Source organism: Bidens hawaiensis, unplaced genomic scaffold (genome assembly GCF_021521415.1).
Source record: "Bidens hawaiensis isolate Kalapana, Puna unplaced genomic scaffold, B.hawaiensis_p1.1 tig00025984_1, whole genome shotgun sequence".
NCBI lineage: Eukaryota > Viridiplantae > Streptophyta > Magnoliopsida > Asterales > Asteraceae > Bidens > Bidens hawaiensis.
Genome location: NW_027494177.1, coordinates 33,575 through 105,663, shown reverse-complemented (window position 1 = coordinate 105,663; position 72,089 = coordinate 33,575). Strand labels below are relative to the sequence as shown.

The 72,089-nt window shown below is 34.2% G+C and overlaps 5 protein-coding genes and 2 pseudogenes across 8 annotated transcripts; 2 read left to right on the top strand and 5 right to left on the bottom strand.

Moving 5' to 3' along the window:
* Nucleotides 1-17,344: 17,344 nt before the first annotated feature.
* On the top strand, nucleotides 17,345-18,828 carry LOC143572654 (ras-related protein RABA6a-like; annotated as a pseudogene). The gene is made up of 2 exons (XR_013142302.1): nucleotides 17,345-17,850; nucleotides 18,361-18,828. The product of XR_013142302.1 is annotated as a ras-related protein RABA6a-like (transcript).
* Nucleotides 18,829-21,334: 2,506 nt separating this feature from the next.
* LOC143572663 (uncharacterized) lies at nucleotides 21,335-22,669 on the bottom strand. Its single transcript, XM_077057752.1, has 5 exons — nucleotides 22,601-22,669; nucleotides 22,354-22,482; nucleotides 22,112-22,222; nucleotides 21,516-21,596; nucleotides 21,335-21,412 (listed from the first exon to the last, which is right to left on the bottom strand). Exons 1-5 carry the CDS (start codon nucleotides 22,667-22,669, stop codon nucleotides 21,335-21,337), a joined length of 468 nt encoding a protein of 155 aa, XP_076913867.1.
* Nucleotides 22,670-33,375: 10,706 nt separating this feature from the next.
* On the top strand, nucleotides 33,376-39,570 carry LOC143572660 (uncharacterized). Its single transcript, XM_077057750.1, has 3 exons — nucleotides 33,376-35,621; nucleotides 37,479-37,789; nucleotides 38,854-39,570. The coding sequence occupies exon 1, from the start codon at nucleotides 33,785-33,787 to the stop codon at nucleotides 35,192-35,194; it is 1,410 nt and encodes a 469-aa protein (XP_076913865.1). The 5' UTR covers nucleotides 33,376-33,784; the 3' UTR covers nucleotides 35,195-35,621; nucleotides 37,479-37,789; nucleotides 38,854-39,570.
* A 1,156-nt stretch (nucleotides 39,571-40,726) lies between these two features.
* LOC143572653 (copper transport protein ATX1-like) lies at nucleotides 40,727-42,248 on the bottom strand. 2 transcript variants are annotated; one of them, XM_077057746.1, is made up of 3 exons: nucleotides 42,130-42,248; nucleotides 41,130-41,205; nucleotides 40,727-41,027 (listed from the first exon to the last, which is right to left on the bottom strand). In XM_077057746.1, the coding sequence occupies exons 1-3, from the start codon at nucleotides 42,136-42,138 to the stop codon at nucleotides 40,882-40,884; spliced, it is 231 nt and encodes a 76-aa protein (XP_076913861.1). In that variant the 5' UTR covers nucleotides 42,139-42,248; the 3' UTR covers nucleotides 40,727-40,881. The 2 variants fall into 2 exon arrangements, with proteins under 2 accessions (XP_076913861.1, XP_076913860.1); XM_077057745.1 differs by lacking the exon at nucleotides 42,130-42,248 and having other exon boundaries at nucleotides 41,130-41,232.
* A 10,735-nt stretch (nucleotides 42,249-52,983) lies between these two features.
* LOC143572662 (uncharacterized) lies at nucleotides 52,984-54,376 on the bottom strand. The gene is made up of 2 exons (XM_077057751.1): nucleotides 54,067-54,376; nucleotides 52,984-53,722 (listed from the first exon to the last, which is right to left on the bottom strand). The coding sequence occupies exons 1-2, from the start codon at nucleotides 54,374-54,376 to the stop codon at nucleotides 53,034-53,036; spliced, it is 999 nt and encodes a 332-aa protein (XP_076913866.1). The 3' UTR covers nucleotides 52,984-53,033.
* A 4,177-nt stretch (nucleotides 54,377-58,553) lies between these two features.
* Nucleotides 58,554-60,232, bottom strand: LOC143572652 (GDSL esterase/lipase At5g03610-like; annotated as a pseudogene). The gene is made up of 4 exons (XR_013142301.1): nucleotides 59,704-60,232; nucleotides 59,324-59,598; nucleotides 58,944-59,250; nucleotides 58,554-58,858 (listed from the first exon to the last, which is right to left on the bottom strand). The product of XR_013142301.1 is annotated as a GDSL esterase/lipase At5g03610-like (transcript).
* A 163-nt stretch (nucleotides 60,233-60,395) lies between these two features.
* Nucleotides 60,396-64,187, bottom strand: LOC143572651 (organelle RRM domain-containing protein 1, chloroplastic-like). Its single transcript, XM_077057744.1, has 9 exons — nucleotides 63,829-64,187; nucleotides 62,348-62,445; nucleotides 62,018-62,252; nucleotides 61,843-61,940; nucleotides 61,262-61,327; nucleotides 61,097-61,183; nucleotides 60,938-61,006; nucleotides 60,741-60,847; nucleotides 60,396-60,624 (listed from the first exon to the last, which is right to left on the bottom strand). The coding sequence occupies exons 1-9, from the start codon at nucleotides 64,176-64,178 to the stop codon at nucleotides 60,535-60,537; spliced, it is 1,200 nt and encodes a 399-aa protein (XP_076913859.1). The 5' UTR covers nucleotides 64,179-64,187; the 3' UTR covers nucleotides 60,396-60,534.
* Between the last annotated feature and the right edge of the window lie 7,902 nt (nucleotides 64,188-72,089).

Here is a 72,089-nt window from a genome sequence, read left to right as displayed (position 1 = left end):
CCTCTTCTAAGGGTCGAACGACTTACGTGTTGGTAGCGTGGTTGAACATAGTTTTGCATCATCTCCGTGAATTGAGGGTTGTCGAAGTGGTTGAAAGGAAGTGTTTGTTGAATCACAAAGTTTGAAAACTGTTGACGTACCGCTTCAACGTCGTACGTAAACACCGCTCCTTGATTCGTCATCTCCGGCTGCGAACTACTTCCCGATTCGTCCTTCAAGGCCTTGCAAAAGGGCCTTTGTACATGCGCTTTTAAAGTGGAGTTTGCATCTTTGCCATAAAACTTCGAACAATGTTTGCATCGAGCTTTTTGGCTACCGTTAGACATTTCGCATAGGTCGAAATGTTGCCAAACATCATGGTTTCGTTTCGTGGGGATGACCCGAACGACCGTTTCTCCCGTGTTCGAGGCACCCATGTTGACGGATGAAGCAGCACTATGGGAGGCCATGATAATCGACTACGAAATAAGAGTGGTATACTCGAGTATGAAATAAACGACTACGAAATAAGAGCGTATGGAGTGGTAATGTGGTATAATTGAGCGTGAGATAACAAAATAATCGCGTATGAAATAAACGTTTAGAGCGTTTGGAGTTGTATAATCGAGTGTGATCTAACCAATACCCAACCTAAACTATATATAGATGTTTGTGGGGGTAAAATGGTAAAAAAAAAAAAACGGTCCAAAAACAAAAAAACGGTCATATATGTCACACCCCGACCAAAGGCGGATTATACATCGGGGCGCCACATTTTGTTTCATTACCCGTGACACTATTGGGTGTCAATATTTATTAATACACATTTATCGCGCGCGCGCAGCGCAACACAAGATAACATAAATCAACAAAAATCATTATATAATAAAGCAAAGTATTCGATCAACATAAACTTGTCTTGATACATTTTAATCTAGGTCCAAAATAAAAGAAAACTTCCTACGTGTCCACAAGCTCCAAAACAGCTACTGCAAACCTGAACATGTGTTAAAATAAACGTCAAACACTTGCGTGTTGGTGAGAAATCAAGTTTAATGCAATACAGTAAATCTGCGCGCAACACGTGTATGTCTAGAGTTTAACAAGGGTGTAATCAGATTGTGATCAAGCCTAAGATAGATCATAGCTCATAGTTCAATCCGTGCTCCCAATTGAGCACAAAAACGAGAAAACATACTGTGCAAGTGTAAACAAAGAAAACCGTAAACGATTGGTCTCCCGTGTTCATCCAATGGATCCATGAAAACTTCGGAATAGGCCGAACAAAGCGGTTAATGATACACACATACAAATAACAGCCAAGTAAACATCCTCAACACATGGGACACTGCGCGACTAAAGTTCATAAACAGTTTAAGACTCTAAGTATGTATAAACACATGAACATCCCAAAACATTAAAAATAAAAAGGGATTAGGTACGAGATAACTCACATGATAAACGGTGCGATGAAGATAAATAAAGCAAGAACCAAACAAGCAAGTTAACCTATAAGTAAAGATTATCGGTTTAACGATTGGTTTTAGTGTCTTGATTATAACTAACCATAGGTAATATGCATCGAGTTACTTAAACAAATTATAAACATTTACTAACCGAGATCTGGGCAGAAAAGAAGAGAAAGAAAAACAGAGGCAAGGAGAGCTGGAGTTATGTTGACGGCTACGCTGCGAAGGTCTTCAGCAGGGAGAAGGAGAAGAGATTGTCTGTGTGTGAAATGTTAAAGAAAGGCTGGGTATAAATAGGCAAACCCTAGGGAACACAATCCTGGAAAAAGGGGAAAATATCACACCAAATCTAAGCAAAAGATATGGCAGCAGGAAAAGGGGAAAAAAGCTGTCAGGTTACTGTTCACAGCACAAAAGATACGATATCACCAAAGGTAAACGGCTGGATAAATCAAGATAAAAGACACAAGACTTAGCGCGAGAAAGCTGAGTGCGTGAGCGCGAAGGCACACACAGAAGGCTGTCACAGACAAACCTTAGCGCGTTGCGGGAAGAACCACAAATCCTTAGCGCGTCGCGGAACGAACTGAAATCCTTAGCGCGTCGCGGAACGAACATAAATCCTTAGCGCGTCGCGGGAAGAACATAAATCCTTAGCGCGTCGCGGGAAGAATTACAATTCTTAGCGCGCTGCGAGAACTACAAATTCACAGCGTGTCGCGGGAGGATCTATAATCCTTAGCGCGTCGCGCGGAGAAGTATCATTCTTAGCGCGCCGCGGGAAGAACTATAGTTCCTAGCGCGTAGCGCAGGAACAGTCAATCTTCACGCAGGCTTCCTTAGGCGGGAAGAGCCAAAAGACAAGCAAGGAGTTAAGAGAAAAAGGGGTTCAAGGCTCAAGGGTTAAACAAAAGGGGGGGGGATGGCAAGAGAAAAGGAGGCGGGACGGCGGAAAGAAAAGAGAAGAAGAGGAAGGAGAGGCGGAAGGAACATTTTAAAAATATATATATACATAAAGATTTATTAAAGGTTAGATTTATAAAGATTATAATTAATTTTTAAATCATAAAAAGAATCGGATCAGAAAACGGGTATCTGGGTCGGGTCGGATTCGGGCAGATGTTACAGTCTCCCCTACTTTAAGAAATTTCGTCCCGAAATTTATCTCCAAGTAGGATGCGCAAAGAAAAGGTACGGGGATAAGGTCGATCAAAATCGTTTTCATTAAGGTTAAGCGTGCAATCCATGATTATAAAGTTTATTAAAATAGTTTCGCCATTAGCCAATTCAACAAGAAGTTTTCTTTAAGCAAAATGCGCGGTCGCGCGAGCTTCTGCTCAAACGCGCGAGAAATAAAACTATCGGCACCAGTAACAAAAAGTATAGATGCGTAATAAAAAAAAAATGTACCATTAACTACGTCAATAAATCGCTTGCGCTCGGTGCGCGGTTATAAGTTTGTTAGCGCGTCACTTGGTTCAAAATTTGGTTCACCGGATTCGCTTGAGTAATCTGGACTTGTAGCCTCGGGCACGCGTTCCGGAAATGACTGGGATCACCGCAGTTAAAGCACGATCTTGGTTGGGGATTCTGGTATGTTGGTTGTGGGTTCTGCGGGTAGGTTGGTGGTGTTTGCACAATTGGGTTGGCGGGAGGGACTCTACAGTACTCAGCAGAGTGACCAGCGCGGCCACATTGGTTACATTGCCTACACGAGGCTTGAGTTGGGTGATGAAATTTACAGGTTGGGCAGAAGGGCTGATTTCCTGTGTAAGGTTTCTTAGTTGGCGGGGTAGGGAGTGCAGGATTAGTTAGGGCATAGTTATGGACTACAGGGGGAGTTGGGTAGGTAGACAATGGGTTAGGCGCATATACTGGAGGTTGGTAAAGGGGTTGCTGGACAACGAGTGGGTTAGTAAGCGCGTAAGCTTGATGATTGGTTTTGCGCCTTCGTTTATGGTTTGAGGGTTCTGGCTTGGTTTCTGTTGGTTCTGGGTCAGTCTTGGTGGGTTTGGTCTTTTCAGTTCCCCGCAGGAACAGGGTTCCTGCTCTGACATGGTTGTCGCTGAGCACAGCGGCCAACTCGATGGCGTCAGAGAGGGTTACTGGGTTTCTCGCCCATACCGAATCTTGAATTTCCATGGGAAGACCCCCAAGAAATTTTTCGATGGCTCGGCGGGAAGGGGTAACAAGGTGAGGGACAAGCAAACTTAGTTCGTGGAAGCGCGTCGCGTACTCGCGCGCTTCGCCACTGTACTGCTTCAAGTTCCAGAATTCCTCTTCGAGGCGCTTGACTTCGTTGGGAGGGCAGAATTCTCGCGTCAGAAGTTCCTTGAATTCCTCCCAGAGCATGCTAGAAGCAACCTCTGCGCCACGCGCATGAGCTACTCCGTTCCACCAAGTAAGCGCTCTAGATTCCAGGACACTTGAGGCGTATAAGGTTCGCTGGTTTGGAGGGCAATGGGTATGGAGAAAAGTGTTTTCAATTTTCTCGAGCCACTGGAGCATTATGGTGGCTCCTTCAAGACCTGTGAACTTTGGAGGGTTACCCGCATTAAAGGATTTAATGTTGTAACCAGAGTGGTTGATATTGTTTTGGTTTAAGGCTTGTGCTATCGCGGCGGCCATTTCCTGGGAACGTTGCTGCCTACGTCTGCGCGCGGCTTCTCTCCTTTGATGACGAGCTGATAGTGGAGGCATTCTATAAAAGTTCTAGTTTTAGTTTATCATGTTATGAGAAACCGTTTTAGCGCAAAGTATAACCTTGTTAAAGCTTGTTTCGCGAAGTTAGTTGCTAACAAAAGTTAAGGTAAAGTAAATGACTTTATATGCAGACTTAATAAAGGTAACAAATTCGAATCGAGAATCGGCAATTAATGTATCACCATGACCTTCCGAATTCCCAATTTAAAAAAAAAATATACGAGCAAACGGGTATTGGAGATTGACGATTCATGTATCACCATGACTTTTCAATCCTCAATATAAAATATACAAGTAATATGCATTGGAGATTGACAATTCATGTATCACCATGACTTTTCACTCTTCAACTTAAAAATAATAAAGTAAATGGGAATTGAAAGTCAACTATTCATGTATCACCATGACTTCTCGGATTTTCAATTCCAACAAACGAACATAAACAAAAATCGAAAGATCGCGGAATAAAACATAAAATCATATACTGCGCAGGCGCGAGCATATTTATAAATAACGAGTAATTAACAATAAGCGCGCAAACACGAGATTTCTCTCATGCGCGAGAGGGGACTTAAGTTTTCTAGGTCGTTACGTCTAACCACCTATCCTAAAGTCAACGAGCTCTGATACCAATCTGTCACACCCCGACCAAAGGCGGATTATACATCGGGGCGCCACATTTTGTTTCATTACCCGTGACACTATTGGGTGTCAATATTTATTAATACACATTTATCGCGCTGCGCGCAGCGCAACACAAGATAACATAAATCAACAAAAATCATTATATAATAAAGCAAAGTATTCGATCAACATAAACTTGTCTTGATACATTTTAATCTAGGTCCAAAATAAAAGAAAACTTCCTACGTGTCCACAAGCTCCAAAACAGCTACTGCAAACCTGAACATGTGTTAAAATAAACGTCAAACACTTGCGTGTTGGTGAGAAATCAAGTTTAATGCAATACAGTAAATCTGCGCGCAACACGTGTATGTCTAGAGTTTAACAAGGGTGTAATCAGATTGTGATCAAGCCTAAGATAGATCATAGCTCATAGTTCAATCCGTGCTCCCAATTGAGCACAAAAACGAGAAAACATACTGTGCAAGTGTAAACAAAGAAAACCGTAAACGATTGGTCTCCCGTGTTCATCCAATGGATCCATGAAAACTTCGGAATAGGCCGAACAAAGCGGTTAATGATACACACATACAAATAACAGCCAAGTAAACATCCTCAACACATGGGACACTGCGCGACTAAAGTTCATAAACAGTTTAAGACTCTAAGTATGTATAAACACATGAACATCCCAAAACATTAAAAATAAAAAGGGATTAGGTACGAGATAACTCACATGATAAACGGTGCGATGAAGATAAATAAAGCAAGAACCAAACAAGCAAGTTAACCTATAAGTAAAGATTATCGGTTTAACGATTGGTTTTAGTGTCTTGATTATAACTAACCATAGGTAATATGCATCGAGTTACTTAAACAAATTATAAACATTTACTAACCGAGATCTGGGCAGAAAAGAAGAGAAAGAAAAACAGAGGCAAGGAGAGCTGGAGTTATGTTGACGGCTACGCTGCGAAGGTCTTCAGCAGGGAGAAGGAGAAGAGATTGTCTGTGTGTGAAATGTTAAAGAAAGGCTGGGTATAAATAGGCAAACCCTAGGGAACACAATCCTGGAAAAAGGGGAAAATATCACACCAAATCTAAGCAAAAGATATGGCAGCAGGAAAAGGGGAAAAAAGCTGTCAGGTTACTGTTCACAGCACAAAAGATACGATATCACCAAAGGTAAACGGCTGGATAAATCAAGATAAAAGACACAAGACTTAGCGCGAGAAAGCTGAGTGCGTGAGCGCGAAGGCACACACAGAAGGCTGTCACAGACAAACCTTAGCGCGTTGCGGGAAGAACCACAAATCCTTAGCGCGTCGCGGAACGAACTGAAATCCTTAGCGCGTCGCGGAACGAACATAAATCCTTAGCGCGTCGCGGGAAGAACATAAATCCTTAGCGCGTCGCGGGAAGAATTACAATTCTTAGCGCGCTGCGAGAACTACAAATTCACAGCGTGTCGCGGGAGGATCTATAATCCTTAGCGCGTCGCGCGGAGAAGTATCATTCTTAGCGCGCCGCGGGAAGAACTATAGTTCCTAGCGCGTAGCGCAGGAACAGTCAATCTTCACGCAGGCTTCCTTAGGCGGGAAGAGCCAAAAGACAAGCAAGGAGTTAAGAGAAAAAGGGGTTCAAGGCTCAAGGGTTAAACAAAAGGGGGGGGGATGGCAAGAGAAAAGGAGGCGGGACGGCGGAAAGAAAAGAGAAGAAGAGGAAGGAGAGGCGGAAGGAACATTTTAAAAATATATATATACATAAAGATTTATTAAAGGTTAGATTTATAAAGATTATAATTAATTTTTAAATCATAAAAAGAATCGGATCAGAAAACGGGTATCTGGGTCGGGTCGGATTCGGGCAGATGTTACAATATAGCCGTTATAAACCGGTTTTTTTATAAACCGGTTAACCGGTTTTTCCATAACCGGTTAATATAAAAAACCGGTTTTTCCATTAACCAGTTCGTTAACCGGTTTTGGATCTAGAACTTGTAACCGAAAGACGAACCGGCGGTTTCTAAACCGGTCAAACCGGTTTTCGTAAAAACCGGTTTCCGGTTTAAACCGGTAAACCGGTTCCCCAACCGGTTTTTTTGACCATCTCTAACTGAACCGGCCCATTTATTTAACCAACAATATGGTTGAGGCTAATTTTCACCAAACATATGGTCGTAATATACCATTTTTATGGAATTTCATTGTTGGGTTATATGTTGTCGCTTATTTTTAAATATTTGGTATTAGTATTATGGATTATATATTTTGTTGGACTATTTAATGTTATTTTTTGTAATAATTGGTACCGAACTTTTAGACGTAGATACATTGTTTTGCTTACGGTTAACCGACCCAAACCGACTCGTTATAACTTTCAAAACCGATTAACCAAAACCACCATAATGGATCGGTTATGGTTATGAATATCCATTAACCGACATATCGGTTATGGTTATGCATTTGGCTCAAAACCGCCCTAAACCGACCCATGCACACCCATACATATTAACACGTTTTTGACGGATAATTTTGAAAACAAATGTTAGGACTTGATTTTAGAGCATGTTTTGGATTGAGTTTGAAAACTGTTTATTGATTTGTGTTTTTAAAAAGTTATTTTGAAAAGCTAGAATTGATAGCTTTTTGAAAACAATTTTTTAACCCTTTTAAAAAACTAAAATAAAGACCCTTGTGTTTGCCAAACACTTTTTAATTTATTGGTTTTTTGAAAAAACCAATAAGTTAATTAGTTATTTTCAAACTGAATTCTAAACATGCTCTGAAACAGGTCTTAAGTGTGTCAACTTGTTTAAGACACAAAACCTATTAATATCCGTATAGTGTAGCGTTAAAAGGTTTGTGCTGGAAATTGTATGTTCTACCATACTATGTAATGTTTTAAGTAGTACAAGCTTTGGTTCGATAAATGTTATATTTTTATATGAAGTTGAAAAAATAATATAAAGATAGTTTTAGTACACTATGAGATTAACTTTAATAAAACACACAGTCAATATCCCTTTACCTCTTATGCCTTCATGATGTAAACTATTGAATTAAAGCACCATCAAACATGTTATGGTAGGGGTGGTGATGTTAGGAGAGTGTTGTATGAGTGAGATATTGCATTTGCGGTTTAATTTCTTCGTAATTTTGAATAAATGTTGAACCTCTAGTTTAAGAAATTTATTGAAATTCCGATTTTTTTATTCTTTTTAACCAAACGTGATATATCACTATAAATTCAGCTTTCTATTCTAACGACTTCTTCAAACCAAGTTTAAATTTTAATCCCACTGAGTTCCAACAAACCAAAACACTGCAATGATGTTCATTCTTGTTTACTTGTTCGGCTTAATTAATTAGTGCAAAAATAAGTTTTTTTTCTGTCAACAATCAAAACCGAGCCCGTATCGTGAGAAGCCCACTGGGCTGGGATGGCATTAGTTTGTTGCACAAGGCAAATGCGGTGATGTGAAATTTAGAGGTGTACAAAACCGGTTTCAAATCCAAACCGAACCGGTTTATAAACCGAACCGGTTTGGTCAACGACTGGTCAAAACCGGTTTGACTCAAACCGGTTCGGTTTATAAACCGGTTTTGAAGCAAGATAGGCCGACCTGGTCACACCGGTTCGGTTCGGTTCGGTTTATAAACCGGTTAACCGGTTTCAAACCGGTTTTTCTCAAACCAGTTCGATTTTAAAACCGGTTTGATAGATTTGAAGGGGAACCGATCCTGAAACTGATGGGTTGGGTCAGTTTGGAAACCGTTTGGATGAAACCGGTTTTAAACCCAAACCGGTTCGGTTTGCCTAAAACCGGTTCCAAACCGGTTTTTTTGTGAATTGATGATACATAATGCGTAGAGGACCTACATACTTTGGGCCTGACTTAGGGGACTAAACTAAAGTACTAGAGTTCGAAATTAACCAACCCACTTTCTTCATATAGCTTTTGATATTGACAATTCAATCCACTAGAGTTTAAATTTTAGGCAATGGTTATTCACACACTCTTTTTCGATATTCACACACCCTCTTAATACACATATTATCTCTATATACACCCTATAAAGGGTGTATGAATAACACATCCCAAATTTTATTGTTTCCGTTACGATTAGAGGCACACGAATTGGGTTTTCAATACTCAGTTCAAGGTATGATTGGGTATTCACCATACCTGGGTCAGGCATGGAATCGATTATTGTCATAAAAAACCATACATGGTCTCACCGGACACCAGTTTCTGGTTTTCAGGTATTACCGACTATAGATCGGGTCCTATTTCGGGTAAGGTTTTGAAACTAAAATGCTTACCCTACACGTAAGGTCGGCTCCAAGTTCGGGTACAAAAAGTTGGCTCTAAAAAAACTCGGTTGCGGGTAATTTGACAGGGTACACCTCTTGTTACGATAATAAAACTAGTTTCCAACATTTACCAACAATCTCACACAAGTATAAAAATTTTAGATTTAACAGGGAAGTGTTGGACACATAAGTTTAACTACATAACGTTATAGAATCTCAGTAGTTTAATTTGCTCATCTACTACTATAGTTATGTAAATAGCTCGTGACTTGAAGATCACTTTAAAGTCTAAACAAGCTCAACCCAGTTTTAAAACGAGCCAAGCTGGCTCAGTTTGAAAGAGAGCCAAACACAAACCAAAATTAGTTTGCTCATAAGCTTAACTTTTATTTTAAGTTAACCCATTATAAAAATCTAGTACTTCTTTTTATATATTTGCATATTTACGTTGCGGATGGTCTTATATATTTCGTAGACCGAATGAAGATATGGGAATGTGTTTTGTGTATGAAATTGGACATGATATACTTGTTTATTCTGGTATGTATCTAAGAAAGATGCAAGGGTAACACCCTATACATGACGTCAGATAACAATAACTTGAACTAGCCATGCGATATTTCCAACATAACCGCAGTATATGGAACGAATCTGGATCAACAAAAAGGAATGTTTCGAGTCAAACAACCAGCAATGCAACGAATAATGGCTAACCAAAAATGGTACGGATTTTTTAATTACCTGGCCCCCACGGTAACGGTTTGGTGAAGATGATTGGTCCGAAGAGGGGAAAAATGTGTACATGTTACAAGCACAATTAGGTAAAAAATGTACAAATTCTCGGTACACAATAGTCTCTAAGATCAAGTGATTTTACTTACTGACATTCATTACCTCACCAAAATCCTTACTCTCACTTCGAAGGTTGGTCATTGAGACTAAACGGTTTGGTTTTGCAGGCTTTCTTCTATAGTTGGCCACATCTCTCTCATGGCACACTAGTTTTGGCCCATCTTCCTAATTGGGGAATCCTTGTAGTTTCAAAAGAGCAGTTATAGTCTCTCTAACAATCAAACCAATATATCTACTTTCTCCATAATTCTTAGCTTTAGTTATAAAATAAAATGTTCATCTTGTAGCCTAACTAAATGAAACCAATCTGCAGATAATCCTTGCATTAAACGAAGCTAAATGCAATTAGAAGATATAACATTCAATCAAACAAATTGACGATACAATTAAAAGCAAATCTTTTGTCTATAGGGAGAGATCGGCCAGTTCTTGGCTCGTTGAGGATTTATTAGTTGTTGCTTTCCTTGATGTTGACAAGAGTTATAAAAAAGTTAGAATCTCTAGCTGCTAAATTCTCTTTTTTTTCTCATTCCTTTGTTTTTTAAAGGAGGTGGGGACGTAAAATACTGTGGTTTAGATGGAAGTTTGGGAATAGACCGTTTGAAGAATTTTAGTTTGGCTTTTATATACATATAGAGGTTAATTAACATTCGTACAAGCCTAACTCATTATGGGTGAATGTGCTTAAGTCTATTTATAAGGATAAAATTTATCAAGATAATATGCTTCGAAACATTAAGAATAAAAGAATTTCAGCCCGGATTATGAAGGTGTTAAATAAGCTAAACGATGAAGAAACAATTCCTCTTACGGTATAGGAAAAAGAAAGTGGGGGAAGGAAAACAATATTTTGTTTCGGAGAGACGTACAGATAGGAGATTCTATTTTGTACTCATGTTTTCCTAAATTACTCAACTTAGAGATAAAAAATGTGTGCTAAAAGAGAGATTTGTGGACTCGGTTTGAGTGTGGAATTGGAGTAGACGTCCTAGACATGGGAAATGAATATATGGGAACAACTCTGTTGAACTTGGAAGTGGGTATCTAGAACAACGCAACACACGCGCACCGACTCACGGTTTGCTCGAAGAGCTTTTCTTATTAATCGACTTACGATAAAGAAAACTAGATACATAATAAATAGAAACAAACTAACGGGTTTATATAGACACATACATAGTAGTTCTAACCAAACTCAACTAGGACTTTAAATTCAAATAAACTAAATAAAAACACTTAAAGATAAACTCAAACACTATTAAAAGATGAACCAAATCTTTTAATTATTATCTTTTTATTTGAATCTTGATCTCCTCTAACCATCCCTACGAGATCGAACCGTACCACCCTTGAACGCCAAACAAATATTGTTTTACATTTAACACTCCCTCTCAATATTTGCTTCTCCTAGACTCCCTCTCAATCGTGACTTGTTCCACCGAGGTCTCTAATCCCCAAAAGTACTCTTAGCTCTTCAACATTAATTCTTGAACGAATTTCTTTAGCTTTGTTCATCCGATGTTTTTCATGGTCACATAGACCAACTTCATTCTTTACCACATTAATTACTTCATCTTCAGGCTTAACTCCATGTGTCAGACTTGTATCTATTGATCTAGATAAACACCAGTAAAGAATCTTTGGTGGGCTTGTAACCACCATTCCTTTAGTCACCTTCATCTCACATGCATGACATTGCATGGTGATCAACACCCGTGATCCATCTAACAAGAAACTACCAGACCCACTATATTTTATAAGTTCTTCGTTGACTTCTTGATTCATAACCTTCATCGACTCTATTGTTGGATCTTGAATATCCAAATTTTGAAGATTTTCCAAGCCATAGGATGCTCCCTCTATGTTGGTTTGAATCTCCACAACCAGAACATCATCTCCAACACTGGTATTCATCGTGGGACCACCGCTAGCAACCGGTGCATCACTTCCGGTAACTGCAACATCGTTATCAACTATTGTATTATCCGTTATCAACTCCACCCTACCAATATACATCATTGTATCACCTCTAATAACCGACACTTCATCACCGTTAGCCACCGAAAAACTCGTAGACTCGTCCGCTTTTAGCATATCAACACCATCTTCAATGACAGCTGTAAATGCGAAGGCATTAGTTTCTGGGACGACATGCGTCTCTTCATCCCACGCCGTCATATCATCACGAGTAGCTAACGTATCTCCTTCCATAGCCACTATATCTTCAATGATAGCCATAAACTCAACGAAATCAGCTTCTTGGGCGACACACGCCTCTTCATTCTGAAATGTTGCAGAATGTCCCTCTTCTAGTGGGATACATTTCCGAGCCATGTGACCCTTCTGATCATACTTGTAACACTTGAAAGGAAATCTTTTACTATTCAAGTTGCATGTCTCACCAGTATCTCTCTCTTCTTCCTTAGATGACCAAACTTTCTTGTTTCGTGTAGGTTGTCTTGGTTTGGTATATCGGATTTTGCTTGGACATCGGTTCCTTTTGGAAAACAAATTTTCAAGAATATCCCACAATTGCTTGGGCGTCTCAACATCTTGAAACTGTTCAAGCACATCCTCTTTGATAATGGCCTTCAATATGGACATGGCTTCGTTCGCTTTGATCTTCCACTTTCGTAACACCGTCTCTCGGTGGTTGTACCGTCTCAACACCGTTAACAACTTACCATAAATCTTGGCCCTGCATATACGAACTTATGCACGTCGACCAGACTTTGTAGTTTTGATTGTTGAGTTTCCTCATAACACCGATATCTAGAAGATCTATCATCATTGGAGGTTTGCTCGTTCCCAGCCCTGGATCTTCGGATCGATACACGGACCACACAATCTGAACCTGACACACAGGTTCGTAGTCTTCAACCTTTGATCAGATTCTGGTCTTCCTTCTTCCGTCGGGTTCTCTGTTAACTGTCGGCCCTTTCTTCCTTCGACTTCGATCGGTTCAATCACTAACCCGACAACCAGGTGACGACTCGTTCACGATCGATCAAACAAATTAAATTCAGCAACTACTGTTCCCGCTACACCACAGACTGTTGATTCCTTCTTGATGCACAACAAACTTTTCTTATAACCTATTATGCGGTTCAGCAGCCCCCTCGATCTACTTCTCCGATTCTGATCTAGCGATACTAGCGGGGGCGGCTTAACGGAACAGATTAAATGTATTCTTCGTCTGATCCGGATCGAGAGCCAAAGCTCTGATACCACTTGTTGAACTTGGAAGTGGGTATCTAGAACAACGCAACACACGCGCACCGACTCACGGTTTGCTCGAAGAACTTTTCTTATTAATCGACTTACGATAAAGAAAACTAGATACATAATAAACAGAAACAAACTAATGGGTTTATATAGACCCATACATAGTAGTCCTAACCAAACTCAACTAGGACTTTAAATTCAAATAAACTAAATAAAACACTTAAAGATAAACTCAAACACTATTAAAAGATGAACCAAATCTTTTAATTATTATCTTTTTATTTGAATCTTGATCTCCTCCAACCATCCCTACGAGATCGAACCGTACCACCCTTGAACGCCAAACAAATATTGTTTTACATTTAACAAACTCTACTCTCAATTTCGATCTATATCCAGTGATGAAGATTCATACCAAACAACAATGAAGGAAAATTCATATTCATTCGATACTAAGATCCCGCCAGTTCCAAGGAATTCATATCAGAATATGCATGGAATATGATCAAGTAGATCCAAGAAATCCTTGATGTCAAAAGGAAAAGAAATAATGACCTATCTAGATAAATATCCTCAGGGATAGGAGTATTTTAATTTTCCGGCAATTCAAGATTCTTACTTTGCTAACACTCAAAGTGAACGTCAGCATGGATTATAATTCCTCATGAATGAACAACATTGAAGATATATCAACTCATTTTGAAATCAATCTTACCAAGTTAACATGAGCAATGCCCAAGAAAGAAATTGATACTGGAAAGAAGGAAAAAGAAAAAGAGAGAGATGCGAAAGCACCAAAAGGACAACAAGATCAAGAAATTGGTCATTCACTAGAATAAGTAGGCAAAAAGATCTTAATGGTTGTAAACAATATAGTTATAGAAATTTTGTGAACTCTTGTAACTACAACATAAATAAAAGATATGTTTTAATTTCCGCTTGTACAGAAGGTATATACTAGAGTTTCAAGAACAAACAATAGGGGAAATTATTGAAGCCTCTAAAGAACTTCATCTACCGTCATATTCGAAAAATGATGCGGTAATGATGAAATAAATGGATCTATCGATTATTCCAAAATCATTCCTCAATCAATGGACAAAATATCTGGATTATGCCATACATGAGATAAGAGACCTCAAGAAAGACTTAGTTGATGTCAACGAAAAGAAAATGAAGAGTCATATTGAAATTCATTTGAAATGTGGCAGAATAGTTAAAACGTTTTATAGACAAATAAATCTCTAGTACTTATATCGTTTGTTTTAGTATCACGCAGTTATTGCGAACACTCTGTTATTAGTATATAAATAAAGTTTCTTTCATACTAAATCAATTTTATTTTCAGAACGTCGAACCAATCATCAAGGGAATAATGATGAAGCTTCAAGTCAAAGAAGCAACAAGAATATATCAGAACCTGCACAGGAGAAATCCTAAGCAGCGTATGGTCAAAATGCAAGAGATGATTCATAACGCAATGACCCCTCTTATCAATGCAATGAAATGAGACACACAAAAGTAAATCTAGCATTCAAACAAATCTATTAGAACTCATCTATATTGGAATCCTTCTCATGGTGGTGAAAGTAATCATAGTTCCATTATTGAGAGCAAGTTCAATCGTAACTTCAAAACCAATTACTAATCAAAGGCTGTAGTTTCTGAGACTTCAAAGCTTATGGACCAAAAGAATTATGTGGCTACAAAGGTATCATATCAACTCTATGATGGCTTGAGGAAATCGAGTCCATCATTATCATCTGCAGATGTACTGAGATTGGAAAAGATTTATGCGCATTTCAGAAATTTAAAGGGGAGGCCTTAGAGTGGTGGAACACCCTAATCATATCAAAGGAGACACCTTGTATCAATTGAAAAGGGAATTTCACTCAAATAACTTGTATTATAAGGCCATGTTTGGTTCGTGGATTGTTTGGGAATTGGAATTTGAATTTGATGGATTCCTTTGAATTCCATAGTGTGTTTGGTTATGTATTTTGTTAATTTGATTGGAATGAGAAACTAACAAAAAGGACAAAATTACCCTTGTTGAAACTTACCCTTATCGGCTAATTCTCTTCCTCTCTGATGTCACGACAACAATCACCGCCGGCCACCGCTATCGTCGTCTCCACTCTCGCTTCAATCTCTCTATTTCTCTTCTCAAGCGCAGAAAGCTATTGTGCTTGAAAACCTAGATCGCGAAAACGTGAATCGGCAATCAAAAGCCGTTGTTTGTTCGCATCGAAGTCAATCACCGACCACCACAACAATCTAAATAGATGAAGGAAAAATAGGGGCTTGCTGCAGATCTGGTAGGAAAAAATATGGTTCAGGCATCGTCAGAGTTTTGTTGGTCATGGTGGCCGAAGAAAATGTCGGTTATGATGGACACTATGATAACAGCGATCAACAATTTTTACAACTTCCTAGGGTTATTATTTAGGTAAACGTATGGACATTCCATTGATTTTTCTAACTTTCCTTACATACATAGGAGGAATTGTGAATTCAATTGATTGAAGGATTTGGTTGGAAATCAATTCAAATTTCAGTTTGTTTCTAAGCCAACCAAACATAATAAGGAAAAGAATTTAAATTCTAGATTTAAGTGCCATTTTAGTATATGCGTTTTGGTCAACTACGCAACTTTAGTACATATTCTTTATTTTCTGCAAATGGCTACCTCAGTTTCAAAAAACTTGCATTTTATTACTTTTTTTCTAACATCGTCTATTTTTTCCGTTAAGTCAGGGATAATTTGGTAACTTCGTTATTTTCTTTGTTTTTTTTTTCTTTTCTTTTAAACGCTTATAACTTGTAAACCCTAAATCCCCAAATCAAAACATCAAAATCGAAATCCTAAATTTCCAAATATCGTAAAAATTCAAACCCTATGATAATATGGAGAAAGTGTTTGGGGATTTAGGATTTGGATTTTGATGTTATGATTGTGGATTTTGAGGTTTACAACATATAAGCGTTTAAAAGAAATGGAAAAAACAAAGAAAATAACGAACTTATCAAATTATCTCTTACTTAACAGAAAAAATAGGCGGAGTTAGAAAAAAATACTAAAAATGCAAGTTTTTTGAAACTGAAACAGCCATTTGCACAAAATAAAAAATAGATACTAAAGTTGCGTAGTTGACCAAACTACGAGTACTAAAATGGCATTTAACTCTAAATTCTAATTCCCTTAGAATCTTATGGATTGCATCCAACCAAAAGACCGTAAAAGTTTTACCCAATGTATAAGCATATCAATTAATTATTATTTTCCACACTTCTCATTTTTGTGAGTCTTTGTTGAATAACTCAACCCTGTATTATTATTATTATTATTAACAAAAAATATTCATTTTCAATTACTTTTCTTACTTAACCTTCTATATGGTTAAGAGCTTCCGTCTATTAATTTTGTACATGTATATAACTTAGAATCTTATTAAGTTGATGAAAAGTCAAATTTCGTGCTTATAAAAGGGAGAAAGATAACATTTTGATCCAACAAAAAGTGCAAAAAGTTAATTGGGAGCAAATTAGTTTTGATGATGAACCCTTTTAATAATTACTAATATTGCTTTGTTAACCTTCGGTAAAAGTTATTAGTTTTTAGGTAATTCATAGTTTCTGAAATTTTATTGTTAGTAAAGCTAATATAACACCATCTTATTAAAAGTTCTTTATTTGATATAACCTTACGGATTAATTACATGCATCTAGCTAAAAACTAATTTGTATTGTACTATAATTTTTACTATATATGACATCGGCCATACCGGAACACGGCCCGATTTGGTCACGGCCGTGAAAAAAATCACCCCGGCACTGGTCTCTCTCTCTCTCTCTTTACATATTATTGGTTAAAAGATGGTTTGGGGTTATAGATGACCATCTTCAAGGTTGAAAGATGGTTAGGGACAAAATGACGTAACACTAACATGAAAAAGAGCCAGCATTAGAGATTGTTAGCGGTGGGATGACCACTCCCACGACCTTAAATAAACATCTTGTATGATACGCGTATTACCAAATATGGGAATATAATATTGATAAATGATAATCAATTAGTTATTGCTTATTGCATATATTATTTGGTTAAGCCAAAATAACGAATATAGTAAGTTCCATAAAAAGTGGTAAGAAATTAAGAAAATATGTAAAGTCATCCTAAATTCTTAATATTAATTTGTTTAAAATAATACAATTTCTTAGAAAAGTAAGGTCCACCGAGCCTAACACCTTATAATGTGATTGATTAACACAGCATGCCTTTGACATAACCAAGGAACGATCGACAACAACAATCATCATGTCTTTATCAAACGTTTGGTAACAATAATATTGCACCACTTTAACCTCTTCATAATATTATTCTTCAAAAGTTTCAGTTTCTTCTTAATCTTCTGGTCCCAAGTTAGAGGAAGAGATCACACGATTGAATATCGATTCATGGGTAGTAGTGCTATGTTTGATGATGAGTGTGAATACTTGTTTAAGACAGTTCTGATAGGAGACTCGGCAGTTGGAAAATCAAATCTTCTTTCAAGATTTGCAAAAATTGAGTTTCACATCGATTCTAAACTAACAATGGGGTGGAATTCGCTTATCGGAACATCAAGATCGGAGATAAGATGGTCAAAGCCCATATTTGGGACACTGCTGGACAAGAAAGGTGCGTATAATTCGTTCTTTTCTTGTCTTTTTTATCTTTAATTCAAACATGAATATAGAAACTTTAATTTGAACACAATATTTAACTTTTAATGGTTACTATATAAGTCATTATATGATTATAACAACCAAAGTAGAGGTTGCATGATGCCTAGAGTTCACTTGAAACGCGTCAGCTCTTGGTTCGCAACAGATCGGGTCAGGTAACTCAGGTAGACCGATGACAACACACTCTTTAGAGTTAAAAGAATATATTTAATTTTAAAATAATAATATATTCTATAAATTTTTTAAATTAAAATAATATAGAAGTTAGGTATACACTATATATAAATTATAGTATGGGCAATTTTCTTGGAAGTTGAATTTTAATTTGTAAGCTATAACTTCTAATATGTCACTATCTGTAGTTATTTTTTTATAGTTATATTATAGTTGTACATAATTATAATTATGTTTCGGTAAAAATAATTACCCGTGACGATCATGTCATCTTCACATCTTGATCTAGATTCAGAGCGATAACAAGCTCATATTATCGTGGCGCATTAGGCGCAGTGTTGGTCTATGACATAACGAGAAGGGGAACTTTTGAGAATTTAAGGAAATGGTTACATGAGCTCCGGGAGTATAGCAACCGTGACATTGTTATTGTTCTTGTGGGAAATAAATCGGATTTGGTTGACTCGAGGGAAGTAGATATTGAAGATGGTCAAAGTCTTGCGCAACTAGAGGATTTATGTTTCATGGAAACATCTGCGAAGGAGAATTTGAATGTGGAAGATGCATTTCTACAAATGATCACCAAAATATTTGAAATTGCAAGTCAAAAGAGTCTTGAAGCCAAGGAAAATGAGGCAACAAAGCAAGTTCTTGATCATGAGAGGAAAGAAATAATCTATGTTGTGGATGAAGTGAGTGCCACTAAACAAACTAATTGTTGTGCAAGTTGAATAGAGAGTTATAGATGTTTGACTTTTGAGGTCAAGCATTGTAATTTGGACTTTGAAATTAATAGTTTTGTTTGGGTATGGATGACATATTCAAATAGCCTTGTTCGCAGATAAACACACAGAAGAAACCACATTCGAATATGATACGTTTGGAAATGGTCTCAAAATAAAACATAGACCGATCTAGTAGGGACAACAAACTGATCATTAAAGATTAAATTAAAGCGTTATTCAATCGCAAATTATATTTAAAGATATAAAAATAGACTTCGTTCGTAAAAATGGTAGCAACTTTTATTATCTTTATTATTCATTTTTATGGCATTCTAGTAGGTAGGGGTGTCAACTCCTGACACGACCAGAAACCCAACACGAACCCGACACGAAAAAATATAGGTTTTGGGTCGGCCGACACGACCTGTTTTCTTAAACAGGTCAACCCGAACCCGACCCGTTAAAAAGTGGGTTGACCTGTTAACTCGTTTAACAACTTTAGAGAAGTTAATATTTTGATTTAGAGATAATAAGTGTTAAACTTTAAAGTTAAGTACTTAGATTTTTAATTTTTCGTATATTAATTTTATAAAAGTAAAACTTTTTTTACACTACTTTTATCTAGTTTTTACTTCAAACATTTTTACATTATTAAGTCTAACTATCTATTCTATGGTTATTTCGGTTGTTTGTTCTTATCTTAGGCTAAATATGTGAACCTAATTCTGTTAATTGAAAATGAGAGATAAATACACAAAAACAATTAGATTTATCACAAATTATTAACAAATTTTATATAATTAAGAGAAATTAATTGTTTAATTTATTACTAAGTTAATAAGTATTACCCGTATACGTATATGAAAGTAAAATGGGTTGACCCGAATCACAACCCGAACACGACACGAATCTAAATGGGTCGACCCGACCCGACACGAATAAATATATGGTTGGGGTTAGGATTGAAGAATTTCAACACGCTAACCCACCAACCCGAAACTCATCAACCCGTCAACCCACCAACCCGACACGTTTGATACCCCTACTAGTAGATATCATAAAACAAGAACAGGTTTCGTTGATTGGTAATTAATTAAAAACCCCGTTTTTGATTATGTAATAGTGGTTTTTGTTTCCCCTTAAGTTACTTGCTAATGTGGGTTTTATTAAGTTACTTGTTTATAATAATAATAATAATAATAATAATAATAATAATAATAATAATAATAATAATAATAATTAAACGATTATGGAGCAACCTTGTCCATTTAACAATCCTCAACCTATTAGCCAGGGAAAGTCAAGAAAAAAAACATTTTGACCAAATAAAATATTAAATTCGACCCTTTTTTTATGTTGTTTGTTTGTTCTGTTTGTTGGAGGCTTCTCTTTGGTTACGGAGGTTGCTTTTTTGGTGTTTGTATTTGTTTATAAAAGTTTTTACTAGTTAAAAGAAAAGGCTTTGACTTTGTTATCAATTTTAAGCGGATTTGGAACAAAACTGATAAGAACAATTACGAACAACTTCTATTATTATTCACTGAATTAGAAAGAATACAAGAGCACCGATAATCAAAGATTAGGGCTTTCTGGATACGAAAAGAAAACGAATCTAAAGAACTAACAATCAATGAAAATGATATACTATTGAGAGAGAATTGAATCAAAGAACTGAACTAACTAAAACCCTAGAAACAGCTTTTAACGAATCATCTAGTCGGTAACAGAATCCTATTTTCAACTTTTACAGTTTACCCCCTTGAAGTTCACAAGATGTGACAACTTGACTTAATATTGTTTTATCTCTTAAAGTAACTTCTGCATATTGACATAATATACCCCTGAACCTTATTGTAACAGTTTAACTAACAGTTGACTTTGGTTGACCATCACATAACACCTCCAACAGACTTTTTTCTTAATAGTTTAGCCATTAAAAATTGGCCAAGTGCTAACCTAATGCCCAGGAGTATTCTTGTGCTGCTCAGCAAATGCCGAGTTGAAATTTGCCATTTGTAAATAAAGATTAATTAATTAAATTTCGAAAACGACTTGTACCTGTACCATAACTTTTGTAAATTATTTTAAATCACATAAACTTTTTAAATCACTTTAAACATGTATTAACCAAGTGATTAACCACATGAGAAATCGTCATGGGTTGGTGACCATGTGGCGGAGATAAAGTCTCAAATACCCAAAGACTCTTGGTTCAAGTCCCACGGGTAACAAAGAAACTTATCTTTCAAAAATAAAAATATTTGATAAATATTGTTTAATGTCAGATAGAACATTGCAAGTTTATAAATATCAAAGAAAAGTTTTCATATTAGAAGTGTAAATAAAAAGTTTTCAAAGCTAAGTTGGAAAATGATGATTACTTTTGGACAACCAATGAAGATGCATAATAAGATCATCAAAATGAAGAATATTACTTAATGTCACTCAGAAAATTAACAAACAACTGAACAAGGTAAATAAATAATACACAAGTAACTCTCATCTTTTGACAATATCATTTGTCACACACATATATAATCAGCCTGAAGGATCAATGATCTTGCCCATGAGCTCCTGGAGTTTCCTCAGCCTTGCTTTCTCACTTTCCTTCACCAACTAGAAAATTTCAAGTGAATCATATCATTTAAAAATTACAATGAAAAGTTATTCAAATTCTACTCGTTTAACTAAATCAAGAAACTTAATAGCTTGTTTTTACCTCAACTAGAGTGATTGTTAGTTTATTCTTTTTTTCGTTCTTATTGCGGAAAGCCTCCATTACTTCTCGATATTCTTTCTCCTGTTTTCAGATGACAAAATTGTAACTAACTAGCGCTCTCTTCGATCTTTTGAATAAACTTCGTATAAAGTGTAACAAGCAAAAGCATGTACCGCACCTCTTATGAACTCATCTACAATTATATCTTTGACATTTCTTAAAAGTCTTTATAAATAAGTAGTGTTTCTATCATGATTACGTACAACACGTATTATTTATAGAAATAATCTAATTAGGCAAAACGAATAGTACTCTTTTTAATATTGGTTTCAATATAAATTTAGTACAATCTGATTTTCTTTCGACTAAATTGAACTTGGAATAAACACTGGCTTAAATTACAAGGTGCGAAGTACACACTCTACCATGTATAATATGATTTCAAGCATGATGAAACCTTACAGGGTTTACGAGACAAAACCCCTAGACCATGGGTGAAACAGTCCGGTTCTATGTCTTGTCCGGTTCTTAATACATTTGATTAATTAAGTGTTTTTAACCTTTAAACTAGTTCAAATGGTTATACAAGGTCGTACCTTCTTGTGGCAACTCTTTCCCAAAGATTTGAGCTGTTGGTTAGCCTTTTCTATCTTCTTTCGCACCATGGCTAATTCTTTCCTCATAGGATCTTTCAAAACCTCTAGTTCCTAATGATCATACAAAGAAAGAAACATTACAATTAGCTAGATCATCCTGATCATGCATGTGAGTGTGTGAATATGTGATGTTATCTTTGTTAATGACTCAAATTGACTATATTAGTTTTTTCATGACTTACTTCCCAAACCCGAGCCAGTCGTCTGGATTTTTCTTCTACTCGATCAAGCTGAAACTCGAGTTTTTCCTTAACTTGCATCTTCTTCTTTTCAATCTCTTCTTCTCTTGCTGAAACTCGAGTTTTTCCTTCCTTTTAGTATGTAGTTTAATCTATTTGAGAAACAAATTGATGATGATGACGATGACGATGACGATGACGATGATGATAATAATAATGATACATAACATGGTAGTACACTAGTATGTACATATACATTTGTTTCACTAGGGTAGGCTTTTAGGTGGGCGAGGATGAGCGATAGGGCCCATTCCGACATGCCTCGAATTTAAAAATAAAAATTATATATATATTTATAAAACAGTTACATTTAAACAATTTATAGATGAACCTCCAAACCTTATTTAAACAACTTTTATTAAAAACCTAACGAAATTACAATTAGCCAATTGTTCAATTGAAAACCAAAAATATCAAACATAAACAAACATAGCCCAATTACTCGGTAGTCCATTAACTTCTTTTGTTTATTGTTAACACAATTATCGTCACTTAACAAAAAATTGCATATAAAGGCCCATTTTAATACTCACTCGGGGCATTGAAATTTTAAAGACGGCCCTATGTTTCATCATCATCGTATTCCAGGGTTTAAAATGGTCATGTTTTACTTGTATCTTGTGCATTGAAAATTGTGCTTTATTGCCATGGTTAACTCAAATGAATACCTTAGTCTACTAATGATCAATTTGAAGCTGGACCATGACAAAATGGTGGAGAAACAGTAGTCAAGGAGGGAAGTGAAGTATGTGAAGCTATTAAGATTGGTTAACCAAATTTTAATTAAAAAGAGATTTATCATTGTGTCCTATGGTTTACTTTTTCGTTTATGTAATTTTTAAATAACACGTATTAAAAAATTGTATTTTTTGTAGATTTAATGTTTATAGAAATGGAAGCCTTATTGGTAGAGAAACTGTATAAACAGTGGCGAAGCTTGAAAAAAATACAAGACACCCACCCTGGATCACTAGTATCCTTCGCCACTGTGTATTAGTTGTATATGAGTATATTGTTGTTTTAACGTATATATGTGTTTATATGCATGGTTTGTGTATGTATTAAGAAATTAAAAATGAGTATTTGATTTATTAAGTTTTGAATTCATTAAATGAAGTAAACGGTCTAAGCAAAGATTTGACACGGTAAAATCGGACCTTTGTAGGTATGAAGTTAGATCCTTCGCTCATCTAGATATTTGATACGAACCTATGACTTAACCATAGGTCAAATAACGTAAACAGTTACAAGGAAGGATCGTATGTTCAACGGATAATTACAAGGTGAATATGTTTACTTTTTTAAAACATTCAAAACGGTCGGTAAGTTTTAAGCCTGAAATGTTATAAAGGGTTAAATAATCATTAAATCATTTTGATACATGAGATAGATTATATACAACACTCGGGCCCTAAAATGCGTAAACTTTGGATCCAATATTACAATGCTCTAGAGAAACCCCGTTGTAGGTACACATAAAAGAATCTAGGATGCATGTTAGAACGGTTGATAGCTATCTTATAAGGATCGCGTATTCCTAATGAGTTGTTGCGCTGTTGGATTGTGTGTCTGTGGTCAAATGTTTATGCAATTATTTTGAGTTAAATGAAGTCATTCAAGCATTGTGTTAGCTGACGTATTTTCAAAAGTGTTTTTAGGTAACGATGAATAGAAGATTAGCAAGGATAGAATTCCGATAGATCGAGTATGAAGGATTAATCTTGAATATTAATAAAGTTAAAGGTTTATTTTGTTAAGTTATAATTTAGTTATTTGAATTGTAGTAGGTTTAGAAAAGGTATATCTTGGAGAGTAAGTTTAGTGGGTCTATAAATAGGATCTAGTTTATTAGTTTTATTAGTGAGACTTGAGAGAGAGTTAAGAGAGAGAGTCAAGGAGTCTCATCTTCATGTACGTTTGATAAGTTCGTGAAGTTCGTTTGATATATGGAAAGAGTCGAGGGTTGTCACCTCAATATCTCGTGTTCGTTTGTTTGATAAGTTCGTTTGATTAGATTGTTTGATCCGTCTGGGCCAACAATTGGTATTAGAGCTTAGGCTCATTTATTTATCCTGATTCAAAGATCGAAGTTGCGTTTTTGGTTATCGGGGTGTTTGCTGATTGAATAGTGAGACGTCCGTTGAAGTATCGCTAGAATTTTTATGCTCCTTGATGTTTGTGTTCGATCGAACATAAGGTGAAAAGTATCTGTCCTTAAATCTCTTTTAGAAATTTATACTCAAGCCGCCGCCATATTGATTTTATTGTTGTTCATCAATTAAAAAATCATTGCAATATATTACTCACGAGCTACCTCCTACCTGCTTTGGTTGACACAATTTTTGAGTAAACACTTGATTCATACTATGAGAATTAATTTGTTATTCCTATGAGTTTTCAATATTAATCGGAAGGTTCAAGCGCATACATTAATTAGTTTATTTTAGTTTCTATAAATCAAGGGGAGTAGACAAGGTTTGTGAAGCTTCTTTTTATATTCAACAAGTGCGAGCAAGAAAATACGCAATAAAAAAGTAATCAAGTGTGTTCTTAAAGAAAGTAATAAAGAACTTTTCTTGACGAAAGAAAAAAAGGTTTGTGGTGTTTGGTTATTTATTGGAGATTGGTTTCAAAATTAGGAATCAATTTCAATTGAAAATAGCAAAGCAGAGAAGAAAGTGAAGATAGGAAAGACGCGATGGTGAATGAGGGACTTCCAGTATTGACAAAATCGAACTACAAAGTATGGTCGACCAAGATGGAGGGATTCCTGAAAGAGTATGGTTTTTGGGACGTTATTGAACCTACAGTCGGCGTGACTGTAGATGAAAGGAATATGTACACAGCGTTGGGGTTCATATGTCAAACCCTACCGGATGATATCTTGGTACAAGTTGGCATACTTATGAATGCTAAAGAAGTATGGCGTGCTTTGAAGATTCGATTTCTCGGAATTGATTATGTATGAAAGATAGAAGAGGAAAAAAGCAGCTCAAGAAGCCGTTGAGAAAGAAAGGTTAGATGTGATTGTTCAAGAAGAACAATCACATAAGAGAAAAGTTTGGGAAGCTCGGGAAGCTGCAGAGATAGAAGTAGCTTTGCAAGTTGTTTTAGAGAGTGAAGGAAAAGAAAGGTTGAATGAAGAAAAAGAAAGAATTTCTTCAGCAGAAGAAGAAGAAGAGAAGACGGAGAATCTTAAGGTATGTTTTTATGACTCAAACAACCTTGAAGATGAGAAAATTGATAAGATAAGTGAGAAGAAAGGAAGCAAGAAATCTGCTACTGATGATGATGAGAGGAAGGATATTGTACTGAATGAAATGAATGATGCAACTAACAAGTCTGCAGATTTAGAACTATGTGTGAAAGTTAACAATCGAGCAGTTGTTGATGAAAAGTCATAACCGAATGAAAGTTTGAGAAGAATTGTCAGAATGGAAGGCCCAGTAGGGTCTGATAAAGAAAGAAAGAATAACCTATCTACAAGTTTTGATGATCAAAGAAAGAAAATAAAAGTGAGAAAGAAGAACGTGGAGTACAAAGTTGTATTGAGATCAATGTAGATGGTTTGAATGATGAATGTGAAGAACTTGTTAAACAGGTTTGTTACAAACAACTGAAAAGAAAGGGTAAAGATGAACCAATGATTAAAATTGGAGAGTTGAGAGCGTTATTGGGAATTCAAGACCTTGGTGGTACAAAAGAGATGAATAATTCAAGATTAAGGGGGTGAATGAAAGATTAATCTTGAATATTAATAAAGTTAAAGGTTTATTTTGTTAAGTTATAATTTAGTTATTTGAATTATAGTAGGTTTAGAAAAGGTATATCTTGGAGAGCAAGTTTAGTGGGTCTATAAATATGGTCTACTTTATTAGTTTTATTAGTGAGACTTGAGAGAGAGTTGAGAGAGAGTTAAGAAAGAGAGTCAAGGAGTCTCATCTCCATGTACGTTTGATAAGTTCGTGAAGTTCGTGAAGTATGTTTGTTTGATATATGGAAAGAGTCGAGGGTTGTCACCTCAATATCTCGTGTTCGTTTGTTTGATAAGTTCGTTTGATTAGATTGTTGATCCGTCTGGGCCAACAGAGTACTCATTGGGCAATAGAGGAAATTTGATGGCTGAGATTATTTAGAATTCTTGTAATCATTTTGAAGAAATATACAGTTTTGTGTACCGTACACATACCAAAAGAAAACAATTACTTTTTATATTAGAAAGACATAAGTTAAGCGTGTGTGTTCGTTTTAAAGATGGATGATTTACAGAAAGGACATGTAGACTCGTAATCGTTCATCAAATTCCCAATACACTCTGTGTGATAGACATGGCCACACCTACTAAGTTGACTCAGTACATCATCCTTCTCATACTCCTTCAAACAAATGAAACAAAACTCATCAAATGATCTTTGCCCTCTTCGGTCTTGCAACTCTTCAAACTGAATGACAGGAAGATCAAGTATAGTTTTCACATAACGTCGATGATCAGAATGAAACACGTCGTTTACTAATCTCCCCAAGATTCTCACTAAATCCTGTTTTATACGAAACAACAAAAATAATATACAACCAGAAAACAAAAGTGTGTCATTTGAAACACCAAGAACCATTTTCTCTCAACTTAATTGTAATATTATAAGTTTTATATAGGAGAGCCTAGGAGGTTATAAAGAAAGAAGTTTGAGCATGAAGTCAAAGGGCCACAAGGACACACTTTCAAGTTAGGTTAAAATATAAGCCTATTTGGTGGCCAAAATAAAGAACGTGGATAACATTCTTTCTGTGTGATCCATTTATAATGTTTATGACATTGTTTATATGATTGATAACTCATTATTTGTTGGTAGTTTTCTATCTTGTGATGATATAATTTGAATAAACTAGAAAGTTGATGTTTATGCGTCAACATAAAACTTTCAAATATACCCATCAAAATTTTAAGAGCATCAAATACGTACCCAACTTTAAAGTCAGTCATTTGCATCGAATGTGACAGCAAAAACATTGTAAATAAGTAAAATGACTAGCATAGTAGCATACTATTCAATAAAGTTAATTTTCGATTGAATAGTTTTTACAAATGATATTTTACACATAAAATTACTAGCACTTTTTGCCATAATATATACATGAATACTTTTCCCTTGCTTTAAATGACTGTTAATGTTAATTAATGTGATTTAACTATATATTGATATTAATCTTGTAATTTACAAAAATGCAACCATAGTCTGGGCGCTTGATTATTTGTATAAGGTGAAAATTCCTAATGGACAAGGTAATCAGAATTTAGCTTGTCATGTATAGCCATTAGATAAATGTCATATTTGAGTATATATATTTATTTATTAAATCAAACGAATCATGTTTTAACATGTTAATCAATTTAATCAATCAGAATGGCCCATCAAGATTGAAATAAAAAATAGCATATTTATAAGGTCTAACATGTTTACAACTTTGTTTATCTTGTTTATTAAGGGGGTGTTTGGGATTGCTTATTTTTACCAACTTATAACTTATAAACTTTTTGAGAAGAAATAAGGTGTTTGGATTTGCTTATATTGTGAGAGAAAAAGTTTCATAAGTTACACTTTTTTAACCTATTAACTTAATTAAAAGTTATAAGGAAGTAAAAGGAATCCCAAACACCCCCTAAATACGTCTCACCAACCCGTTTATGACTCGTTTATTACCCACTAACCCATCAACTTATTTGATTTGTATACATGAAATAAGTTATAATGTGACGATCTGATTACACAATTTTAAATGTGTCTGAATTAGAGTTGATATTTTTAATAAAATTATTTCAATTCTAAACACATAAAGGAACTTAAACATTACACAAATATGAATACTAGGTTTTATCCACCGTATTACGTTGTTGTTTTGCATTATTTGTTTATAATATTTATATATTCAGTTGGATTTTAAAGTTTTTATTATAAGAAAGTTAATTATATACTTAGGATTTGATGATGAAAGGGTTTCACAAATAAATGAGATGTTATAAAACAATCTAGTGGCTTGAGAATATGTAGAGAGTAACCAGAAATTTTTAAAGATCCTGTTTATATATATATATTTCAAATTTAAGATATATTGCTTATATTATTGAATTGTTTGGCAATACGACACACGCAAATGAGATTCAAACTCAAATTTTCAAAGAAGTTAGAAAGTCAATATCAAATGGCATATAATAGGATAAAATCAAAGAAGATATTACTTGATGTCACTCATCAGATTAACAAACGAAGAAAATAAATCACACACAAATAATTCTCGGCTTTTAACAGTATCATTTGTCACACATATACACACTAGATGGGTGCCCGCGCGATGCAGCGGGTGTTTAAACCTGTTAATCACGTACAAATATAAGTGTTTATGGTTCGGTTAAAACCTTAAAATCATTTAAACCGGTCATAGGTTTGACTTCTTTTTTCTTTTTCTTTTTTTACTTTCGGTTTGTTAGTCGGTTTCAAAATTTTCAAAACGTAGTGAACGGTTGGTTCGCGGTTTATACTGGCAAGCGGCCATATAAAACCAGACCATACTGTAAATGTTGAATGCCTTTTTATGTTTTTTATTATTAATTATTAGATATGTTTTGTAATATATATTAGATATAGTTAAAATTTAATTGAACATAATTTTTTTATTACAAATAACTTGGCTATACAACTTCAAATTAACCTAATTGCAGTATAATTCATTTCGTGATCGATCTTTGTTGTTATTATTTCACGTCCTAGATCTTCCATTAATATGTACCATTTATGTAGCTAAAATTATCATTATTTATGATCATCTCAAGTATCATATTATGTTGGTATTTAGTTAAAACTGATGGTACATTTAAATTAATAATTATTTTAAACTAAATTTATTATTAAAGTTTAAACTGTGAAGCCAAAATGGAACCAGACCATTAGTAACGATTCGGTTTCAACTTTCAATGATTGAGTTTGGTTTTGGACGACAAAAAAATCAGTATTAACGGTTGGACTCACAAATTTAACTTAAAAACCATCAAAACCGACACTGAACACCCCTACGTAACATATTAATTTATTTAAAATCAAAAAAAAATATAACAATATCATATCCAAATTAAAGAGAACAAAATACTCGTTTTTATGGTGTAATTTTTTTATAAAATTATTAACGTTTGAAAAGGCTATAGTCGTTTAAAAAGCATGGGTGGGAAGTTAGTTTATAACTTAAATTAAAAACATAATATGGTTAAAGATGAGATGCCAAACTTGCAAATTGAATAGATTGTGTTTAAATGACAAGTTTACCCTTACTAACACATGTACCTCATGCTTTAAATATTGTAAATTACTTAAAAATTGGGAGTCTTAATTTGCCCTTATTTGATGTATTATATATAGTATAGATATATGTCGATTTTATTTTAACAGTAATATAGAACCCTAATCATCTCTCTTCACTCATAAATATAAATCTAGACATCAATTAATATAGGATTCAAGACTTTGGACGAAGGTGATGATGGCATGATGCTTTATTATCGTTCCCATTAGGATGTTAAGAAAATTGATGGTAATCTTAGGCTGAATACATAAATAGTGTTTTCTCTATATACATAAGGCGCATCTAAGAGGAAAATAACCCAAGCCATAAGAAAAGAGACCAATTATGTTATTTTGATAAACTTCATTTAAATGGCATGAGACCATATTACAGAATTTTTTCAAACATTCTCTCATTTGTGATTGGTATTGGTTATGTCTGACCAGTTTATATTTATATATATATATATATATAACTCTCTGCCCATGCTCTCCCCTTTCCCACTTTCAATTTGTTTCCCGCCTCTAATGTTTATCCGCCGCCACTCTTAGAAGCACTAGTCCATCACTTCTCTGCCAGCCTGCTACCATACCACCATCACCAATGTCGTCACACCACCATCACCAATGTCGTCAGACCACCATCATCGTTGTTGTCACACCACCGTTATCACCACACTATCCGATGTACAAGTATTTTTTTAGGAAGAATGTTGAGTTTGGTTACAAAGGTGTCTTAAAACGGGCTCTCATTTACCTATTTTTAGTGCTATAGAATATATTATTGTAACTTTGTACTCACATATACATATATATATAATTTTATTATCATTCATTACCAATATCATTATTTTTATTTATCTATTTACTATTATGACTATTTTGATATATTTTGATTTAGCATTACTACCTATGACATGGGGGCGTGTTGATATTTAAGTTTCTCGTATCTGGTCTTATATGTATGTTTTTTGAGCCGATGGTCTCTTTGAAAGCAACCTCTCTATTCTTTGAGGTAGAGGAACGGTATGCCTACATCTCATCCTCTCCAGACCCTGCTAATAGTTGTGCTATTGGTGGGAATTTTACTGGGTTCGATTGTTGTTGTTGTATGTATTATTAAGCGTAAATACCTATAACTAATATGGGTAAATAAGGTCGTCTTCACAGGGAATCAGTGAAAAGTGCAAGTCACGGTCATGTTTTACTAATTAATTATTCTAAAGCGGACAGACGATGTCAAGCAGTTTTAAAGATTTTATTATGAAACACGATTACTTTTGTTATAAAATCAATATGAGAAAAATGTGACTATACTTCAAGTTCTCTATAATTGTAACTCCTATCTCATGAATAACCACATAGAGATGATGGATATGATAATTATTACTAGACACATTAGTTTGGTTATGATTATTTGCATAACTTAATTCGATGAATTGACATAACTAGATGTGGTATGCCTAATTACCATGTTTATTAGTATATGATTCCATATAAATTAATGATCAAAGGTAAACAGTTCATTGACTATAATAACTTAAATCCAAAATGTTGATGAACATAAACTAATTGATTGATAAGAAATGGAAATCCCAAAAAAAACGACTGTTTAATCATTTTAAATAAACGTAAAGCTAGATTGACCAGATGATTAAATCAAAACTCAATCCAATCATAGCTAGAAGCTACAAATTCCATTAGTTCATATAAACCTTACACCTAATGTGGTCACAAATAGTTTCTCCTTGCCTCTGCATCTCGGTTCTCTTGATTCTTGGTCGGAAGGATGAATTCATGGATGCTTTGGTGATTCACGAGTGTTGATGAGATGATTAAGAGCTCCCAAAATCATCCAAAACGGTTGAGATATGAAGATAGCTCAACCTTAGGGTTAAACCATGCTTAATTATTGAACAAAACAACAAAAAAACATATTTGGTGCGACAAGCCCGCCCTAAACTACGACTAGTCAACCTTAGCTCACGGTGGACTTGACCCTTACGGGACTCTACTGCTGTGTTACGGTGCAACTTAAGGTGGTGTTTACCCGGCCTCCACCATAAGCTACAATGGAGGTGACACCAGATTCTCCGTTTTGCATTTTTTGATGCCCGTTCAACGTTCTGACCTCCCAGTTGCTTCCTTTTATGCATAACTTTGATTCCTCACCATCTTAAATGCTCCATAGTAGCTTCTTTAAGCTCCAAGCACCTATATTCATTAAACAAATCAAAGTAATCGCGTTCCATAAACATAAACAATTAAGACACACGATTTTAAATACTAAAAGTACATTATTTCACCCACACATCACACTATCACACCACCATCGCGGCCGTCACCATCATTGCTATCAGACCACAACCACTGTTGTCACATCGTCACTAGCCTCACACAACCATTAAAGGTATATTTAAACTTTTTTTATTTTTTAATTTTATGAGTGTGTATGATTTATGCATGTGTTTGGTGCTTTTTAGATTATTTTGGGTTAGTTTAATTTTTTTGTTGATATTTTTGTATGTGTTTGAATGTGTATATATGTATGTGAGTGCATACGTGTATATGTGTATGGCATATAGATGTGTATGTATGCATGCATGGTATATGTGTATGTATGTATGCATGGTATATGTGTGTGTATATATATATATATATATATTTATGTGCATGATTTGTGTATGTGTATGTATGTGTGTATATGCATGGTATAAGTATGTGTGTATGTATGGTATATGTGTGGTGTGTGCATATGTATGGTATATGTATGTAATGTATTTGTGTGTATACGTATTGTAGGATATGATATATTATGTTTGGTTGCTACTTGTTTTTAATTTTTGTATGTGTCTAAGATGTGCTATGTATCCATGATGATTGTGTTTATTTTAATATCACTCCGTGTATCTCAAAAACGAAATTATAGGTAATAGTTTATTTCTAAGAGCATCATGGATTTCTTCGACAATTGAAATAATAAAACGAATTTTAGATTTCACCTTCATGGACTCGTTCATTTTTCCAAAAATAAAAGGATTTTGATTTCATCGATTTTGGAAAAAGAAAAATAATTTTGTATTTCATCATCATCGACCTAGATTCGCATAACGCCATCCGCAATCCACACACACAATAAGAAAAAAAACAAAACAAAATAAAAAACCGACTCCAACCATCTACATAGATACACCCGTCATCTTCGCCTCAAATCACAAGTTGGTTCCGTCCGCTTTCCGTATTTCTGATCAACTTGAGTGGTACTTGTCAAAGCCGGGTTTGATCGGTTTTTGTGTCTTCACATTTGGGCTATAGATTAAAGTTTAAGATTTCATTCACCAAAGTTGGTATGAAACTTGGTAAAATACTTCCTTTCTTTTAAACAAAAAATTTCTTTTAATTTTTATCGTACGTGAGACATGAAACTAAGACCTCTACTTTCACTACTAGTTTTCAAATTCCAATCCCGTTAAACTCCACGTGTCAAACCGATCAATACACAAACACAAACGGACACGGACATTAAAAAAAACATCCGGCCCCTTTGAGCCCACATCTCAAGCCCACCTATCCTTCTTCCATTAACAAACCCCCACACGATCTGGGTGTAGTTAGTTACTTGTTCACAAACACACCAGCTAATGGATGAAATAGCTTATTCACAATTTAACCATCATACAATCATGCATATAAAGGTTTGAATTTGATAGATCTATATCTCAATCACTGTCTTTTCATATCATTAGGGTTTATTATCAATTAGTTATTAGTCAATTAGTGGAGATTAAGTACTTAGGGTTTTACCAAATTTGGGGCTTTTGAGGTTAAAACATGCAGTCTCGAAGACACGAGGATTTCGATTACGATCGGCGTCGTCGAGACGGGTACTCGGCGGTGTCGCCTCGCTCGAAGAGGAGCTGGAGTCCTCGTAAAGTTGAGGGCTTTGCGTACCCCGAGCGGTGGCGGGTGGCCGTAGGAGTGTTTCTTTAGAAAGGAGAGGTTTTGATGATGGTGGGAGAAATGTTAGGGCGAGGTCGCCGCTTTATATGGAGGGGAAACGAGGGCGGGCGTTGTATAAGGAGGATTGGGTTAGTGATCGGGATTTGACGAGTCCGGAGTGGCGTGCTAGGTACGAGTTTTTCGAGTATGTGGATAGGAAACATGATGATGTGGATTATTCTTCTCCTGGGAGGCGTGAGTTTGGTTCGAGAGATGATAAGTTTGAAGTTAGGAGGTTTGATAGTGGTGGTGTTCGGGAGTTACCGAGTCAGAAACCAGCAGGTATGGGTTTGTATAAGTCGGCTGGAGATATGGGAGTTACCGAACCTGGAGCTAAACCTGAAACTGCTTCAGCGTCGTTGAACGTTGGGTTAGGTCAGATTGGGAAAGAAAGAGTTCATTATCCGGATGTTAGAGATTTGTATTCATTTGATAAGTTTGCGTCTATGAAACATTTTGTGGATGATGGCAAAAGTATGGTTCATTCAAGGGATATGCAAAAGTATTCCAATTTGACGGGAATTCGGTCTGAGGAGGAACCGATGGGTGCTTCACATTTCAAGGATTATGCAAGAACATCTCCAAGAAAGTCGAGGGTTGACCCGTTAGATTATCGAGGTGGTATACCTTTCTCTAGAGACAACCCTCCGTTATCTCACTTCAGATACGAACAAAGGCTGCAGCATGTGGACCTTCACCGAGACGCTGAACTTGACGTCAATGATGACATGGCGCCATACCGCGAGGAAAGATTTAGTCCTTCAAGAACAGGGCGTCTTGATTCTTTCCGTCTTCAACCAAGAACGCGAGAAAAAGATGACTATTTGTATCCATCTGATGAAATCTATGAAAAGATGGATTTACACAAGAGAGTGGATTACAATGGTAGAGATGCGCTTACGCCAAGTTTGTTGGATCGTGTTACACATAGAGCAGAACCTTCTGATATGGGTCACAGGAATATGAGTGGTAGACGTTCATTGGAACGTATTCCTTTAACAGCTACAAATAACATTGGTTTGAGCAGATCACCAGCTGAAAAACGAGAGGTTCCACAGTATTTTGATCCTGTAAGTATTCATTCTCGTCTTGGGAGGAAAGTTACAAGAGAAGATGAAATACCATACATGGGTATGGCACAAGATCGTGAAACGGAACGTTCTAGAGTGGATTATGATTATGAAAGAGGCTTAAGTCCAGGAACTCGTGAAGAAAGAATGAGAAGCTTCCAAGGTTTTTTATATGAAAGAGAGCATAAGATGGAGGGCCGTGATCTTCCGTCATATGACTCATCTAGTAGATATCTGAAGAGGAAATACACAATGGAAGATGAAGACGATAGGATTCCTTCTAGAAACATGATGAGTAGATTCGACACTGTTTATAGAAGACGTGATCGAGACTTTAGAGATGAAGAGTGGATGAATCAAGATGCTGGCGGTCAAGGATTTCTGTAAGGACACGTAAGGTTTACGATGACGATGAGTTTGTTTATGATCCTGATGAATTTGTTCATGATCATGGTCATGATCATGATCATGATTATCATAGGAGATCATATAAGTATGATGATGAACATGCAAAGGGTTATTCAAGATCTAGCGGTCGGGGTGGGTATAGTTCATACCATCCAAATAGAAGAAATTTTCTTCCCAGATGGAAGAATGCGCCAAGAAGAAGTGAAAATGAGAAGGATGCTGCTGACATGTACTCAAGTGAAATTGATCAGTATGAACCAAAAGAAGATACTAAGGAGTTCAAGCAGCTGGTAAATGATTATTTCTTATCTTTTACCAAAAAGTTGCATGAAAATTCAGTTGTGAGAAGAAGATACATGGAGCAAGGACGAGAGGGTAGCTTGTTCTGCATCGTTTGTGGTGGAAGGTCTGTGTTTCTCTTTACGATTTCTTGATAATTTCTGCACCTTGATCGTTTGAAACTATTTGATCTAGAAGATTCACGAACCCCTATCGTTTTCAGCTTAGGATATTAACTTATTAATGCAATTGTTTTCTTCATTTTCCTTCTTTTTAAAAGGAGGTTTTCTTTGAAAGTAATTGAAACAAAGTGGTGCTTCTATTGGCCAACTTGTTTCTGGTTGATGAAGCCAAGTCAACTATTGGACAACTACTAGGTCTTTGCAGGTATCTGTTAAGAGGATCATTTTGAGCCGGCAACATGTTAAGTCGGTACTAAAGAGTATGCTTAGACATGGGTTATTTACACATAAATTGTGCATATTTTATATTGAGCCAAGAAGTCAACAGCCTTGCACATTTGGATTTACTCTAGAGGGGTGATGCCTGGTTCAAATTGGCTGCCTTCTTCAGTTGGGTTGGAATATTTAAGTGAACAATCACAAGAGATGTTTGCTATACAAGGATTCAAGGGAAAAAAATATAGTCGCATTGCAGTATTATCTTTCACTTGATGGATTCGTCAGCTTTTTGATCTTGGTTTGCTATCTTGAAATTGCTTCAGATGACACAATGTGGCTTAGGTTGCCACTATTTGCCTGATGTGTCACTTTTGGATTATATGTCGATTTAGGCTGCCAGATTTTCTGTTCAGGAACCTTTTTAGGGTTGAGAGGATGATAGTTGGACTGTTGGTGCAATTCTTCTTTTTCAGGAAGAAAAAGAAACTAGGATAAAAGATTAAAAAGGAGAAGAGAGAGGGAGAAGATGTGTTTTGAGCAGGGGTGTTCATTATTCAAACCGGATTCAAAAAAACCGAAATTTAAACTAATCGAATTTGTTTTTTCAATCAAATTCGAATATTTTTGGACCCGATCTTTGAGTTCGAGTATATATATATATATATATATATATATATATATATATATTACTTAAAAATAGAAAATACAGATATTGTTGTTTATTTTTATATATATATTAATTGTTCTTTGCTTTTTGTTTATTTATTTTTCTCATTATTCGAATCAACCAAATTCTAACCCAATTCGAATTTGTTTTACGAACCCAATTTCAAAATTTTGAATTTCAAATAACACGATCCCAAAAGTGTGTCTAATGCAGTTGTTTCCATGTCTGAATTTAACAGTTTTTAGTTTTTGATTTATGGTGATTAAACGGACTATTTTGTTATGTTAGGTTCTTATTTATATATCATAGTTTGTTTTGTTTTACATATAGCTTGCCAGTCGTGTATAGTTATGTCTAGAGCTAGTTTATAATAATTTTATTATCTTATTTTTGGGTATTACTTTAGTAAACAAAGTAAAAATGTTACCTGAGATTAGTTTACAAGTATATATAATTTTTTTTGAATTTGAATGACAAACGCCTCGCGTATCTGAGTCTATGCCTTTACCTAGGCTTCCAGGACCCTAAGTGCCTCACGCCTTTTAAAACTATTTTCAGTTTTCTAGTTCTCTCGGATAACCTTATAGGATACCTACTGTGAAGATCAATAAAGCAGTTTGCTTTGAGATATGACCTCTTCAAATACTCTAGCTATTGCAGTAATGCATTGATGAATGGAGAGAAAGTATTCATCTTGTAGCAGTAAGCTTCATTTATTTTTTTTTCTTTGAAGTTGTGAGGTCTTAATCGCCTTGTCATGCATAGAGAGGGATCTAATTAGGGGTCCATTGCATATGCAATGGTTTGTCGTTTCAGAAAGTTAGTTCTATTACGTGATACATTACCGGCCATTAACATTTAGCTACATCCTTTTGTATACTTACTCTAACCTCCTAGTAACTTTGCATTATTTCAGCCTCTCAAAAGAGTTTTTAGACACGCAACGGTTAGCAATGCATGCGTTTATGTCACACAAGAGTGGGTTGAAGGCTCAACATTTAGGACTCCTCAAAGCAGTATGTGTTATGTTAGGTTGGAACAGTGTTATCCCTGCAGGTAGTCCTAGATGGTTTCCAGAACCCATTTCTACCACTGAAGCTTTAGCTCAAAAACAAGATCTTATAATCTGGCCTCCAGTTGTCATAGTTCATAACACCTCTATTCTAAGCAACAGTTCGAAAGGCGAGGGGCCCACATCTGTAGAAGCACTTGGACAATATCTCCGAGGTATGTTATTTTTCTTCAACATATGTAACATGTTAACTGATTATTGTGACTTGAGGTCGTAATAGTCAGTTGTAGCTATTTAGGTTTATATCTGTGTCCTTAAACTGATTATGATTGTTTGATTATTCAAGATATATTGATATTACTTATCTATCTCTTTTTTTACCCCAATTAAAAGTAGGTTTTGGCTATTGAAGTTATATACTACAGTATAATATTGGCCCTTATCACACACACATAATACTTGATTGATGAATAGAATCACAAAAACTGGTATGTGTGGTAAAACCCTCTATGACTCTTTTTTTATTATTTGTTAACTCAATAACTCACAAGACTTCTTAAACACTCGATTAGCATCAAACTAAAACATAAGTGGGATGTATACATGACTGATCTCAAATCTATTATGACTCAAAAACTATTTGAACAAATATTTAAAGCCAAATCGATAAGCCTAATAAATAAACAAATATTTAACTCTATTTCTATCCACCTTTTAATGTTATCTCTAGTTTTGTGCTGTGAGATACGTAAAACATCAGGATTAAGGGGGGAGATTGAAGAATAATCCTAATGTTTTACAAATGAAACAGGTCAAAAAAATAGAGATAAGGTTAAAAAGTTGTTAGAGATTGAGTTTGAATATTTGTTTATTTATTAAGCTTAAAGAGCTGGGTTTAATTTCATGTTTAGATGGTTTTGAGTCATAATAGGTTAATGATTGATAAGGTTTATATACCACGTATTTTTTAGTTTGATATAGGTCAAGTTAATAAGTTATGGGAATTGAGTTTAATAAATAAAAATGAGTCATTTCTGATTTTCAATCAAGAATTGTGTGTGATCTTGGCCAACATATTAATGGCTTTCGTGAAATTTGCTGACAAATAATTTTCATGTAAGTATTTTATAGTTGATTAAGGTTCATTGTCATTTAAATTTGGACATAAGAATACTTGTTTTGGTCATTTGATATGCAACTTTTAGAAAAACAACCATAATTTGTCGAGCACTCTGATTAACAAACACAATACTCTTAAATATGTGATTATCGATATCAGGTTTAGGTTTAAGTGGTGGGAAAGTTAAGCTCGGGAAGCCTGCAAACTGCAGCATAATGTTAGTTAAATTTTTGGGCACGTTTTCTGGATTACAAGATGCAGAAAAGATTCATGATCACTTTTTAAAGAAGAGACATGGAAGAAAATATTTTGACCAAATTAGTTCTAGCAAAGGGAAGAGCAACCATGAAGAAACTGCAGATAAAGAGGCGGAACGGTTTTTGTTTGGGTACATGGGTATTGCTTAAGATTTGGATAAAGTTGATATCGATACCAAACGCAAGTGTACAATCAAGAGCAAGAAGGAAATACAAGACATAGCTGATGCTCCTGTGAAACCTGGTGAGTAGATCATGAATTTTAATTCACTTTTTTTTCGGTTATTTTGGATTTGTTATTACTTGCAAAACCTATCAATGTAATGCACCTTTTGTTTGGTTGAAACTTATGTATCTTTTGGAGGAGTTATAGGCTTTCATAGCATTAAGTTTTTTGCGATAAACATACTTATCGGTTTGGTTTGGTTTGGTTCGGTTAACTTTATGTTTATGGGACACATTTAACAACCACAACCAATTTATTGGTTAATCCAAGAAACTTGACCATTGATGTCGGTTAATCTCAGTTATCGTTAATTCCGGTTAACAATTAAAGTATGCTCACCACAACCTCTGGGAACCCACGGGTTCGTTGGTGCATTAATTAAGAATATTTATGAACGAGTGTGTACCTTATAACTCGAAACTCGTATCAATATATAATTTCATTTCTCTTTTGGTTTTAAGTAAAACAAACTATACCTAAGTTGTTATGATATCAATCACTAAATAAAGTCACCAACAAACAAGAGGTTTTTGAACCATATGCACGTGTATTGCAAATAAGGTGTGGGGACTGAGTTCTTGCTTGATGTTGCATATTATTGGTATGTGTATAAAGCCTCATGATTATTATTTAACCATCTTAACAAATAATATCCACAAGCTCATTTCATACAACGAATAAGGGGTGAACTTTGTTTATGATGTGATTTATGTGAACAAGGCCCAAACCTAAAATCTTGAATCATTCAACTGATTGTGTTCTTGTGATGAAAAGCCTAGTAAACAAATGGCGCGTGAACTCAGTTTTTACTAGGGTGTTCATGAATTAGTTTTAGTCGGTTTTGGGTTCAAACCAAATCAAAACCATAATTTTGGTTCTTCGGTCAGGGAAGTTGTTGGTTTAGGTTTTAGGTTAGTCATCGGTTATAGGTAGGTTTTTCAGGACTCTGGTTTACACTATCAATCAATAGATAGTGCTTATACACCCAAATCACTCAGAGCTTAAAAATGAAATAAAAGTTACGTGAACTTACCACAAAGGTGAAAACGAGTTTGTTTATTAACTACTCGAGATTGGCTCGTTAAAATCCTGAATCGAACCTTGTTTAAACGAGCTCAATCTAAACCTAAACAAGTCTTCCATTATATAACTTTTACAAATAATTCACCAAAAAAATAATAGCAAGTTTGTTTAGGCTTGCAGGCCTATCAAAGCTCGATAAGCGAAACTTGAGGTTGTGCTCGTTTATTAAAGCTCATTTAATAGACAAGCTATAACACGGTGCATCAAGCTTGACTAAGCTCGCAAATCTAAACCTAAACAAGTCTTCCATTATATAACTTTTACAAATAATTCACCAAAAAATAATAGCAAGTTTGTTTAGGCTTGCAGGCCTATCAAAGCTCGATAAGCGAAACTTGAGGTTGTGCTCATTTATTAAAAAATATCCAACAGAGGCTCGGGCTCATGCTCGTGAAGCCTGGTTCGGTTCTAGCCTTTAGCGAGCCAATCCCGACAGCTCACAAGCAGTTTGGGTTGAAACGAATAAAACAAATCAAACAACGCAATTATGTGATGTTCTAGCGCTTATTCAAAATACCAAATGTCACATTCATAAGAAAGTTTTAGCTTTACAGAAATCACGAAAAACACAATCTATAGAACATAGAACCATGTTCCAAAAACCATTAATACACACATACATTAAGCAGTAGCTGATGCTCCTTCAGCTGGCCAGAACTCGGTTTTCTTTCCGGTCTTGGAAACCGTCTGCAGAACTGCATCGGGTTGCACGTTACCCTTCACAGTCACCTTTTGTTGCTCCAGATCAACATCAAAAGTTTCAACACCTGAATAAATAAACAAATAAATAAAAACTTGAATAAACTATTTTATGTTGGAAAGTTTGATTGTTGTTCAAAAGCGAATAAAAAGATAAAAAAAAAACAAACCTTCCATTTTGCCAAGAACCCTCTTCACGGCTCCAACACAGCCGCCACATGACATGCCAACCTTAAGAACAACGGTCTGCATATCCATCGATATAAATTTGTAAGTTATTAAGCAAATAGTCATATATATTACAGTTAAGATAATACATCAACAATGCAAATAGTAAATAATTTGAATTATTATTTAATAGATGCCGAATGTGAAACTTATAAAAGATTAAGGCTGTAGACGAACCAAACCGAACCGAACAAAGCCTTGTTTGTGTTTGTTCTTTAAGCTCTGAACTAGTTCACAAACACTAACCAAACGAAATTTCATGTTGGTGTTCGTTCATTAAGAGAATAGATTTATTCTTGTTCATTCGTTAAATTTCTAACCGAACACAAACAAACACATGACAGTTTGAAAATTAAAAACAACATCATGAATCCCAAACAATAGAAACAACCATCCAAACAATAAACCAAGTTGAAACAAAATTTAAATATATAAAAAAATCTTTAATGAACCAGGTAAACAAACGGACATAAATAAACATAAACGAACAAACGTTCACAAACACACTAACAAACACAACTGAAGGAACAACACCTTTATTCATGTTCGTTCATTTAATTAATCGAACAGAGTTCCTTGTTTATGTTTATTCCTTTAGTAAATGAACAAACTTTCCGCCAAACAGTTCACGAACTGTCGGGTTTGTTTACAGCCCAATAAAACCCAACTAACCTAAAACTCTATGACCCATTTGGATAATGATAAACACTAGGAATCAAGTACATGTACATAATTATATATTTTATAAACTCAATCCTCTAAACCTTTGGCCAATGATATGATTACTTTGACCAGAAAAAAGTCAACAAAGACGAATGTAAAATCGGAAGAAATCAAAACGAGTTTCAGGTCGATCGAAACCGGAAACAAACGATCATGATCAGATTGAACCGATCCAAACCCTAATTTCAATAGAGAAGATAGATAAAGAGATGTATGTACCTGCGACATAATTGATTGAATTCAAGAAATTGGGTTTTGATTTTTAATAATAATAATAATAATAATAATAATAAAGATGATGAATGGATTGATTGATTTGAGTTGGGTGGATATGATGGTGTTTATATATATATTTATAAAGGGAACAAAAGATTAATAATAATATTAAAGAAAGATATGAAAGGAGAATGCGTTGGTCGTCACCGATCACGTTATTTCGTTGACTTCTTCTTCTTTCCCTTAAAAGAGTCTAGATGGTTTCATCTGTCAAATGTCAATTTTAAGCTAACTTACAATTTTATTATTATTATTATTATTATTATTATTTATTAAAGGAATATTGAATTTTAATAATCCTATTCATTTTATCGTCACTGGCGATCCCAAATTCAAAAAAGTTGGTCTCCACTGGTCCCCCGTTAAAATTGACTTAACGACGTTATAGTTTTTTCTGAATTTCAAATCAATGTTTTAGGGCTTTTGATCGTTAGGAGGATACGAGTCGATTGGTGTAAAACTTAGTTCAAAACAGTACTTCAACCAAACATACACAAGTGTATGTCCTTCCAACTGGGCAAATACATAATTTTCAGCAATAATAACTCCTTGAGACTTTTCATTAAAAACCCTCTTTTAAGCTTCTACAAAGCTTGAACTGAATAGTCTTATCATATCTCAACACCATTAAACAATACTTTAATTCGGGTGTTTGAACTTACAATTAACCAAAATCAAGTCGTTTGGATCATTGTTTGGAGCTAAGTTTTATACCATTCGACTCATATCTTCCTTCTGATTAATAGCCCTAAAAAGTTAGTTTGAAATTCGGGAAAAAGTATAACGTCGTTAAGTCCTTTTTAACGGGGGACCATTGGGGGGCAATTTTTTTGAATTTGGAACCGCCAGTGACGATAAAATGAATAAGGATTATTATTGGCCAATATCATTCAATAAAGATTATTAAAATCCAATTTTCCTTTATTAAATAGTTTAACAACTAATCACGTTACATGTTTGATAAGTTTCATTTGGTTGGTAAAATTTACGTTGTAAAACTTTGGTTGGAATTTAATTCGGTAGTTTAAGGATTTCTGTGTTAAACGCAAGTTTGACTACTTGGCATCTCTACTTACGTATATGATTGAAATATATGATTATGGTTGTATATATTATATCGTGTGTTACTACTCGTCTAATGTTAAATATACCAATTAGTTTATTAAAAATTGTCAATTGTGGTTTCTAAATACATTCTTTTTCTTACTGTCTTATGATTATTCTTTTTATGTTTTTAACAACTATACCAAATTAAAAAGATAAATTTTATGCATATCTTTATTAAAAGGTTTATAATATCAAAAATATAAAAAATTAATTATGATATATTCCGAAAGATAATGTCAATGCTTAATATCACAAAACAAATAGCCATTTACTAGACCATTAATGGGGTTACTGATATTAGACCATTAATGGGGTTGGATTTGATGGGCAATAGTTAGTGATTATTTTTCATTTGACCGATTTTTTGTGATAGTTCATAGTTCTTCAAAAACCAACTTTCACTAAAGTCAATCTTTTATAAAAAAGAACATATTGGATAAATTGAAAATATATTAAGAAAGCTCGGTTCGATACATAAGTTCTAGAAACAATACACCATGATTTTAAAAATCAAACAGGCCGGCAAGACCGGTTAAAATCTGATAAACTAACTAATAAAGGGGATCTACGAAATAGCACGTTTTATTAATGGAAACAATTAATTTGTTATTTGTATTTGAAGGAGAGTCACCAAATCTACCAAACCTTAACGGTTAAACAACTTAAAATTTTTGTTGGCTCGTATGAAAATCAAATCTGTACTGGTTATTTGTGTAGTACATATGTACTTTCATAGTTTCATTATCCAAATATATTTGTAAGTTAATTTGCATATAATAAAGATACAAACAAAAAAAAATATACTTGCATAACTTTAAATATATATAGACGAGTAATATATAAATTTTATAGGAAGACAAATATAATCAGAAAATTTCCATTAGATGAAGAAAATGATCCAGTTACAATAAAGAGGTGGATAAACGAGATGGATAAGCTGTCACCCATTTTAAATGGCAAACTCAATCATACTGAAAACAAAGTTATAGTTCTTTGGCGTCGATAAGTTAAACTCAGTTAAAAAAACGTAATACCTTCGGGGATAAGGGACCTAAATGTATCAAACACAAAAGGAATGAAGACGTGTAGATTCGACACTTGTTTTCTCATGCTTAGCAATTTTTTCTGATTACGCCTTCAACATAATCTGCCTAACAACAAACCTGGTATCACTAAGCCCAATAAGGGGGATACACCAGTAAGGTCAATACAAGCGTGCTTCCCCCTAACCATGCAAACACAAGAACGTTTGTTGGCCGTAGAGTAGACCTCCCTTCAAGGGGATTCGACAAGAAATTTATAGGAGCTTCTTTTTTTGCCGAGATCCCCACTCGTTTCAACACATCATAAATGACATCTCTAATAAAATCATGTCTATATGTAACATCCTAAAATTTGAATAATAATATTTTATATTTATTGTTATGATGGAAAGTTACTTGAGTTAATAAATAAATTGTAGAATAGTAAAGATGGTAAGATAAGTAGATAAATTAGATGGAGGTAATTATTGACCAAAAAAGAAAGATGGGCCTTAGGTTCATGGGCTTAAGAGGGTATAAATACCCCTTAAACCCTAATCCTTTCCATTTCCATCCATATTTTCCATCTTATTCTCTCCATACCTTAAAACACACACATATACTCTTCCTCTTACGGCCGCAAACAAGAGAAGGAGATCCGAGACCAAAACAAGCTAGAATCTTGATAAATCTTGAACAATCAAGCAAGATACAAGATCATAGTTCATAAACAAGCTAATCCGTAGCCTAGAAACGTCCAAAGGTATGTTCTTTATGATTAAAGGTTATGTTTTTATGCACGGCTTGCTATGAAACTTGACCCTAGAGTAGATCGGGTCTAAATGCTTCATAAAAATGCAAACTTGATGATTAGAATGAACTTAATAGACCTATGGCAATATACGGCTCATAGATAAACCCTAGATCTAGCTTATAACGTTTTAACCCTATAAAGGTTTAAGCTTTATGTCTAAAACGGGTTAGATCTTGTAGCCATGGTGATAATGGGTGTATAACAGCTGAAATGGTGGAGAAAAGTGGTTAAGTTCATGGCATAAACCATAAAAATGGTTAACTGGGCTAAGGAAAGAAACGATAAGATAGAAAAATGAGCTGAAACATTTGACTGGAGAGTTTTCGGTCAAACCTGAGGGTTTTCGGTCAACCGGGGTTCTCGGTCATGAGTTCTCGGAGAGTTCTCGGTCACGAGTTCTCGGTCATGAGTTCTCGGTGGGTTCTCGGTCAAATGGGTTCTCTGTTTTGAGTTCTCGGCCACAGTTCTGTTGAGCCTTGGGCCTGAACCCAAATTTGGGCCAGATGATGGATATTTGGACCTGATTTAAATAAGCCAAGTTTAGAAAATAATTTAGAATCCTAATGGAGAATGTGTTAAGACAACTAATGAAAATAAAATTTTTCCAAGCTGACCTAGCAGCTTAACCCCAGCCAGGGGCTCTACTCCTTGGACCCCGCTAGGGGCTGCCGTCCCTAGAACCCCGCTTCCAGGGGCGCTGCCCCTGGACCCCCGTTCGTTGCGGGTTATATAAATATGGAAATACAATATGAGTAGTAGTAGTTAATTGATACGTGTAAGTATTATACAGTTAGCCGTGCACAGCTCAAGAAGGGGATAACGATTAACGGAGAGCGTAACAGGATTCAGGTGAGTTTCTAGCCCCATTTCCTTGTTATGTTTTCGGGGCTGTGTGCATACTCGATATGAATGTTAATACACTTACCTTAAATGGTAAGTGTATGTCTTAATGACAATTGTGATAGTTATGTATGTATGCTTGACAGTACGTGAACGACCTTCGGGTATTGCACGTATTGTTAAGGCAAGTATAGTGTAGTATGTATAATATGTGTATGTGAATAAGGGAGTATGTACGAGTATATTGTGTATGGTATTAAATGTATGGATATGATAATGAAATGTAAGGTAAAGTTAAAGGGTTGCATACCCTAATAATATATGCGAAGGTTAAAGGGTTGCATACCCTAATAATATATGCGAAGGATAAAGGGTTGCATACCATAATAATATATGCGAAGGTTAAAGGGTTGCATACCCTAATAATATATGCGAAGGTTAAAGGGTTGCATACCCTGATAATATATGCGAAGGTTATAGGACGTAATGCTCTTTAAAAAGGTAAGTTTATGAATGAAAGTGCGAAGGTAAGTAAGTATAATGTAAACGAAAGTATGAAAGCATGTAGTTATGAATGTATTGTATGTTGTGTGATTAACTAGAACTCACTCAGCATAGCTGACTTTTAGTATGCACGCAGGTGAGTAGAATGAGGCAGCTCGCTTGAGGGGACACGTGGCATTGAATAAAAGGCTGGCATCGGAAGGCTCGAGACGTTTAAGTTTAAATTTTTTGTTTATTTTGAAAGACAGGATGTTGTTTTAAGACAAGATATGGTTCGTGATGAAATGTTTTATGAAAGTTTTAATATTCCGCGAATGTTTTAATTAACCCTGATGTTTAGAACTGCGTTTATGAGTAAATACAACATCAAAGTAGGGCTACAGGTAACAGGGCCTTACACTATATGTAACGAAGCTCCTTGCAATGAACGGAAATGTACTGTTGTGGACTAGCAAGGAATACAACACGTGTATGACTATCAAAATTGATAACTCGATACCTACCATACTCAAAATATTCCCACTTTTAACCCAACGCGATTGGAAGTGGAGGGCGTCACCCCAATAGATCTACTAATATTTCTATGCCCTTATTAATTCGGTTAACAGTTATTTAACCAATTACTGACTCATCCCACTTTTTACACGGTTTGTAAAATATAATGATTTATAAAAATTTCAATAAAATCAGTAGAAAGAATATGCTTTTCCCCCAAAACATAATAACAATATCTCGAAGGGATCGATAGAGAAACTCACGGTTGAAGCTTTTCGTTCCAAAAACTGTGTGCCCTATATTAGTACACGTTTTGTTAATAAAACTTGGTTTGAGTTTTAGTTTGTAAAAGTATTTTATTTGTTAATCCTTGTCTAATGTCAACACAAGCACATAAGCAAGTAAATTCCTATCAAGTTAACGAATACGTATAGTTCAGGTTTTGTTAACTATTGTCTTAATAACTAAATTAATTACTAAATAAATTAAATATATACATATAATAAAATATAAAAGTTTCAGCTGCTGGAAAGTTTTAAAAAAATATTAATTTATTAATTTTAATGGATCTTGTCGGTTTTATCGGTTTTTGTCGGTTTCATGTTTAAAAACGAACCGTTCGATTTTTCGTATAAAATATAAATTTTAAGTCTTGGAAAACACTTGTTACATATATATTAGTTAATTTTTAGGAGTTATTTTACAAAAAAACCATGTTATTTTTTATTTTAGTTAATATTTTCTTAAAATAGCAACTTTTAACCTTTTCGCGTAGGTTTTCGCGACACGAACCGTTTATGACTAAGTTTTGTTATCTTGTCCTTTTATCATATATATTAACTTATGTTATATATGATTATTTTGCAACTTTAGGGGCTGTTCTAAAACAGTCCCTAATCGTTGTGTCGGTTTACGTTTAAAAGCCGATTTTTGGACCGTTAAAGTTACCGACAAGTATAATAAACCAAGTAAGTTCACACCAATAATCCTATGAACTAAATATACACATTATAATATATAATTCACTCTTATTTCCATATTTTATCACATAATTTCACATAACACATTTAAATCAATTTTAAGTTCTTAATTCATAACTTAAGTTTACTAATAATGACAATAATCAAACTTATCATTTCATATATGAACAAACATCATTATAATACTTAAAACTCCATATTCAAATAGTCATCGTGGTCCTCACAACAAGCCAAATTTACACTTTTCAACTATATTCTTTATTCATATTTAGAATGTTCTAAAATGTATGTTTAATCATGTATGTTCTTTTAAAAATCAATCCAACAATCATATGATCATTCCTATCATCATCAAATCATCAAATCATATCATCATCTATGCAAAAATTCAAGGATTTCATTATTAACTAATCAACCTTTTGAATTTTATAAGTGTTTAATCAACAAAGTTTCCTATTATAATAACTTTTAATCTTTAATAATTCTATCTAATTCAATCTTTTAATCATGATTATGTATGAATCTTGCTTATCTCATTCAACTAGTTTGACATAGTTTTATACATCCAGTTGTTCAATTTGGATTTTGATTCTTCCATTATTTAAGTTTTCAAAGTTTCTATTTCTAGCAAGTAAGTAACAGTTTATCCATATGATAATCCAATGTATACTTTAACAATGTATTCTATCCTAATTCAAGTTATGGTGTGCAAATTAACTGTCATAACCGTTAACCGAACCTTAACCGACATAACCGAACTGATTTTAACCGATAACCGACATAACTAGTGGTCGGTTTAATAAATTTCTGAAAACCGCCAAATACGGGTCAGTTTTGGTTAAAGATAATTCCAAGTCCGTCATAACCGAACCACCCCATTTACAAGATTCTCAGCTGTATGGAGTATGATTAGAAGACGATGTTGATAACTTGGAAAAAGTTAAAGAAGGTAATGAACTAATAACGCTCTAATTTTTTAATTATATGATTAATTTTACTAAAAAATAATTCATTTATCGTTTGTTTGAATATATATTATTCATATCATGGATTATATATTTTGTTGAACTAGGTTATGTCATTTTTTTAGGTAATATTTAGTACCAAAATTTTAGGCTCAATTACATTGTTTTGGTCACGGTTAACCGACCCATAATCGACTCGCTATAACCTTCAGAACTGATTAACCGAAACCGCCATAACGGATCGGTTATGGTTATGGTTATGTATTAACCGACATATTGGTTATGGTTATGGGTTTGGCCTAAAACCGCTCCAAACCGACCCATGCACACCCCTAATTCAAGTAAGTAACTCATTATCTATCAAAAACATATATGCTAAGTATTCACAGCATAATCAAATATTCAATTATTTATTAAACAAAGTTTTCTTATTTGGCAATCTAACAATTTCAACAATATTCAAGTATTGTCTTTCAAGTTAATAGTTCTATGAGCATACATCATATTCTCAATATTAATTAATATCAATCTATATCACTTTCTAATTTTATTAATTCAACAAAATCTTCAACTATTTATTTAACAAAGTTTCCTTATTTGGCAATCTAACAATTTCAACTATCTTCAAGTATTGCCTTTCAAGTTAATAGTTCTATGATTCAACTAGCATATATCATATTTTCAATATCAATCCATATCACTTCTAATTTTATTAATCATCAAAATCATCAAATAATCCAAGTAATTCAAAAATCCCCAAATTGCAAAATATGAATAAGTTCTTGCCAATTTCAATTTCAACACTAGCAATTCAATAGATTATACTCAAACCATTAATCCTATTGATCATTAACTAACCAAAATTTATCCTAACATCAGACTCAAACATCAAATTCATCTATGATTTCTCCTAAATATCAAATATTCTAACAACACTACTAATCAATCTTAACAATCCAAATATGACCTTCAAGATGAATGTATGCATGTATGAGTGGGTTCAATACTTCCACATACACACACACGGCTTATATACACACACACACACAATCATTCACAATTTCCAATCTTTAAGATCAATCTCAACTCAAGAACACCTAATCTAATCTATATAACCATAGAAATTAACTCATAATCATAACTTACTTGAGTTTTGTAGATCCTAGGATGAAGATGAGAATGTGGTGGTTGTGTGTGTGGTCCTTCCTCTAATCCTCCTTCATAGTTGCTAATCACCATTTGATCTTGATCTTACTTGAATATGAGTGTGTGTGTGTGTGTATGATTTGAATTTTGAATGTGATGTGAATGTGCTTGTGTGTGTGTGCCGTAATACAAAGAGAAAGAGGAGGGAGATAGGTTGGGTGAGTGTGATAATAGGGGTTATGTGGGCTAATTAGTTTACTTACAACTCATTAGGCTTCTAGAATATGGTAATCATTGGAGGAGTGAATTGGTTGAAGGCTATTGGCGAGAAGATAGGTGGAGGGGTGATGTGGCAAGGGAGTGGCCGACCAAGAGAAGTGGGGGAGGTGAAAGGGTTGGGTTATATCATAACCAATTTGGTGCATTGGTTTAACGTACTGCGAGTTTATAATCAATCGGATCTCGTTTTTAATAATTTTTGTCAGACTTTAAACGGAATCAAATTCCTGACAATATAGATTATAGAAACTATTTTTCTGAAAATAGTTTGTGCCGGGTCCTTTCCGGGTCATGTACCGGCTTCCGTTTACTTATTTCTCATTTTTTTTGCGATTCGGATTTTCTAAAATTATGTTTTTACATTATCTTTAATGTTTCAAAGTATATTTTAAATTTTTGGGGCCATTTTATCATATTTATAATTTATTTACTTTCTGACCCGCTGTCCGAGATTATTTCACGTTATGCTCATTACGTGTCGAAATTCGGATTTTTCATTGACTTTGCAAGATTTTGAATCTTAATAAAGAAATATTTTATTCATAAAATGATATTATATTGCTAATCATGATTACATTAGCGATAAATTTTTGCCAAGTTTTACACTAACCATTCGATGGGGATGATGTTCAAGAAATCTTGAGCATGTAGAGCCTGAAGGCATTCTATCACCGCTATCTAGCGAGTTGATAAGTTAAACTCCTCTCCCAAACTTTGAGTGATTTTACTATAAAGGACACTCACCAAAGGATGTTGGGCTGGGGGGGGGGGGGAGCGGTGTCCTTATTAGCGAACCCGTCAAGAAAATTGTATCAATAAAATTAGATTTTTTATTAATTTTTTTAATATATATACAAGAGTAGCCTGAAAATATAGGTTAACAATTGGGTAATGGTATTAGGTAAATAATCAAATATCTTTTTTTTTATTTGGTAAAACGTTTACATTTTATTTAGTACATCAAACAATTACTTGTTTTTTTTCCATAAAAATCTACGTTCTAAATCAAAAATTTCATCCCTTAAACAAATAATATATACAAATAAGATATTTATTTTTATTTAAGGTTTTATTTTTGTTTTTTATTGTTGTAATTATTGTTATTTTGATTAATGAAAATGTGTTTCTTATTTAGCATTTAGATTTAATTTTAAAAAATAGAAAAGGTAGGTGGAGCTAGGCAGGGGTGTTTAAGAAATCCAAAATCCGAAAAAAACCGAAATCCGAACCTAAACCGAAACCCAAATAAACTGATCCGAATTCTTACTCGGATATTCGGATTGGATCAATCCGAATATCCGAATAACTAATTCGGATTCGGATCGGATACGGATATGGAATTTTAAAAAATTCGGATTGTTCGGATTATTCGGATACGAATATGAAATTTTAAAAAATTCGGATTGTTCGGATTATTCGGATATCCGTTTAATCCGAATAAAAAACATGTTTTTAGTGATATTTTCCGGTTTGGTATATTTATTAGACTATTATTTGAAGTTTAAATTTTAAATTTGTGTTAATTGTAATTCGTATTTTCCGGTTTGTATGTTTATTGTGATTCTAAACTATTAAATGTTATGAACAAAAAAATAGAAAAATGATTTTGGTTTATTTCGGATTATTCGGATAATTTCGGATTATTCGGATATTATCCGAATCCGATCCGAATTGAATTCGGATAGATTCAGATCGGATAGGGATATTCCTTATTCGGATCGGATCGGATTTCGGATAGGGTCCAAAAATTTTCAAATCCGAATAACCCGAATCGAACAACCCGAATAATCCGTTATCCGATCCGATGAACACCCCTAGAGCTAGGTGAATGCCCACCCCCACCGGCATCAACACAAGTACACAACTCTTTTTTAGTTTTTTACAACTTTCAATTTTGTTTCCCTTAAAATGGGGAAGAATACAACACAAGGATCTTTTATTGTTATTTTTTTCAACTTCAAACGATGAACATGGAAGAATTCTATATGTTACTATCAACTCATGATAGCTTTTAGGATTTAAAAAAATAGTAAACTATGAAACATAAAATGTGGCTAATTAAGGTGATAAAAAAAAGAGAACAAAAGATTAAGTAAAATGAAAGTGTAAAAAAAGCTATTTGCAAGCAAATAGCGTCCCAAGTCAAGTCTACGACAAAACTTATGACGCCAATGTTCGGGTTTACCAGCATCGATGGTCTATAGTAATCCGTCTATCTTAATCTTAATTTTGTGACTTAGGTTGTCGTTGATCGTGGACTGATACATATGTAAATAATACTCATTCCAGGGGTTTCTTTGTTAATGGCAAGTTTATAGGTAACAAGGTACCACATATATCTTCATACAAAACTTTATATTAATCATTCAATTAAGTCCTCTAGGAAATTTAGATATTTTTAAATGTAAATGCTTAATTATTTTATAAAATTATGTATTATTTCTTAATTTCTTGAAATAATTGAATCCATCCATGTTATAATGTTAAAAATGTTAAGGCCATGTACATAAAATTGGTGAAAATTACCTCAAAACATGATATAAAATTCCAATTATACTTTTGAGTTAAATATTATCCATAGATGCATCATGTAAACAAAACGAATATGCACTTACGGTTAAAGTTATGAATGCATTTATTTAATTTATTTATTCATTAAAAGTACTTGTACGCAGTACGTACAATAAAAACGAGACTAGAACCCGTCACCAGTATCCATCACTGGAGCCCTATTCTGGACACCAAACCGGGAAACAACACAATCAGTAGCAAATATACCCGAACTAGAATACTTCGGTATATCACCCATTACAGGCATAACCGAACTAACTTTGATCTTACTCACATAGTTCCTACTATAAGTTTGTCCTAAAACCCCATCCACTACATCACTTAGATTATAAAACTTAAACCCTAATTCCAAATGCGCAAAACAATCATCATTTGTGATATTATAACCATGAACTCGTGATTCTTCCGCACCAATAGGAACCACATTAGCCGTAATCCTGAAACTGTTTTGTACTTCAATGGCAATGCCATTAGTCGGACTTGTTCGAATGATCATTAAAGATGAATTACGATAATTCCAATTTTTCCCATCAAGGGATAGGGGTGTGTCATCAAAGGATATAAAGAGATGATCTTCGCTTTCGTCCCATGTTGATGTTTTCGTTGCCCCCACGAGGAGTTTGTGATCGTCGAACAATATTCCAATGGATTGCACCCATGTAAAGTCACGGGTGAGTTTAGGGTTTCGTTTTCCAATGAGGTGAGCCTTGATGTGGAGGTTAGGGTCGGATAGTAGGCAGAAGTCTTGATCTTTACGACCATGAAAGTAGAATGTAACACCGTCTCCACCAACAAATCGAGGGTCTTGACACACTGCTCAGGGTATATTGCAATCTTCAAGAGTTGAATAAATGAATTAGTTACTGAAATAATAATGATAAATGATATTTTCGTGTATTGAATAGTGAAAGACGTCTATTTATACATAGGTAGCACAAGTAAAACTTAATCAACTAATAGTAATAGTAATAGTAATAATAATAAAAAATATATATATAACTAAAAACGTCAATAACTATCATAATATTCAAACGAGAGATGGACGAATAGCAAAAGCAATTAAAGACTAATGATAAATCAAATAAATATAATGATAACTATAATAGACAATAAATTTAAACAACAAATTATAAATTAAATAAAAGGAAACAACTTACTACAAACGGGCTTGCATGAAACACAATCCACATAGCAGTTTCTTGGGCAGTCGACAGGACAAAATTGCCATTGACCAAAACACTCCGGGAACAAACGAGAACGACATCTTACTTTTTTCGGTTTTACTGGTTTCTCAGGTGGCGGAGCTGGTTTCCTAGGTGGCGGAGCTGGTTTCAGAGGCGGATCAGGTTTACCAGATGCTAGAGGCGGTGTTGCAAACAACGTATGTTGTGCAACGACCTGAGATTCGATGGCCCAAGAGATGAGAACCAAGGGAAACCAAAGAAGCAATGAACTCACTATATTCATGGCAAAAACTAGCTTTTCTTTGTTATGTGTATTAATGGATGGTGCATTTGGTTTATGGTTTTGTGGATACTTTTATAGTCAAACAAATGGTTCGTAACAAGGCGAGGATATGGATAAAGTGGTGGATTTTCATGTGTGAAATACCATAAAGAACACTCAGGGTTTGTAACGGTTCTTGATCATATGCAACATGTGTTTAAAATATTGTAACAGATGCTTAGTTAGGTCTTAAAGCAAAAAACCTATATTAATATGTACTATTTATCAAAAGATGAGTAAACTGCGGTGTTTGTCCGTGTGGTTTGTCCAAATATGCGGTCTTAGTTTAATAGTTTTAAATTTGTGATTTTCGTTCCTGTGGTTTCAATTTACTTGCAATTAAACCCAACCCCAACTAACCCCGTTAAGTCTGGTCATTAATCCATCAGCGCACCATTCACGTGAGGGGCAGTTTTGTCCTTTATTCCCATATACATCCTAACCCCTCACATGAGGGGGCTTGTGAATTAGGATTGAGGTTTATTCGGAGAGAAAAGGGATAAAACCGCCCCTCACGTGAGGGGGACACTGATGGGTTTAACGACCAGACTTAACGGTGTTAGTGAGGTCGGGTTTAAAAGAAAATTTGTTACAAAACTTAAAACAATTTCGAGTAGCATATACAACATGGTTTTAGGAAAGGAACGGGCTCTATTATGGAACATTGGAACAATACATAATGCTTACGGATGTCAATTCTTGACAACCTTAAACACGCACATAATCATGTTTTAGTTTTGGATTGTCATGCATTGGTTGGGTTCAAATAGATAGTCTTTTTAAACTAGGAAGTCGTAGGAAGGGTATCAAACAACATACTCCGATTGAACTCAAACTAGCGGTATTGGAACTGCCTTGTTGAACTCTACGATATTAGATTTTAGGTTTCGCTTTTGATTTCTAGCTTGTAGATTTTAGAATTTTTTAATTTCAGATCATTGTGACTTTTTATTTATCATTGTGTTTTTTTGTTTATTTTTGTCATTGTGTCTTTTTTCCTCGACATTGTGTTATAATACTCGACATTGTGTTATATTTTGCAATTCATTGTGTCTTTGTAGAATGTGTAGGACAACTTAACTCTTTTTTCATAACATGTTTATTATACAGAGGAATCTTCGAAATGACATGGCTAACTCATTTAATTAAACATATTGACCCACTAACAAGGTTATGACTTGTTTAATTTACTTATGACCGACCCACTTAACCCGTTAACAACTAATTTAGAACACATTTATATCCTAGTGACCCATAAATGTTTGTTTCATGTGAATATTGCCATTACTAGCTAGCATTGTAAAAAGAACACTCTCAAGGTCGTAACGGTTCTTGATCATATGTAAATGATTACATATTGTAAAAGATGCATTAATCAAGTCTTAAAGCAAAGGACATATCAATCATGTCGTAAGGCCCATGGGTATACTTTAACGCTCAGAGCGTTAAAGCTAAGTTGGCAAGAGTTAACAAGTGGCATATCATTTCCTTCATATGGGTTAAGGGGTGTTAAATGATAGGTGGGTTAAATGTTAATGGGCTTTTAAAATCCTCTACACAACACACAATAATTTAAGAATCATTTTTACATTAAATAAATAGAGCCAGTAAAGAGAGGTTAAACAATTTTCTTAGGGTGAGGTGGACTGGTGGAGTGAAATGGTGTAAAGTGGGTGATGTGGTGCCTACGTGGAGTTAGGGATGAGATCGGTACCATACCCGTACCCGTACCTAAATCAGTAAATCTGGGTACCCGCACTCGTACCCAATTTTATGGTGCTGGTACGGATACAGTACTCGATTTTCTACCACTTTGTTCTTTTTTTAAAAAAAATCTTCATTAAACTTGGTATCGGTACTGTACAGTACCGACAAACAATTATTTATAATACCACAACCAAAACCGTAATAACACAACTAAAACATAATACTAAAACTAAAAATAAAATAAACCATAATATAAAATACATTCATAATCATGTAATGAATTCCAAAACATACAAAGTCTCCCAAAAATAAAAGTTTAAAACAAAATTAACTTATGCGAAGAAAGTTAACATTCGTTTAATCTTCTCTAGTCATCTTTCTATTTTACCTTTTTCTTTTCTTTGTTTATTGCTTCCTCAATTTCTATAGAAAAATAAGGGAGAAAGTTAATACATGTTATTTAATGATATACATACAGTGGCGGATCTAGACGCAAATTTCAGGGGTAACGTTTAATATTTTTTTTTTGCCGCATTTCATACAATGTAACCGGAACACAAATAGAAACACGATACATGGGGGTGCAAATTTCTCCTATTCGGTTTTTGAAAGCTTGTAATCAAGCCATTACACCTTGTTCTTTTGTTTTATCGAACGTTTCTCTTTCGACTGCACAAATTAAAGCATTCTTCAAATACTCATCACTCATTCGCTTACGCAAACCCGTATTGATTAGTTTCACTTTAGAAAAGCATATTTCAACGGTTGTGGTTGCAATCGGTTAACCAACGCTAGCTTCAATAATTCATAAACAAAAGAAAATGTGGTGTGCTTTCCGGTTTCCATCATTACACGAGCAAGGTAACACATTTACCCAATTTTAAAAATATATCTTGTTTTAATGTGTGAAAAAGGTCGTACAATCACCCGAAATACACCATCGCTCTTCATTACTAAAAACATTCGGATACATAGATATGTAAAACCTTGAAAAACGAATCTCAAGATTTAAACAAGACATATTTTCTATCGAACTAGTTAAGACTTCACAAAATCTATTTCCAAGTTCTTGAATTTGCATATCAAAAATTGTATTAAAATTTTTAACCTCAAAATGATGATTATGTTGAGCATGTTTCTATTTGATGTTTCTCGTCAAATAAAAGAAAAAAAAAGTTAATGATTTCTATTTGCTTTGGGCTATAAACTTTGTGTGGACTTTATTTGATCTAAACTTTTAAAATTGATGATTCTGTTAAGCCTGTTGTTGTTTAAGTATGTTTTTGTATAATGTTTCTCGTTTAAACAAAAGAGAAAGATTAGTTGTTTTTATTTGCTTTGGGATATAAATTTGTTTGGGCTTTATTTAATTTGAACTTTTAAATTGGTTGACCTTTAAACAAATAGGGATAACACAATATTTTTCAGGGGTAGCAAAACATGAAAAACCGACCCGAAAAGAAAAAAATTACACTGCCTGCGAAAAGTTGAGGGGGTAGCGGATGCTACCCCTGCTGCTTAATTACATCCGCCCCAATTACACATACATGAAATACAAATATATGAATACACAATTTATGAATATACATACGGAACCTGAATGGGTACGGGTATTCTGGAAAAAAAATCTCATCCCTGCGTGGAGTTAAGAAATGTAATTATGTAAATGTATTCCTCATTGCCTAAGTGAACTTCGCATTGTTATCTACAGGTGATCTTTGTTAAGAAAAGAGAGATAATGTCAAGATATGAGTCATATGACTGCTACAAATTCGGGGAAATTAATGTCAGGCCAACTAATATATATAACCAGGTTTTAAATTTAAATAGTTTATAAAATTTAAATCGTTGTCAAACAAACATACATAACCCGGTTTTTAGGAAAGGGGCGGCTAATAAGGAATAACACATAATGCATATGGGTGTGAATTCTCATACAACCTTAAACATGGAACGGACCTGAAATGAAAATAATCAGGTTGCATTGTCATGTCTAACCCGTTTAATAAACATATCATGTTCAGTTTGAACTTTCTTTTATCTCATTTAACTAGACAAATTGATCCACCAACTCGTTCATAACCCGTTTAATAACCTGTGCTATGTTTTGTCTCATCGTAGTCGGTTTACTACAACACATCAGACCCCATATATCCTCTCTATATCTTGCAATGGCACCCAATCTTCTAAGTCCAAATCGAAGTAAAAAACTTAAAAGCGATTTTTCAAATCTCATACTTAGTTGAGTTCAGATCGTGGTAGTTAACAATTAACAAATGTCGAATGAGAATTAACAGTTCTTACTTACTGTGTGTGTGTAAATGGTGATACATGAGTACTTGTTGCATAGAACATGCATTTGCGTATACGATAATGGTTGGTAATTATAAAGTGTGACACATGAGTAAAATTAAACACGCCGCAGTATACATGAACCTTCAATAATATAAAGTCCTTTAATTCAGTACAGTCTTTCAGATAAAGAGTTTTGTATACATGGTTCAATAAGTGAAGTCTGATCTTAAACAAGCTGGAGAATGGAAGACCGTAAATATGAGGAAACCGCAATCCAACCTTGTTGTGAAGGGTGTATCATGTCCCAAAAGAACGAGCTGCTATGGTTTCCACAAACACTATATTTCAACATCTTTGTACTCGCGTCAATGTTACCACATTGATATTCTTTGCTGACCCCTTGGCAGCATGGTTTTAGTAAACTCTCCGCCTTTGAATTCCCTGTAAAGAATCACACAAACCAAAATCATCATTTTTTTTTAAATAATAGTATATTTAAATTTATGCAAAAAAAAAAAAAGCGTACCAGTAGAAATGTTTTGTTGTAGGATTGATGAGAAAGCTTTGTAGACATCTAGGATTGCAATGAGTGACTGATCATCACTCTCGTTATTTAGCTTTTTAACGCTTTCCACGAGCATTTGGTTATGCAACTCTGCAAGCGAGTTCACGGTTTAACTACAGTTCTGATACGCTGCAGATGACGTGAACTGAGGCAAGCACCCAAGTGGTACCATTGAAGTGATCCCGATCTTCTGAACTCCCAACTCGCGTATACGCTTGATGTTATTAACTAGCTGCTTGATTATTGATTTTGCTAAATCTGGGAAGTCCTACAAAATATATTTACATATAAAAAATATGAAGAAAATTAGTTTATATAATTTATTATGTAGAGAAAGTCACCTGGAAAGTGTTATTTGATTTGATGTAATTAGTTGCGTAGTCATTGCCTGCGACAGATATGATTGCGACGGATGACGAGTTAAGTTGCAGGTCATGTTTCTGTTGAACATATTGTTGGAAGTAGTCAATTTGTGTAGTCATGTTTGGTTGCTTCACGAATGTGTCGAAGACACCTGTCCCTCCATACACAAAATTCATCCCGTATCTGATAGATTTCTTCTCACCAGATTTCCATCCTCTATATGTTATTGGAGATTTTGTACCCAATATTCCAGCTTCATTAATTCAAACCAAACAAACAGTTATATTATTATATACTTATATATTCATATTATGAAACTTCTATGTTAAAGTTTAGGACAAAGTGACAAACAGCGTACCGATGTAATCTGTGAACACGTGGCCATCAGAAAACCTGCCAGTAGGACTACCAGGAAAGGTGATACCATACGGCGGCTGCCATGAACCACCATCTGATTTTGGCAAGTTTCCCGTGTCAACATACGAGTCTCCAAACACGAACAACTTCAAGTTATGTTTTTGACGATGCTGTCCAGTGCTGACAAACGAGTTCTCATTGGAGATGACGGCGGTTATGGTGGTTAAGAAACAAAAGAGAACTAGACTTGTTTGAAGTTTCATTGCAATATGGGAAATGCATTGTGTAGGTTTTGATTTTAAATTTGGACTTGGTTGTGGTGGTTGTTGACTATTGACTCACCTGAGTAGTAGTTTTTTACTTTTTGTGTTCATAATATTGGTGAACAATATTGCCAGGTGTAACTACAACATATTTGTTTAGAGTTTTGAGAATGTATACACACTATGATATAGACGGTTATGTAAACACTTACCAAACTTTTTCTCTCGCGTGATCTCATGCAAGCGCGACCTACAACGTCTATATTTTTCGGTGTCGTGGTTCTCAGCTTAAATATTGGGAATTTCTTATTCTTGGGAAATTTTGATGAATACGAAAGTCACAATATAAACTTTTTTTATATTCGCATCAGTTGTTGTGTTGACGACAATTTGAAGGGTCAAGCTACAAGAAAACGACTGTTTCAGGGTCATAGTATACTTTTGTTGATGTACTAGTCTAGTTCACAGAATGCATAATAAGAATTCTAACTAAAATCCTGAAAACTAACAAATTGTAGTACCACAAAACTAATACATGTTGAATCTTCTAATTTCTTGTTTCCTAATAATCATCGGCTTTCTGGTCTCGAGCGCCCTCGGCTGTATTTTGGTGGTTTTGTTTTTGCAACATCAACGACTATCATCCAACCATTTATGATCTGCAATTGCACACAAAAAAGGAATGCATAAATTATTAATGTATTAGACTATTAGTTATGATTCAAAAATAATATTATTTACTAGGGATTGTGTTTAATATTGACTATCGCATTACCTTGCCATTCATTTCTTTAAGGGCTGCAGCTGCAGCTTCTTCAGTAGTGTACTCAATAAACGCAAACCCTTTTGACCTTTTGGAAATCTTGTCCATTATAATTTTAACTGTAAAATAGCTTCACCAATAAGATCAGCGTATACATGAATTATGAATATAATTATGTTTTCATGTTCAGAAATATATGACATATATACCCTCAACAAGCTCTCCAAAACCTTCAAAGGCTTCACGTAAGGTTTTCTCGGATGTATAAAATGACAAACCTGCCAATAAACTCTCATAAAGTAAACAAAATATACTGACCAATATTGTCACTTTAACAGATGCAAATAAGTTCAACATATGTAGCATACCTGTTACAAAAAGCTTCTTCGTTTTAATATTGGTTGGTTGATTTGTTGAGGAATCCCCGAAATTACTAGAAATATCAATATTGGTACCTAAAAAACCCTAAAAAAAGTTACAAATAACATACAAAACATTTAAAAATATCTCATTTGGTTAACATATGAAGGTACCTCCATAATCTTTATCATCTGCATTTACATTCTTATCCGGCATAACAGAGATAACACCAGGAACACCTGCACCAAGCTTCCAATTTACAAAAAGATACAGACTAGGGGCTGTAAACAAGCCGAGTCTAGCCAGGCTGGGCTCGAGCTCCAGCTAGCTTTAACTTAAACGAGCCAGCTCGGCTCACTTATTTTAACGAGCTGAAAAATCAAGCTCGAGCCTGCTTGTTAGTTTACTTCGTGTACACATATTGATATATAAAAGACAAAAAAAAAAAAAATAGCATACACATAGTACAAAAGTTATAAACTAGGGCATTTATAACATTATATGAATTATTTTAAAATATTTTTGCAATAATATTATTATTATTATATTAAAATTTGGAGAGCCAATAGAGTGAGCGAACGAGCCAGTTATCAAGTGTACCTTGAGCCAAGTCAGCCCTGACTCGGGCTCGGATCATTTACAAACCGAGCTGATTCGGCTCGTTTAGTCGTTTACAAACGAGCTTCTTTCGAGCCAAGCTTTTGGACAGCACTTTGTAAAATTACATTTTGCAAGGAATTAAAATATAAATTACCGGCTAATTCCTTTGCACATTCATCATCTAGTTCACAACAGAATCCATAATCGGGTTGTAATGAAACATGATATATGCACATTTGTGCATCCTTCTCGCTGTTTAAATAAATCAAAATATTAATCAATATAAAAAATTTTATTTTTTATTTTTAGTATACAATCAAATCACATACTTCCCCAAAACCTTGGCTACAATCTCAGTGTAATAATCAACCAATTGTGCCCTGTTGATGACTCGAGATTCTGGCATTTCAACACGGACAAGCCAATGCTTCGTGCTTCTAGAAAACAATGGAGAGAAGATACTATTATTTGAACCCGATTCAGCACTCGGGTCACTGTAATTGTAATCCTTTTGTGCAGAACTGAAACCAGGATCAGGCTTGACTGATAATACTTCTGGCAAACCTAGGATTCAAACAAAAACATTATCAGTTAAGGAAGCAGAACAATAATCTTATTTTCTCCAAAAGTTGGTTGAACGGAATTAAGGAAGAGAGTACGTGCAAGTTCTTGAGAGGCTTCTTCATCTAGATCGCAGCAGAAGCTAAATTGTGTGTCATAAGAAGCGTTGTATATGCAGCCTTGTGCATCCTTCTCACTGTTTGACTCAAACCAAAAGAAAGTCAAACAAAGGTCAAAACTTTATCAAAGAACACAAAGCTTGTTCAAATAACAGAACATAAAGAAGAAATCCACAAATGGCTTGGCTTTTGGGCGGTTTTGAGCTCAAACCGAACCAGAAGCCAAAGGGCTTTTAAAAACTGTTAGGTTTGGGTTTTTTCGGTTTTTGGTTCTCATTGTGAGTCAGTTCGGTTCTGTTTCAGTTTTATTGGTTTTCGGCTTTCATTATGATTTTGGTTCGTTCCGGTCTCGGTTTCTTCGGTTTTGCCATTTAGGAATGAAATTTTTTTTTGTTAATTAACTATTAACTGATTATTACGCGTATGAGCTTAAAATTGTTAGGCTACCCTATGTATTTATTATTTATAAATTATATTAACATTAGAAAATAAAAACTACAATCCATAAATTCAATAACAAAAGTCTATTTTTTTCAGATTTTACAGGGTTCAATTCGGTTATAAAGTCCTTTTAAGTTTTATTTTTTTGGTTTCCAGTTAACGTAAAACCAAAACCGTCGTTTGGGTTGAGTTCGGTTATTTCAGTTCGTTTACACTGGATATTTCAGTTAGAGTTCGTTATTTCAGGTTCATGCACACCCTACAAGCCATGAATCCAACAAATTTACTATACTCGGTTGAGGTGCACAAACCGGTTTAAAACTCTAAACCGGTTTGGATTGAAATCGGCTCGGTTTTGGCCAACAAAAGTCAAAACCGGCTTTTAATCGGTTTCGGTTTTGACTAGTTTTTCTCCGGTTTTGGTGGAGAAAATTACAAACCGGTTCTGAAGATACGGCTTCACTCGACTCTAAACCGGTTTCTACATAATCATTTTTGGTTTGATTTTTGGGTCGGTTTAGTTAACCGGTTTATTTTCCCACCTCTAGTACTCAGTTTCTCCATTGCCAATAACAAGATAATGTATAAGCTAAATGGTTCAATTTTATTGTCAAAACTAATCCAAGTATCCGGTTACAATAAATTCAAAAAAAAGTACTAAAGTTGCGTAATCGAACAAACCACGTGTATGAAAATGTCAATTGACTGAAAAAGAAAATAGATAAAAATAAACAAAATTAACAATTTACCCCTGACTTAACTGACAATATACAGACAATATAGACAGGATTAGAAAAAGTACTAAAATGGCATGTTTTTGAAATGTTTTTAAAATGCCAGTATCCGGTTGCAATGAATTAAAAACGAACTAAAGTTGCGTAACTGAACAAATCACGTGCTCTTTACAAAGATTATTCAAGTTTCATGACCATATCTCATCTGGGTAATTCAATAATCACATCAATTTCAAAACCCTATTTCAAACGGATGCAATTAAAGTTATTAAACACACTACTCACCTGCCCAAAACCCTGGTCAAAATCTTTACATAATAATCAACAACATCTGGTCTCGAACCCGCCTGCTGCTTCGGTGGAGCCTTAACGACCACAACCCAATTGCGTTGACCGTTTGATTCGTGTAACGATGGAACATTGAGAGGTGAAGTTGAATTGGATGCTGTGTTAAGACAGCTGATTGCGGTGGTTAAGGTAATGTTGGTTTTGTGAGTGAGTCTGAGTGATTGGAAGGTAATTTGGAGGGAAATTGATGGTTGGAATAATGAACGTGTGATTGGTGATTTTGGAGGGAGTGTGCAGAGGGATGAAGAAGATAAAGCAGTCGCCATGGATGATGATGAGGAGGACATAAGGATATATTTTTTTAGTTCTTTTAATACGAGCCAGGTTTCGAACTTGAGACTTACGCTCTATTCCCGAATTTTATTAAATGAGAGGAAAGAAAAGATTTAGAATGATTTGCAAAAATAGAGTTTTTTTTATGAAAGGAAAGGAAGAGATAGAAAGGGGAAGGATGGAGTTTTAAGAGTATATATCTTTCTTTCCAGATTCGAAAGATTTGGAGAGGAAGAAAGAGATCAAGAAAAGGGTTCATATATCAATTCCATTTTTACCCTCTTCAACAAAATGGCGGGATTATCTCCTATAACCCGTCATATCTTCAACTAAACTTTCATTATCTCTCAAGTACATCACAGTTATCCCCACTCTTTCCCCTTCTCTTGCTTGCATCATTAAAAATCAATCTCGACTATATCTTCTATGGCTGCTTTTGAGTTCATGGGTCATGATTGGAAACGGTATGCTCGTAATGTTATAACATTGATTTATTTATTATAATTTAACTTAAGGGTATAATAGTAAAACTGTAATTTTCTTTTCTTTCCTTACAAACTCGGGAACACATATAATGTTTAATTTTCTTTTCTTTTCATTTCATTAAACTCGGGAACACGAAATAAAATCATATCTTTTCCTTTCTTTTCTCTTTCAATTTTCTTTCCTTTCTTCTCTCTCGTTAAATGAACTCGGAAATAGAGCGTTAGGGACTGAAAAAAACCTTTTATTATGTCACTAGTTTGAGGCCCGTGTATTACACGGGTAATTGTTAAAAGTTTTATACTGTAACCATTAAGTGAAATATAGTTAACAAAATGATCATATATTTGATATGGTTACAATTTACATTAAAATTACAAAAATTACATAACTAAGATTACATAAATATGTTACAAATAAGTACAACCTCCATTGTACACTACATTTGTGATTGTATTAGTTGGTACACATTGTTTATCACATATCAAAATCTTTAGTCTGTGTCTACTTGTAACTCTTGATAAGGGAACATATAGGTATGCTTATAACTCTTGATATAGGCACGTATAGTTGTGAGTGTGACAAATAAGATTCTTCAAGTGCATGCCAACCCTAGATAAATGATAAAATATCCATGAAACTATAAAAAAAATATTCATACACATAAAATATCATACATTTTAATCAATTAATATAATATCATTTGAGGTCATCTACTCATGTTTATTCCAAAAACATGATTATCCAAAAAAAACAGATTACCTGAACTTTGATGGTATAGTCATCGTTATAAACTTTATAATTTGAAATTGATTTTTTTTTCCGAACGGTGACTTTCACAGTTAAGCTAGCACTGCGCGACCAAGTCGCGCCCCACCACCCCACTCATGCCAGCTATGTTGACATGACCGGGATCCACGTTGGCATCCAAGTTTGGCTTGGCATTCCCAGTAAAACCCAGTTTGCTCACCCCGCCCGAAGGCACGGCAGGTTTTAATGCTCTGGTAAAATCCGGTCAGAATTAGGATTCGAACCCGGGACACCCGGATCATCCATCATGTTCCTGGCCAAATTTGGTGTCATTAATATTCTGTGTATGATAAATTTTTACTTAATTTATATTTTACAATAAAAAATTGTATAATCAAGCAACATATAAAACCGTAAATTAAAATATATCAAAATGATTTTTTTTTTTCATTTCATGTTAATGAAAAATGACAAAGAAATACTAACCTTAAAGTCATGTTCAAATAAAAGTGATTATTTTGAGTTAACAGGATATTAGAATATTTAAAGTTACATAAAGTGAATGTAGTAATTCTTATTTATAATAGTTGAAAGTATTAGATAAGAAATGTTTAAATTTTAAATACTAATCCCATGTTATTAGTTTAACATTATGGGAGTTGTTGGCATATTTAATTAATCGATATCTATATTTTAACATCTTATAGACAAAAAACAAAGATTTCGGATTTGCTGGAAGCATGGTAAATGACTTTTAACCGGATTAACTATTTTTTTATATTAATGTGAATATATATGTTTCTTAAGCATTTTGGTCTCAGTGATAGAAGAAAATATTGAAAACTAAATATTGATTTTCTTATTGCTAAAACCCTTTATACCAAGCAAAAAAAATCATATAAATAAATGACATACCATATAGTAAATCGTTATACATATAGATTATAATTATCATACTCAACTTCAATAATTTAATGCTAAACATCAAGATATATATAATAGGTATTCTCAATGTTTATAATATTTATACAAAACGTTTGGAGAAAATAAAGAAAATACACATTCTCCTGAGTTCAAATTACACACTGTTGCTCGAATCCGAGTTTAAAAAGACAATTTGTAGTTTACCATACAAATCCAAATTATTCGATAATGATGCACCTTTTATTTGCTTTAATTTTACTTGTGACTTTAAAATTTTATTCTAACAAACCTGCAACGTCAATTTTAATATTTTCTTATTTTCTTATTTCACCATTAATGTTAATGAATGAATCGATTAAGATTACATGTAATAAAAACAAACTTGAATCTCATATATTGAAATTGCTTAAAAGGTAAGGGTTATATATTGAAATAAATGAAAAAAAATGCGAGGATGGCTATGAGATTGACAAGTGGCAAAAGTAGGTAGTCTTTTATTAGAAGAGATAGATATTAGTGTTGACATTTGGAGGGCGGTGATTCAAAGACGCTAGTCTGGCCTTTTTTAACGGATTCTTTGTTGTCGTAGACTAGGTAACAATCGGGAATGGCAAGACGTGGTTCACATGGGACTGGAGCTCGAACATTTGTAGAATGCGTATTAACTAAACTAATTCAAGTTATGGGTGCAGTTACTGTACGCTAATGCTTAACGTACGATAGGTACGCGAGACGCTCAAAGGCAAAAACCTAAAACGCTCAGAAAACCTTAAACGCTCATTAAACGCTCAAAAACCGTCTTTGTGAAAAAAAGTGAAAAATTAATCGATTAACCATCCAAACTGTTTTTTTCGGTGAAGCAATGATTGATTGGATATGTATTGACGATTCCGAGATGTTTAGATGTGATTTCATGGATCAATTCGTGAAAAACGGAATTCGCGTACGTATTTGTACGATAAGCATTAGTGTATTGGATCTTTTCACATACATAGTATTTAAGATATTAGTACGTTATAACTAGTATTTACACCCCTGCATTGTAGGAGTATTGGGGAAGAGGGGGTGTAAAATCGTTTATTTATAAATCCATCTCACTCGAAAACATGGAGTCGCCACCATCATCATCTTTTGTGAACCAGTAGATGTAAAAACGTTGAACCATGCATGATGGTGATGAAACAATCGGTACAACACAACATTATTTAAGACAACAAAATAAAATAGAAAATTCGAAAATAATATAAAGGAAAACAAAATGAAAAAATTTATTAAAGTTTATAGACTGTAGTTTAACTCTTGTAAAGTTTAGGGACAACAACGTAAATTTGATTAAAACTAACAGTATGTTTATTTGAAATATATGTTATACATTTAAAACAATTAATATAAACTAACAAACAACCATTGTAAATTTGTAAGTGTAAGAACTGAACCCACCCAGATGGTTTGTTTGACAACCCAACAACCTTATCACCACACCAACTATATTTTTTAGTTAATAACTTCAGTGTGTGCGTGTAACTGTGTTAAAAAAAATCAAAGTTAGTGAATGACATGTGGTTTAAAGTTTGAACATCTAACCTTTCAAATGTACCGCACTTGATGCAAATTATATAACCCTTAAAGCCAAGCATCTCCCAAAATTACACACACACACACACATATATATATATATATATATATATATATATATATATATATATATATATATATATATATATTATGAGTTTATTTTATTTTTGGAATTTTAGAAAGTTCACTATATGTACTCGTCTTCGTATTTTGATTTAGTGGCTAACGTTAACATTTTAGGATTAAATACCACTTCATTTGCTAGAAAAATAAGATGTAATAAAGGGACCAAATGGAAAGACAAGTTTTGTTATAGGATCAACACATCAAAAATAGAGTGGCTAATGCCTAATAGTAGTGGACTTGTGTGGATCAAATACTAGTCTAGGTCTTTCTTGATTGGGTCAAGCAGGTTGGGCCTCTTGATGGGCCTGGACGGAATCCTTTTCTGTTAGGCTAAAATTTGAGATGACTTTGTGATAGTAGGGTCGTCCAGACCGCCCGTCGCTTGAACTCGCTCGTCAGTCGTTTGAAAAATGCTCGCTCGTTTTTCGCTCGATTGTAAACAAGTCGCTCTGCTCGGTTCGGTTTGCAAACGAGCCAAGTAACGAGCAAAGGTCTGCTCAATTCGGTTCGGTTTGTATATTTTAAATAAATTTTATATATAATTATATATTAACAAATATATAAATATATAGACAAAACGCATAAATATAAACTTACAATTTTTTTAATCCCTTTTAATTTTTCTTATTCCGTCAATTTCATTGTTTTATTTGTTCTCTTCAAGTTTTTAGAGTACCAGAAGTTTGTGTACATGATCATTTTATCTCACTTCAAACTTACTTTTAATAAAAACTTACAATCTATTGTACGTTTTTTCTAAAAACTACTAATTTATTTATAAAATATATAATTTCCAACATTTAAACTTGTTTCTTATTGAAAATTTTAAAGTGAAAAAGAAATAAATAATGCTCGAAATCGCTCGATGTTCGAGCGAAAAATGCTCGATTTGATTTTGGCTCGTTTCGGTTTTCGCTTGCTTTGAATTTCATCAGTTTTGTTCAGTTTGGTTGTAAACGAGCCAAGCAATGAGCAAGTCTTCGCTCGGTTCGGCTCAGCTCGTGAACAGCCCTATGTGATAGTATGGCGAGAAGCCAAGAATACTCAATGATTTACCTAACAAATATTTCAATGAGTCAATGACTTCAAGTGTCAATTATAAAAAAAAACAAAAAAAGCCGTTCATGATTCATGAATATTGCAAGACTTGTTCAAGTGGTGTAACAGATTTGTTTAGAATATAGTAGGACACGAATTTAAGTGATAGCTTGTATTCATAGCTTAACATATGTTTTGTGAAACTTACATGGTAAGTAAACCATAATATCGAGTAAAATAATGTTACAAATGAACATGATGGCTCGTGGATCAACAACTTATATTCAATTTTATTTTACGGACTTACAAAAATAAGGTTCCTAAGAACTTAAGGCGTGATCACTTGGTACTTGACGACGCAAGATATCTTATCATGAAATGGCATGTACAAGAGTGCACCCACGAAAAGAATCAAAACGGTTACTAAGAGAAGGACCACCTGGATGACTTGACGAAAGGGCAAAAAGAATAAGAATGTTACTTCACCAATGAAAGAAGACGGGTCACTGTTAAGTCGTTAGAGATGTGCACATCAATATTCTCTTACCTAGTATAAATACACTGGTACCTTGATAGACTAAACGTTTATTCATAATCCACCTTAATGAGTCTTACAGGCTCTTCAGGACTGTATTAATATATTTAAAACATCACTATAATGTTATTAGTTATAATAAAAGTCCTTTATGGTTTTAACATATGAAAAATATTTGCTTTGTGGCCCAAAAAAAAAAGTCACGGGGACTTTACCTTTTCCTTTTGCATTCATTATTTTAGGTGTGACAATGGTTGTGATATTAAATACATTTGTGGTGTGAAAAAGCAAAAGCTCAATGGCTAACTTTTTAATTGATTCTTCTATTTGCTTTGTTGAGCCTTTGGATAATAAATAGTAAAGCATGCATTGGTAGTCTTTGAATGGTTATTAAGAGGCTACCTCTTAATTGTTTATAACCTCTTAATGGTTAAGAGGTAACCTTAAGTCTGAATGGTTAAGAGGCTACCAAAAGCCTCTTGGTAGCCTCTTAACCATTCAGACTTAAGGTTACCTCTTAACCATTAAAAGGTTATGAACCATTAAAATGTAGCATCTTAAAGGTCATTCAGAGGCTACCAAACAGAGTCACCAGCCAATAATGATTGTTGTGTAAGTTTCCAAAAAAGGTGTATCAAATATAATTGCGGTTTATTTATCTTTTCTTCTAAACAACGTTTGTTACTAAATACTTTAGTAAGCCATCTTTAAAAAAGATGTCGATTATCCAAACTGATTTTGAAGCTCCAGTTCTACTCACTCAGAAACATTATCAAGATAAAAACATACCATTGTAGAAAAAAAACACCTTGAGTCAACTTTTAAACTCATGACCATAAGATCTCAAACCTTAATCATAAATCATCACACTTATACTATTAGACCAAAAGTTCAATTTCAAAACAAGTTTTTTTTCCTGAAAACCTTTAACCTCCACATCAAAATGAATTCCAACTTTGATTAGTGAAATTTTAAAAATTTAATTTAGATTTTCTAGCACGAAATACCCTAAATATGAAACAGAAAACACTAAAATAACACATAATTGCCGAAATATATTCAGAAATGGTTATGTTCTTTTTCCTGACAAATATTAAATGATTGGGATATAAAATAAATGTCAATCATTGTTGTCAAAAAAATATTAACCAAACCAACATCCCCTCTTTTCTCTTGAATTTTTGAAAAGATAATATAATTTATCAACATTTAAAAATAATGCAAGGGGATACATTAGGGTTCTTATCATACGGGGGTCATGATTTGACTTCAACAAATGTATGCTAATAATAAGAACATAATTGTTCTAAGATTCAAACTCGGGTAAGACGAGTTATATGCGTGTAGTAAGCTTTTTAGAGTCATCTCGCAACGAGTTACATTAGAGTCGTTCAAAAGAGTTAAAAGATGTATTTTTCAAGAATATATTTAAAATGTGAGTTATATTTTACATGATCTTATTTAACAATTTACTATTGTAATTCTGTAAATAGGTTACGTTTTTCTAGATTAATCATTAATGTATACTCAAGGCGTATAAATCAGTTTTATTGAATTACCTTGCTTTTAGTTTGTTAAAATAAAATAGCATGTGTTTTAAAGAAGAAAGTTTAAGGATTTAAACTTTCAAAATTTCTTATGTTTTATTATTAACATTGATTCCTTGGTAAGAAAACTATTTTGATATGTGATATCACATATATGTAAAAATATTATTTCAATTATTTTCCATTGCAATACACTAAAAAGAAGTATGATACCATGCCATATATAACAACTTATAATCTTTTAGTATCATATTTGTTATATCATAAAACATTAAAACCTTCATCTAACCATGTATGCCGTTTACGTTGCCACTTACGACGAACAAGCCGTTACTAAACGAGTAAACTTGCATCTCCCATCTATGAGGTTTCATTCAATGCATATGTATAACAGTACAACATATGTGTTCTTGACTTCTTGTCCGTGTTATTTTCAAAGGGTGGTTTTTGTAGGTCGGTTTCAAAGAGGCTAGTGGTGGTTAGGTGCATTGATGAGACAACGAGAGATGAACTTGTGGATAATAGTGTCCGACTCATACTCGATAATATTTAATTCATCTATTGTATAAGTAATAATAATAACACGTTTTATTATTTATAATGAGTTTTATAGCAAACACTACAAGAAAATTGCTCTGTTCAGATCGCCTTTACCGACCACATGTGGTCGGCATAGGTTTTACCGACCACATGTGGTTGGTATAGGTTGGTCAGTACAAAACGGTCGCTATAAGTCAAATTTGTGGTTGGCATAAAATCGGTCGGTAAAAGCACACATTTCCCGACCACAAGTGGTCGCAAAAAGTTTTGTCACAGTTTCTTTTCTCATTTAAAAATAAATGTAAAATAAAAAATTAAAAACTTTTACAGGCCACATGTGGTAGGTATAAGATTTTTTTTAAATACCTTTACCGACGACATGTGGTCGGTATAGGTATATTTAAATT

Excerpts from the sequence above, each read along its gene's own strand:
- LOC143572651 (XM_077057744.1), bottom strand. The coding sequence starts at position 64,178 with ATGTCCTCCTCATCATCATCCATGGCGACTGCTTTATCTTCTTCATCC. Across the intron at positions 61,941-62,017 it reads GTAGCCAAGGTTTTGGGGAA|CGAGAAGGATGCACAAATGT; the intron begins GTATGTGATTTG and ends TTATTTAAACAG. Across the intron at positions 61,328-61,842 it reads ATGTGCAAAGGAATTAGCCG|GTGTTCCTGGTGTTATCTCT; the intron begins GTAATTTATATT and ends AGCTTGGTGCAG.
- LOC143572660 (XM_077057750.1), top strand. The coding sequence starts at position 33,785 with ATGGAGGGGAAACGAGGGCGGGCGTTGTATAAGGAGGATTGGGTTAGT.
- LOC143572662 (XM_077057751.1), bottom strand. The coding sequence starts at position 54,376 with ATGAATATAGTGAGTTCATTGCTTCTTTGGTTTCCCTTGGTTCTCATC. Across the intron at positions 53,723-54,066 it reads TTCATGCAAGCCCGTTTGTA|TGTGTCAAGACCCTCGATTT; the intron begins GTAAGTTGTTTC and ends TACCCTGAGCAG.
- LOC143572653 (XM_077057745.1), bottom strand. The coding sequence starts at position 41,217 with ATGGATATGCAGACCGTTGTTCTTAAGGTTGGCATGTCATGTGGCGGC. Across the intron at positions 41,028-41,129 it reads GGTTCTTGGCAAAATGGAAG|GTGTTGAAACTTTTGATGTT; the intron begins GTTTGTTTTTTT and ends TTATTTATTCAG.
- LOC143572663 (XM_077057752.1), bottom strand. The coding sequence starts at position 22,669 with ATGTCGGAATGGGCCCTATCGCTCATCCTCGCCCACCTAAAAGCCTAC. Across the intron at positions 22,223-22,353 it reads GACTGGCTCGGGTTTGGGAA|GAACTAGAGGTTTTGAAAGA; the intron begins GTAAGTCATGAA and ends TATGATCATTAG. Across the intron at positions 21,597-22,111 it reads GAAAGAGTTGCCACAAGAAG|GAGAAAGAATATCGAGAAGT; the intron begins GTACGACCTTGT and ends ATCTGAAAACAG.